Genomic DNA, 72089 nt, shown 5'->3' on the forward strand with positions numbered 1-72089 from the left:
CGGTGTTTATTAATTTGGTAGCGGAATTTATACATCAGGACCGTAGTTAGGAAATATTATCATAGTATAAAACACCAAACTTTTATAATAAATAAATAGGATAAAACCCAAGTTCCATTTGCAATACATTTATAGGGATAAACCCTAATTATTGAAAATATAAACTCCTTTTTATTTAGGTAACTTTTATAGCTACTTCTTTAAGCCTTCAGTGCTCTCCAGCTGGCTTCTATTGGCTTCACACTAAGTTAACTGAAACGCGTTTTAAAAAGATTTTATCAGCAAGAAATACTGGCGAGTGCATCCCAGTTTAATCAAAACAACTTTTATTACTTTACAGTATTGAGAGCGATTACAATGTTTATATATACCAATATACTCATTCAGTACTGTCAAATCCATGACTTGTGGTCATGTTACTCATTGGCTAACTCGTCGTCCAATAGTAACGGATTACAAGTAATGTATACAAAACCCCAACATACCGGCAACAATTGTAGAATACATAGACTCGATCACTGTTAAGTAAAATTTAAAACATTTGAGGTTTTGGTAAAACAGTTTGGTAGAAAATGACTCACAAAAAGGGTTTACAAAAAGAGAATGTACTCACATTGTAGACTTAGATAATACTATAGCTTCCTGATGATTCTCCTGGTTATTATCTATTAAAATAAAACAATTCACACGTGTTAGTAAAATAACCCAAATCGCATTAGCCATACAACACGAGACAGAACTCCAACGAACTGAGTCAGGCAGAGCCTTGACATGCGTTACGGAGCCCTAGATCAATCGGGTAGGGTAACAAATACGTGATCGGGGGTTATAATACTTACAACGAGGCAGAGCTTTGCTTTTTAGGGATATAATATCGGGCAATACTTCGCTATTATAGGGACAGAGGAAAGAAAAGAAATTGAGCAACTGAAACTGAGATCTCGGCCTCCTTTTATAGGCCTGATCAGAGGCGGCTCGCAGCCCGCGAGCCCCCAGTCTTTCTCTTACGCGGCCCGCAAGAGGTGTAGGCTAGGCTCTAGCCTTGGTGAATCAACATCCTATACTTCACACGCATCTAAACACGTGGAGATCTATGGAGTCGCTTGGTGTTACTCAGTCGCGCCCCCCGAAGCCTAGGGTGAACCTTGTCGCGGCCCGCGTGTGACAATCGGCAAAATTCCGGTAATTCTGTACAACCTGAACAACTATTTCAATTTTTATTTTTGCGTATACGACTTGATTTTAATTAATTAAAGTCTTAAAATTCTAGGAATTACAAAGATCATAGTGAAATATGATAACAAATCCGTTGCGATTGGAAACAATATCCTAGACTAACAATAGGAATGCGAATAAAAGATACTTGACAGTACTAGTCGCGATACAGTCTGACACGATAAAAAAAAACATGACATGCCGATATGTCTACACAAATATTCTACAAAAACTTTGTCCAAAAATAATATGTGCCTTATTATTTACAAGATTCCAATTAAAAACCAAATTGTCTAAGTCCGCAGAAAAATACAGCAATCCTGCGGAAATGTACAGAATTCCGCAGAACGAAACAGTAACAGTCCGAAAACCCAAAAATAAATATTATTTTACATAAATAATATAACGGGTATTAAAAATGACACAAAATCCGCAATCGAATCTTATTGCGTTAAGCTGTACGGCTTGTTCAGTAAACTGCCAGTCAGTAAAGCCGGTACCGGAACCGTGCCAAAAATAATAAAATTTTTAGTCCAAAAAGTTGTATTAATTATTCGGATGATAAAACATGTGCAAAAATAATTTTTGTCATGTATTTATCTAAACAAAACACGGTGTCAGTATTTAACCCGGTACAGGACCCGAACCGACTTTTTCACCCGAATTACAAACTAAAAATTTTGGTGAACTAGTTTTACCTAGTGTCACACTACCTTAAAATATGAAGGCATAAAACCTTGTAGATATTTTTATATAAAATGTCAAAGTTCTTAAGGTTTATAAATTAAACAAGATTTTTATAAAAAAAAAAAAAAGTAAATACCCCCTCCCCATGATGATTCACGGTTGGTGGGCTTTCCCACTTGCCACCTATTTTCAATTTGTTGTGTTGGAACTAGGAAAACATGATTAGTGTAAGATCTAAATCCAAGTAAACCTTCTAACACTCCACCACTTTTCCATAATCCCCAAAACCATCAAAATTTACCATCTTCTTACCTCTCTCTCTCTCTCCTAAAATTCGTTCAAGGCCAAACACCACCAACATCACTTTCATTTCAATATTCAAACTCAAGAACACATGCTCATATGGAAGGTCATGGATGAAACAAGATACTAGGGAGTTTAGTAAAGCTATTTGGAGCATTTTTGGTGGAACTAGAAGCCCTAGATCATCAAGATTTTTCTTATCTTCATCCTTATTTCCTAGCAAAAATTGTAAGAACATTACACTAGTCTTACTTTTATTCTTGATTTCTTTTACAAGTTCATTATAAACCCACTTGAAAAATAACAAGAAACAACTAAAAGTCATTATTTTTAAACATGATTTTTCTATGATTAAGAGATGAACTTGGAGAATCAAGCCTAACAAATTTGAATCTTGGTTATTTCTACTCAAAAATATGATCTACATACATGCGTGTAGGATCAACCAAGATTCATCAACAAAGGAATGAACATGAATTTTTACGAACTTGCATGTTAGTAAAATATGAGAAACTATTCAAAACTAAGAAAATAAATTTTCAAAATATTTCTTGGATAAAGTTTCCATTTCTGGAAAGGATCATAATCAAGAAATATGTTGGTAGTAAACATTTTGAATACATATTTATGCTTCAAATGACCTTGCAAGACATCTAGAACAAGAGTTTTTCATAAAATCTCGTTCTACAAATTTTTGGCAAAAATAAGGAATAAAGTTTCCTTTTTGGGAAAGTTAAGAACAATATCATGTTCATGCTACTTTTGTTGACAAATTTTGATAGATATCGATACTTGATGGTGTTTTGTATTGAAATAATTTGAAAACAAGTTTTGTATAAACTTGGGGAAAAATCCATATTTCAAACAAAACTATGGCAAAATTTTTATAAATTTTGTTATGTTTTAAAAGTTGTTAAACAAGGAAGTATGTAACTAAAACAAGTCTTGAACATGGTTAAACAAATTTTGGACAAAGACATAAATCCATGTTTTATAAAAAAATTTCTAAATAAAAATGACAAGTATATATTTTTGGATAAAATGTGTACTTACAAAAATATTCATCAAGTATCATAAGTATATAAATTTTTGATGTGTACATCATATGTTAGTTCAAGTAGGAACAAACGAAAAATTGATACACATCCATAAAAATTACAAAAATATATATATGAACTTGAAAAACGAAATAAAATTTCCATCCTTGGACACGAAAACACAAATGGACAAATTCGGACACTATTGGACTATATGGACTTTTGGACAAACAAAAATGGCACAAACAAAGCAAATGGTAAAACGTGACGGACGACACAAACGGGACAAACGATACGACTAAATCAAACCGACATGTAGTAAACGACTATAACAAAATACAAGCCGTCACAAAAGCTAAGGTCCATTTCTCATAAATAAAATTTGGGCTAGGCCTACTTTTATAAAACAATGGACTAAAAATATATTTTTAGTCAAATTTGGGATAAAGCCCACTTTACAAAGTACTTGGGCTAAAAACCCAATCTTTACAATTATTATGGACTAGATATATTTTTAGAAAACAATTTGGGCTAGGCCCATTCTTACACAAATTATTTGGGCTAAGTCCACAACTATAAACTAAATTGGGCTAGGCCTACCTTTATAAAATGTTTTGGGCTAAGGCCCACTCCTACAAATTAATTTGGGCTTAACCCATATTTTTAAACAAAGTTATTTGGGCTAGGCCCATAAGCACCAAATACCCACAATGGACTTAAATTCTAAAACATAAATTAAGCCCATTCAAACACAAATCAAATAGAATATATATATATATATATATATACAAGGAAGTTATATATATATACGAAAACACAAAAACAAAATACAAGATAGAATATTTGTACGATACACAAAAACAAACCTAAGTGTCTAACTAGATTAGAACACTTGTAGGTCGAGAAACGAACCGCGAACAAGGAATCGAATAGAGATTTGCACGGAACGCGAATCTGTGAGTTTATGTTTTCCCTTTTACTTTGAATGTTTATAGTTTTAAACTTTCGGGGATGTATACATGTTACGAATAGTATGATAATACGATGAAACTATTTTGATCACATGCGGATAGGTGTTAAAATAAAGGGGCCATTAATGAATAAACAAGTACCGAGGAACAAACGGATAGATCTATTTGGGTTTTGGCAAGCCCCACTCTTAACGACAACGATAACCACGATCGTCAAGAGTGCCTTTGTGTCCAAACTAGTGTCGTTGACACACATGATAAATTGTCAAGGTTTTGTTGCCTCCTATTCGGCATACATATTAGTGTCCTTGCAACACACTAATGATCATACAATTTTTTTTTATCATACTATACAAAAACGAATTTTATTACTTCAAATGTTTTGGAGACTCATTTGATGCGAGAACAAAATAACATGAATTCACTCAACTTTTGTTGACGTTTTCAAAATTAACATGTATTACAGGAGATTAGTGGACGGCTTTGGAAAAATATGTTCAAGTGGTTATCAAGAACGCAAGCTTTTGTGATGTCATCCGTTTTCAATTGTTATGTTTTGAACTTTGAATAATGTAGTTAAAGTTGGTGTTGTTTCAAGTTTCAAACAAGACATATGTAATGTAAACTATGGTTTCGAATCAAATGTATGGATGAACATCTTTTATGTTTCAAATATGTTGTTTACTCGATTGATTGTAACGATTGCCGCTCTCGTCACACCTCGCCATACGCTTCCGCATAAACCGAAAATCAGGGTGTGACACCGCGAGCGACCTGTATAATTTGTTTTATTTGTTTTTTATTAATATTAATGTTATTTAGGGCCAATTATGAGTATACGGGATATAATTAGAGCATTTAGGGTGTTTTAGGAGGGTTGTTATATCCTCCCCACCTTGTTTTAAATCTCGTCCTCGAGATCTACTAGAACAGGTGTGGATATTTCCGTTGCATTTCTGACTCGAGCTCCCAAGTGTATTCTGGTCCTCTCTTAGAATCCCGTTTCACTTTGACCAGAACTAATCTCTTGTGTTTAAGATTCTTAATCTTTCTATATTCAATCTGAATGTGTTTCTCTACAAACTTAAGTTTCTCATTTACCTTTATGTCCTAAAGAGGTACCACTAATGATTCGTCTGCTAAGCACTTTTTGAGATTACACACGTGAAACACATCATGTATTCCTGCCATTTCCTCTAGCAGTTGTAGCTGATAAGCTACTGGTCCTTTTCTTTTGATAATCTCAAAAGGTCCAACATACCTGGGGCTTAGCTTTCCTCTTTTAATGAATCTGACCACTTCTTTCCATGGAGAAACTTTTAACAATACCTTATCTCCAACTTGAAATTCTAATGGGTTTCGTCTATTATTATCAACATAACTCTTTTGACGATCTTTTACTTCTTTTAGTCTTTCCTTGACTTGAATAATCTTATCCATTGTTTCTTGCATTATCTCTGGTCCAGATAGTTGCTTTTCTCCAATCTCTGCCCAACTGACTGGAGTTCGGCACTTTCGTCCATAAAGTGCTTCAAATGGTGCAGCATTAATGCATGTGATAGTTGTTATTGTAAGAAATTCTATTCATGGTAAATGATCGTCCCAATTTCCTCCGAAATCAATTACACAGGCTCTAAGCATATCTTCCATGGTCTGAATTGTCATTTCGCTTTATCCGTCCGTTTGAGGATGATAAGCTGTGCTTAGATTTAACCTGGTTCCCATTGCTTTTTGGAATGAGACTATCTCTATCAGACACAATAGATAAAGGAATTCCATGTAATGAGACTATTTCATTTACATATAACTTGGCTAACTGCTCCATACTGATAGTTTCCTTCATCGGTAAGATATGAGCAGATTTGGTTAATCTGTCTACAATCACCCAGATTGTATCATTACCTTTTCATGTCTTGGGTAATTTGGTAGCAAAGTCCATTGTTATTAATTCCCATTTCCATATTGGCATCTATAACTGTTGCAATAACCCTGAGGGTTTCTGATGTTCGAATTTAACTTGTGAACATGTTAGACATTTAGCAACATAGTTTGCTATATCCTTTTTCATTCCTATCCACCAGAAATTCTTTCTCAAATCTTGATACATCTTATCGCTACCAGGATGTATCGTATACTTAGACTTATGGGCTTCTTGTAAAATTTGATCTCGTAGGTTTCCTTGAGTAGGTATCCAGATCCTGTTCTTATGGAATCTCCAAATTCCATTTGTTCCTTTTTCTAATTCCTTAATCATTCCTTTTAAACCTTCAGCATCGTCCTTGATTGTTGTTTCCTGTACCTCTCTAATTTGCTCATTTAAATCTATCTGCAGATTTAATCTGAGAGAGCGACTTGTTTTGGCTTTTCATGAAACTTTTGACTTAAAGCATCATCGACTATATTAGCTTTTCCTGCATGATACTGGATATCACAATCATAATCACTAAGAATCTCCATCCAACGTCTCTGTCTCATATTTAATTCCTTCTGCCCAAAAACATATCTTAAACTCTTATGATCTGTGAAGACAACAAACTTACTACCATAAAGATAGTGTCTCCAAATCTTAAAAGCAAAAATTATAGCTCCTAACTCTAGATCACGGGTTGTGTAATTCTCTTCATGTTTCTTAAGCTGTCTAGAAGCATAAGCTATAACCTTTTGACGTTGCATCAACACACATGCATACCCTAACTTAGACGCGTCACAATAGACTATAAAGTCCTCAGTTCCTTCTGGTAACGCGAGTATGGGTGCGTTGGTTAACCTTTGCTTTAAAATCCTAAAGGCTTCCTCCTGTTTTCGTCCCCATTCAAACTTAACTGATTTGCAGGTCAGTTTGGTTAATGGAATGGCTATTCTAGAGAAATCTTGAATGAAACGTCTATAATATCCAGCCAGTCCAAGAAAACTTCTTACTTCCCTTGGTGATTCAGGGACTTTCCATTTGGTAATCACCTCGATCTTTGTGGGATCCACATGAATTCCTTCATGATTAACCAGATGTCCAAGGAATTGCACTTCTTGTAACCAAAATTCGTATTTTGAGAACTTAGCATAAAGCTTTTCTTTTCTCAATAATGTCAGAATTATATACAGATGCTCTGCATGTGCCTCTTTACTCTTAGAGTAGATTAGAATATCATCTATAAAGACAATTATAAATTTATCCAGGTATGGCTTACATATCTTGTTCATCATGTCCATAAATGCGGTTGGGGCATTGGTTAAACCAAAAGTCATGACTGTAAATTCATAATGACCGTACCTTGTTCTGAAATCAGTTTTAGGAATGTCCTCTTCCTGTACTTTCAATTGATGATATCCCGAACGTAAGGCGATCTTAGAAAATAATCGAGCTCCTTGGAGTTGATCGAATAGATCATCGATTCTCGGTAAAGGGTACCGATTTTTAATTGTAACCTTGTTCAATTCCCGGTAATCAATGCACATACGCATTGAACCGTCTTTCTTCTTTACAAACAACACCGGTGTACCCCATGGTGATGAGCTAGGTTGTATAAAACCTTTTTCAAGTAACTCGTCTAACCATTTCTTCAGTTCCTGCATCTCCATTGGTGCTAGTCGGTATGGTGCTTTGGCGATCGATGCCGTTCTTGGTATTTGGTGAATTCTAAATTCAACCTCTCTATCTGGCGGTAATCCAGGTAACTCTTCTAGAAAAACGTCTGAGAATTTAGATACTACAGGAATATCTTTTAATTCATTTCCTTTAGTGTTAATGATTACCGAAATCATATACACTATTCCTCCTTTCCTTGCATAACTTGCAGTTTTCATCACAGAGATGAATTTTGTTGATATGGTTGGCTTGTCTCCTTTAATTGTGATCTTTTCACTATTTGGTGTACTTAATTGCACAGACTTTTGATCACATGAAATACTAGGATGATTGGCTACCAACCAATCCATTCCTAATACGACATCGAATCCGGCTAGATTCATTGGAAAAAGATTAGCAATAAACATATGGTTTAGAATTTCAATTCTTGCTCCCTGCAAGATTTCACTTATCTTAATGGAATCTCCATTTGCTGTTTCCACCAAACAGTCTTGTTGAAGCTTGGTTAATGGTTGGTTGAGAAGTTTGGAGAAAGAAGTATTGATAAAACTTTGGTTTGCACCAGAGTCAAATAATACTTTAGCAAAAACATCATTAACTAAAAACGTACCGGCTATCACATCCGGAATTATCTTAGCTTCTTCAGCTGTCAGAACGAATGCTCTGGCATTCTTTTTGGGTCCTTCAGTTGCCTTAGCTTTGTTGGTTGTCGCTAGAGCTAGTTTTAGACAGTTCGGTTTGATATGACCAGCTTCTCCACAATTGAAGCATAGCCTATTGCTAGCTTTCTTCCTGCAGTCTTCTTCCTTATGTCCAGACATCTTGCAGAAGTTGCAGTATATGGAGCACCTTCCTGATTGCTTCCTTTTGCAATACTTGCAGTTGGGTACAGAGGAAGAACTTGTACCTTTTCCACGGTAGGAATTACCAGAATGAAATTCTTGGGTAATCCTTTGAGCTAAGTTCTTTCTCTGGTTTTCCTCTTGTGTACGTACCAATTCATCAGTCAGGGTGTTGGCTAGTTCTACTGCTTCTTCTATGGTTTGGGGCCTAGCTGCCTTGACTACGTGTCTAATCTCACTAATTAATCCCCAGATATAACGGGAGATTAACACTGGCTCTGGTGAGGCCAAGGTTGGTACTATCCTAGCATATTTAAAGAATATGGTAGTGTACTCGTTACAGTCTATTCCAGTCAATTTATGATTTAGGAACTTATTGGCGATTTGTTCCTTTTCATGAGGAGGACAGAATTTCCTTTCAACTATCTCCTTAAAGTTGGTCCATTCCATATTATAGACTCTGTCACTTCCTCTAGACTGGAGAATGGTATTCCACCACTCTAAGGCTGCATTCTTAAAAAGATTAGAAGGAAACATAATTCATCTGCGCATTTACTTATTTTTATGACTGCTTCTGTCTTTTCTATCCAGCGCAAGGCTGAAATGGCTCCTTCATTGCCTGAGAATTCTATTGGTTTGCAGGCCAGGAATTCTTTATAAGAACAACCATATGAGATGGTTCTTCTTCTTTTTGGAATTGGAGCTTGGATCAAGGGTCTGATTTTCGTTCACGCTATGACTTGATTCTGTAATTTGACGTTTACTTCAATTGCAGAGTTATTATTTTCTGCTTCTTTAATAGTCTTGATAATATATGGCATAACATCTGTAATTCCTTGTGCTACGATATGTTCAATGGCACTTTTATTCACTTGGTTCTCGTTATTATCGTTATTCTGGTTTTCCTGATTTACTTCGTTCGACATCTGAATTGTAAACATTTATCAGGTATTAACATCACAGAATAAGATTTAATACAAATAATCACACAAGCAGATTGATCAAAAACGTCGAGCATTGCGACTTTACTCTTTTTATATATCTATATATGTATGCATCGATTACATATTACATCTGAAAATTGAACACACTAGTAATTATGCATCAATAGGTATTCTAGTCTATATTCTCTCTGTTTTTTTTTTCAAGTACAAAATTACACACATATATATTAGATTATCTAGGTGTCGTTCATCCAATACTGCATCTCACGCTCGTCATACTTCCAGACGAGTTTCTCTCCTATCTGACAGATTCTATTTCCCTCTTCAACTAAATTTTCGCCATACTGGAGGAGCTCCTGCACATATTCGTGGGTCATCGGTGTTGGTATTGGTATTGGGTTAGGGTAATGTGGTATGGGTTCTTCGTAAGGGTCTGAGTGGTTTAACAATTCCTGAAATGAACAGTGGTCGTCCCACCACAGGTAATAGTCTCTAGGGATTGGTGTGGGAATACTAGGGATTTCATTGGGGTTAAATGCTGGTATCGGGAATTGGTTTTCCTGGTTGGGTTCTAACTCCATTTGTTGACTGGGGAATAAGGGTAAAAGATGTGGTTCAGCTATTTGGTTCAGATTAGGGTCTGCTGCGGTAGTGGCTAACATGTGGAAATCTGCTAACTGCCAATCAAGTTCCTCCTCCCACAATAGCCTATTAACTTCCTGGGTTTGGGCATTCGTTTCTCTATTTGCTTTTGCTATTGCTCTCTGTTGTTGAAGTTTCTTCATTCTCTTCCTCCTCTCATGCGCTCCCCTACTAAACCATCCTCTCTTTTTAGGAGGGAACGGTTTCTCAGACTGTGCCTTAAAGATAAAGATTCCTTCCTCAGTATCAGCTGAGTATCCTGAGGGAGTTGGCTGGGATGAGGTTCCTTCATCTTTTGGGGAACTAGCTAATTGACGATAAGCGTCGGAAGTACCTTGCTCACTCATATTGTAAACTAACAAATTGTCAAATAATACAAAATAATAATATATATATTTTCACAGAATCACATAAATTATTTCCTAACACGATTGTTTAAAGTTTAGGTATTAGCAGAACACCTAAATTGCTTAAACCAGTGGTTGTAGCTCTGATACCAACTTCTGTCGCAACCCCCGACCCGGGAGCGGACGGCCGCGAGACACAGAGCCAGTGGTATCGGTGTTTATTAATTTGAAAGCGGAATTTATACATCAGGATCGTAGTTAGGAAATATTATCAGAGTATAAAACACCAAACTCTTATAATAAATAAATGGGATAAAACCTAAGTTCCATTTGCAATACATTTATAGGGATAAACCCTAATTATTGAATATATAAACACCTTTTTATTTAGGTAACTTTTATAGCCACTTCTTTAAGCCTTCCGTGCTCTCCAGGTGGCTTCTATTGGCTTAACACTAAGTTACCTGAAACGCGTTTTAGAAAGATTTTATCAGCAAGAAATACTGGCGAGTGCATCCCAGTTTAATCAAAACATCTTTTATGACTTTACAGTATTGAGAGCGATTACAATGTTTATATCTACCAATATACTCATTCAGTACTGTCAAATCCATGACTTGTGGTCATGTTACTCATTGGCTAACTCGCCGTCCAATAGTAACGGATTACAAGTAATGTATACAATACCCCAACATACCGGCAGCAATTGTAGAATACATAGACTCAATCGTTGTTAAGTATAATTTAAAACATTTGAGGTTTTGGTAAAACAGTTTGGTAGAAAATGACTCATAAAAAGGGTTTACAAAAAGAGAATGTACTCACATTGTAGACTTAGATAATACTATAGCTTCCTGATGACTCTCCTGATTATTATCTATTAAAATTAAACAATGCACAAGTGTTAGTAAAATAACCCAAATCACATTAGCCATACAACACGAGACAGAACTCCAACGAACTCAGTCAGGCAGAGCCTTGACATGCGTTATAGAGCCCTAGATCAATCGGGTAGGGTAACAAATACGTGATCGGGGGTTATAATACTTACAATGAGGCAGAGCTTCGCTTTTTAGGGGTATAATATCGGGCACTACTTCGCTATTATATGGACAGAGGAAAGAAAAGAAATTGAGCAACTGAAACTGAGGTCTCGCCCTCCTTTTATAGGCCTGATCAGAGGCGGCTCGCGGCCCGCGAGCCCCCACTCCTTCTCTTACGCGGCCCGCGAGAGGTGTAGGCTAGCCTCTAGCCTTGGTGAATCAACGTACTAGACTTCACACGCATCTAGACACGTGGCGGCCTGTGGAGTCGCCTGGTGTTACTCGGTCGCGCCCCGCGAAGCCCAGGGTAAACCCTGTCGCGGCCTGCGAGCGACCTGTATAATTTGTTTTATTTGTTTTTATTAATATTAATGTTATTTAGGGCCAATTACGAGTATACGGGAAATAATTAGAGCATTTAGGGTGTTTTAGGAGGGTTATTATACCGTGTCTCCCACCAATCTCCACGTGCTGGCGTGGCCATTTTGAATTTCAAATCTCAATAAGGCAAGCCACTCTGTCACTACCATCAAATAAATGCGTTGAGTGTTATCAGCACACCAATCCAACCCCCTTTCCCTACCAAGCCTCTCGAATTTTTGGGTTATCCCAATCTGCCTAAACTCCTCCACATTTACCAACCTTCCACAAACACACACTGTCACACCCCAACCGATGGCGGAAACATCAGAGTGAGACGAAATAGATTGCTCATTACTCATAACACTAAATTGTGACAAGTATTTCATAATAAATTTCATTTTATTGCTAAAAGAATCAATTACATTGTTTGAAATCGAATATAACAAGTTGAAACAAATGAATTACAATACAACAAGTATTTAAAGTTTAAAATGCATTTCTAGGCATCTTACTAAGTTCTGTGCATCATCATCAAAATCCTGCAACATGTTTTAAAGTATAGCTCAATACAAAGTATTGGCGAGTATACAAGTTTTGGAATACTAGCATATAAGTATAAAAGGTTGTCTCAAATCCAACATGGCAATTCATATACAAAGTTGAAGCTAGAATGCATAACTATAGGCCAAACCCGAGTCTCCACGAGAATAATGTGCATCCCTCGTCACTGAAGTGAACAAGACCGTAAAGTATAATGTGCATCCCTCGACACCAAAGTAATCGAGACCGTAAAGTATGTTGACTTAACAATACCCTGCTGGGTGGTGTGCTACTCCTAGAGCGCTATAACTGTTAAGGTGGCTAGCTAAGTTAATGATAAATATAGCGCATGAAAGTATTATAGCATAAATAACCTAAACATAACAAATAGCATGTTTGGCAGATTGAGCGATTGAATATGTTTGATTATGTGTATTGTGAATTTTGATAGTTGAAACATGTTTACACCCAAAAGTGCATTAAAGCGTAAAAAGGGTCAAGTATACTCACAATATTGTAAAGCCTTCCGATTATCCATGTATTGACGAGTTAATGAGAATAGGAGAATGAATGTGTTCGGTGTTTGGAGTTTATGGAATGTTTCGATTCGGAATTAAGTATAAAAGTATATGTATGCAAAGTATATCCCGTCTAGACACTCGTTTGGACACTAAGTTTTTAAAGTGTTTTCATTGGTTCTAACGTGCCCATTAGAATCCCAAAATGAGGAATAAATGTCACACCCCAGTATTTCCACATATTATCGGTGGGCCCGGTGGGGAGTATCGTGACGTAGTTGATATCATCATTGTCAATATACACAATATAATAGCACAGCGGAAGGCTTGGTAAATAAACTATTACAAACCATAATGTCTGAGTGTTCGAGTGAAAGAATATACAGACTGGAATGTAATAAGATCCACAGGCGGATCATAAATATTTACAAAGAAACAAAATAACAGACTTCAGGTATCTATGGATTTGCAAGATCCTCTTATGACACCTAATAGCTCCAGCCTATTACGAGAGGTACCTGTCAATCAGTCTGTAAGAAAATACGTCAGTTTACACTGGTAAATACAATTAACTGACTCTTTTGAAAACATTTATGAAAATTGATTTAAGTGCATATGGCACAAATCATTTATAACTTGGGACAATTATTTAAATATAATCTTGTATACAGATTTACATGTTCGTCATACAATTGGGGCCGGTTGGAAGCCGGTCATGATTAACCGACTCACCACTTATAGAACCCACAAAGGAGTTATCCCCAACATGTGGGTTTATATATTATTTAGCATTTGCATCTGGCAGGTGTATGCCTACACCCCGTGCATAGGTCGTGGTCATTTTCAAATGAAATGAGCCGAGGATATCCAGGACACGGTCGAATTAACCCCCAATGTTTATGTTATCAAACAAGACAGATTAAAACGGGTTATGTAAATTTATTAATCACAATCCGATTAAATGATTTCATATCCGACCAAGTGGTATTATTATAATACCATATCCCAAGCCCGTATAAGCGAAAATAAGTTAAAAGTATTTACCTGAGCTAATGTGAAAGGTAACTCAGCAGTATAATCCTAAGCTTTTTGATGGTACCTTCTACTGGATGCTATTAATCTGTATAGAAGGTTTAATAACCTATTAGGATGCTAACGGGTCCTTAGTTAAGTCAAAGACCTAGACCGGCTAGCTAGAAAAAAACCTTACGGTTCTAAACGCTAGGTTAAGCGGAGACCGGAATAGAATGTGGTTTAGACCCGACAAGCTTGGGATACTTGTATAATATGGGTAAACTAAACACATTCTGGAATTTGAGGATTTAATGATAAGGTTAAACCCGTTTCGGCTATTTTACGTAAACTAGTCACATAAACCGATCCGAATGCATAAACGCGTAACGGGTAACCAAATGAATTACATACAGGTCTTAATTGTTATTATGCTTAAAAATATGTTAATACACCAGTAGGATGTTAACATATATGCCCAAAAAGTAATTTAAACCAAGTTAAGTCCCATAAGGGCATTTTGGTAATTTTAATACTTATAAAAGAGATTTTATAACAAACTAAAGTTCTGGTCTTTTGAAATCAGTAAAAATATTTAATTTATCTCATTACATCAGTAAGATATTATATATATGTGAAATTTACTCTTTATGACCAAACTATGTCCCGAAAGGGCATTTTGGTCATTTCACATAGACTTTTAAGGCTTTTTTGGAAACCTGAGTTCACAACTTATACCTACTGTAAAAATATTTAAATTTGTTTAAAAATTCAGTAGGTAACAAGTCTTAAATGTTAAATATGGTTTTAAACCATACTATACACCTAATTAGTGTAAAACTCGCTAATTGACGATAATCAAGATATTTATGTAATTCTGAGGTTTTGATAAGTTTTAATTGCTCAAAATAATTTATTTAATGTATGAAATCAGTAGGAAAAAGTTTGGCATTCAAATCCTTTGTTAATCTCATTTTATGCTTAAAAAGGGTATTATCGTCATTAACCGAATTACACAAGAACTCTATGTTTTAAACAGATTATAATCTGACAAAAAATCTTAAGTTCCTTAAAAATAATATCTTAACAGTAGGTAATGAGTTTTGGTTCAAAATCTAAGTTTAAAGGTGCATTATGCAAGATATCGCAAATTAATCAATAAAAAGCTTCTAATTACGATATCGCGCATAACTCCTATTTGGGACCAAGAACTGATGTCAAATTTTCGGGACAAGTCTAAATATCAGTAGCAAAGGTTTTTGTCCACTCACATTGCTAAAAATCTCATTTGTGTGTAACAAGGGCATTTATGGCATTTTTAAGCATATTAACGATCAAGTGCATATAATTCAAACCACTAAGAACCATGCAATATAACTCCAGAGGGTTATACTACTGAGTAATGTGGTCCTAATGGAAGCTTAAAACATGAAAGAATTAAGCTTGAACGGGTTAGAACTGAAAGTCAAAGCAAAAGTTAAGCTTTTGCGACTTTCGATTATAAACTGACCTTAGACTGATAATTGCCGGGTTAGGACTGATAAAACATGTTCTAATATTAATTACCAAGTCATTAGAATGTTAAAATATAATTTAGAACCTCTGTTTTATTAGTTTAATTCATTTTTAAACTTTCTGTCCAGTTTGACTTTTTATCAAACTAGTTTGACCCGACAATTAACCAGTCAAACGAGAAAATTATGAGGTGCCCTTTTAAGGGTTAATCACCTATCCTAATATGGTTCCATAACCACTTTCGTTTTGATTAGTGGCTGGACCATTTGTGATTAAACCGAAAGTCAAACCTTAATTACGATATGTTTGACTTTTTGGTTTTAAAGCTAATTAAAACAACTAAGCATGGATTAAGACTCTTACTTAGGGTCCTTGCTATCTTTTCTACACTTGGTATTCTTCTCCTAGTGATTGCAAGCTCCAGAAGTGAGTATTTGAGAATGTTGCAAATGTGAGTTCATGAACTATGAACTAAAGTCCCTTATATACCAAGTTGCAACTTCATGGATTACTTGCAGCTGTTATAGGAGTCCCTAGGATCACCCCAGGTGTCCTAGTGGTTTATTAAAACCGTCCAACAGTCCAAGGTTTCGAAAAGAACGAGCTTAGGTCGGTTATGCAACTGAACATACACTAGTGTTCCCTTGGAGTCTTTAGAAATGGCCATAATGAAGAATTGTCGGTTTTTGGCACATGAATTCTTATTTCTTGAAAGTGGAACAAATCATCACGAATTCAGCCGGATGTTGATGAACTTTTTATCAAATATTCATAAGGGTGTATTTATATTTTACAAAGCTTTTGGGAACGTTAAAAGGTCACTCAGAGGTAGAATTAACATGTTGACACTTTTAATCCCTGTAGCTTTATAATCTTTCGTTTATATACACAAACGGCTTCTTATATTCAATTAATCATTCGATTAAGAATATATTCTTCATGCATTGTCATTCAGAGGCTCAAGTTTGGCATGTTGACATTTTAGTCCCTTCGCATACATAATTTCACCGTTTGTCAACTTTAGTCCTTCAAACTCAATCTCTCACATATTTAGAGTTTAGGACACGTGTCTATACATAATTGGACACTTTTTTACGTGGTGTTACAATAAAGAACAAATATAATATAACTTATATTCACGATGTATAATCATGATCCGATTAACATCAAGAATTCAGTTATGTTTATATTTATATGTTTTATAGTATAGTTATAATATTAACCTAAAACTAAGTCCATTATAGATATCATAGATTATCATGTAAGTCAAGCATGGAGGTTTAACCTCTTTGTATGATTCACCACTACACAAATCATCACAAGGATGATTCAGAGGGTCATGAATAACAAGAATTAAAACTAACTAATGCATGCTCAAGTGACCAAGTAAATCCTAACCCGGGTGAACCAACACGACATGGAAAGGTAATCCTAAGTGTTGGAGGCTAGGCGGGGCTATGTTACTTTGATACTAGGAAGTCACTTGAGTGTTTATACACAAGTTCACAAGTGAAGGAGTGAAACTAGATTGGAAAGCCCAAGCTCACATGGTTCACACTTCACAAGTCACAAGTTCATCATATGAAAGATGATGAATTGTGCTTGCTTTCAACACTTGGATTATGACATGTATGAACTGAAAATAAAGAGTTTTTGAACTCATAACTTGATGGAAATCACCTCAACACAAACCCACAACTATAGGCTAAGTTGTGAGCTTGGTGGGTACAAGATTCCACCAAGTTTTAGCAAAGAGCAAAAAAAAAAAAAAAAAAAACACATGAACATTGAACAAAAACAAAAAGTTTAGAGGTGTTTGCACCTCTTAAACTCATAAGAATCTATTCCTAACAAGTCTCATAACCTTAGATAGGTTCAAGAACAAGTAGGCACAAGATAACATCAAGAAAACATAGTTTTATGAAAGCATAACAAGTATTCTTCCAAAACAGAAAGTTTGGACCTTAAAATGGTGTTGTTCCACCTTAGATTACCTTGGCAATCTTGTGGAAATACTCCTAGAGGTGTTCCAAGCTTTATAGAAGAAGAAATGGTGAGAAAAAGTATAAGAAAATGAAGTTACAACAACATGAACAAAATCAGAAAATATAACTCACTTTGGACCTCAAATATGTTGAGGTTTCACCTTAGTTTGCAATGGCAAACTTGTGAAAACCTTCCTAGAGGTTATCTAAGTGATATAGAAGAAGGAATGAACAAGTTTGAAGAAGGAAGTGAGCTAGAACTCACTTTTAAAACCCTTAAACTTTCTGCTCAAAATTAGTGAATTTGGAGGATTTTAGAGGGGATTTGAGAGTGTTTAAACGGTTTGGAAAGTGTAAATGAGAGTGGGAATGTGTCTATTTATAATGGGGAATTAGGGTTGGTGTTTAAGAGTGTAATTAAGTGAGTGGGTTGGGAGTTAGAGGCCAAAATCGGACCAATCCGAGAGCTGGCTGATGCTGGGCACGGATCGCAACCCATTGCGGGTCGCGAAGGCCAAGGGGACTCCGGCCGCGGGTCACGGCGCTAAGCTGCCGAACCAACTTTCACTTTTTGTCATTTCTGGCCCTTGTGGTTTGTTGTTTGACATACAATGAAGTAATTAATGTATATGTAAGTTATATTTAGGTATCAATTATGTATATAATGCATATATGACACATATTCAAGTATTCATCAGACATAAGGATGTAGGTTCAAATCTCGTAATTGTATAACCATGTATTTGAATGTTTAAAATCACGTATCCATGATAATTGTTTGCAAATATAACACGCGTTTACGAGAATCACAAATTATGTATCAAGTGTGTGAATGGATTAATCGTATAAGCAAGCATGAATACGCAATGTATAACTCATATGAATAATCAATTTTATTATGATCGAAGTCTCGGTTTACAACGATTTGAAACGAAAGTACGATTACAGGAGAATCAAGTTTCCAAAAATATAAGACAAGCTTTCTAAATACGGAAAGTTACAAAAAGCGAGGTGTTACACACACCTCCACAACCCCGTTCATCACATGTACCATTTTGTATTTCCAAAACTTAACCTCTAATGGTCCATTTCTGAACTAAGAGAGGCGCTTATTCTTCTCAGCTTCCCATCTATCCCTAGCCCAATCATTCTTATGGTTTACCCATCTCCAATCTTGCATAAACAACCGATCATCTACATATGGAATGGAGCTAATTTGTTGCCACTTAACCATCCTCATACCGGATGGGGAGGACCCTTCACTAGAAGATTTGCTTCTTTTTCGGCTTACCATCTACAAGACCACAAATAACACAATCATCACCACAATAGAAGTTCAAACCAACTCAAACCCTAGGCATATACTATGACGTTGAAACCTTATTTTTTTTATTTGGATTTAAAAACAGTCGTTTAAACTTTTCAAGTAGTAAATTTCATTATCCAAATATCAAGTTTTATGTTCAATTATTATGTTCATAAAAATTCAACAAGTTTCAACATCACCTCTATGCCTATTCATCCAAACAAGTGGGTGTAATCACATCCCCACACTTGTTTGATGCCCAATCCCTACCCAAAACAAGTTTCAACTCAATTTCAAGCATCTAAATCAAGAGTTCATACATAATCAACCTACTATCAACCATCTAAGTTTAAATTTAAGGAAGAAATTGACAAACCATGTACTAGCAATGCTGAAACAAGGAAAGTTCATACCTTTTGGTGTTGTATGGCTAAGGGACCAAGAAGAATGAAATGCAGACAAAATTTGATAAACACCCTACGAAATACGAAAATTGCAGTCCCAAATTCTCACTAACGAGTGAGATTTGATGAAAACTAAGTTGGGGGGTTTGTTGCTCTCGAAAATATAAGTGAGATCGGGTCGCATTTGTAAGCTGAAAACGAACCAGCTCCGGCTGGCTACAGACGTCGCGTCAGCTACGGGTAAAACCCACGTCGGCGACGCATGCCTAATCTCGACAGAGTGGCCGATGAACTAGGCTATTGTCAACTCGCTTTCTTGTAGGGGGATACGGCTACGCCTTAAATGTTTAGTACCATGGTCCATGATTTCCATCGGTTTCTCGATGAAGTGCATGGTCTCATCGATACGTATTTCGTCGAGCAGAATGTGAATGTTTCCTTCAGCTAAGCATTTCTTAAGGTTGGAAACGTGAAACACCGGATGAACATTGTTGAGCTCTTCGGGTAATTCGAGTCTATACGCCACTTGACCAATTCTCTCGAGTGTCTTAAATGGTTCGACGTATCAAGGAGCTAATTTCCTTCTCTTGCCAAAACGGACCACTCTCTTCCAAGGGGATACCTTAAGAAGTACGTGGTCACCAACTTGGAACTCTAAGGGTTTGCGATGCTTATTGGCCCTTGTGGTTATATCACTTTTACCCTTTTAGCCAAAAAAGGAATCTTTTAACATGTGAGCCCCCAACGTCTTTTTTTCTAACTCTTTTGGCTCCTAACACTAACCTCATCCATTTACTTTTAGGGGCCAAAAGAGTTAGAAAAAAAAAACGTTGGGGCCAAAAAGGTTAAAAAAAGACGTTGTGTGTTCAGATGTTAAAAGATTCCTTTTTAATCTAAAAGGGTAAAAATTATATAGCCACAAGGGCCAAAATAGTAATTTATTCTTCTATTTTTATCCATAAAAATAGTAACCCAAGCCAAAAGTCATTGATAAAAAAAAGAGTTAATTACATAGTTAGTCTCTGTGGTTTGCACAAAATAACATACTTAGGTACTAATAATTTAAAATCATCTTCTAGGGTATTAACTTTTCATTTTGTAACGTTTGAAGGTATTAACTTGGACTAGTTCTAGCATATGCTCTTCCGCCAATATGATAAAAAAAAAGTCATTGATAAAAAAAAATAATTAAATAAGATTGATTAGTTCTAGCAAGTTACATCATTCACACGATATGATGTAACCCCCTTTGTACGGGAGCTCCCTCTCGATAGCAAACTAGCATATGCTCTTCCGCCCATATCTTCTTCACCACCAAACCGAATATCCCTTCAATCCACTTCACATAAATCCCCCTTCACTTCCCCATTCCACATGATCTGTTCACCATCATGACAACTTCTTCAATTTCCTTAAACCTAAACCCCCCCTCTCTGTCTTCACCCCCACCATCATCTTCTTCTTCTTCCTCCATTGCTGCAACTTCAAGAATCTCTTGTTTCCACTCTTTTTCAACAAAACCCATATGTTTTACCCCTCAAGCTTTAAACTTTAGACCAAGAACAAGAAAACCCATTTGCAGTTCTTCGGTTAAAGATCCCTTAACAACTGAAGAATTGAGTAAAGAAGATGAAGAGGGTCCCCCTTCTCAGGTTGAATCCGAAGTTACTACTAAACCTAGACGTATTGTTCTCTTTGTTGAGCCCTCTCCCTTTGCGTGAGTCGTCTCTCTTTAATTTTAAATAAATTATTATATCAAATTACGTGTTTTGGTTTCTTGAATTGTTTAATTTGGTTGTTACTAGATAATTTGTTATACCCTTTTAATGTGGATGATTTAGTCATGGATTTTGTAAGATTATGTTATGTAAAATTGAAATGTTTTCAGGACCAGACGTCGGTCGAACGGATGTAAGAACCGGATGATGCTGTAAATATTATAAAAATAAAAAGGGTAAAAAAGACTTTTTTAGTAATAATCCAGTTCAACCTCTAAAAAAACATGTTCAACTGGCCGGTTTTCCGGTCTGACCGGTTTTCAAAACATTGCTAGCAATAAATGGTAGACTGTGATAGAACTTGGTGCATGGGTTTGTGTTTGGATGTGTTTAGGTTACTTGGAGTTGATAATCTTTTCATAGAAGTTTATTAGTACTTGAACTCTGTCTTATTGATAAGTAGTTTTGAGATTATCGTATACGGAAGTAGGTTACTCAAACATTATGCTAATTGATTGTTAGATATATAAGTAATGGATTTGTTGAAATAAAAGTTTCCATGTCAAGTAACAAAGTGTTTTACTTAATTTGATGTGATTATGAATTTATGATTTATGAGTTTGCATATAAAATATCGTCTATGTGCTTCTTCTCAAATTCAAAGGATGCATCATCATTTTCATGCAATTCATAAAAAAACCGACTGCTCAAGATTGCATCGTTTAACAGATGAATTTGCCAGCTCAATTATCTGTGGTTTATGTTTTTCTTGTTTACTTTGAAATAAAATGACAATTGCTAGCTTTACAAAACGTGTTTTTTTATTGATAATGTGTGTCTTTTTTACAGCCAAAACTTTGGAAGCATAGGCCTAAAGTTTCCGGTTGAAAACTGTCTTTTGTATTTATTCAATTCAACTTTGCATGTTTGTTTTTATTTTGGTCCTACAAATGACACTAAAAAATGTTGTTCCTCTTGTCAACTTGAAAACGTGTGTTTAGAAATGCTAATTTTTATTTTGATGTATATAAAAACTTTAGGGTTCTAATAGTGACCGAGACTGAGGTAGTCTTACTTAAAAGAAGCCTCGAACATTGTGTTACATATAGTTTCAAACAATGAAAACATCATGATTTTGTTCCACATAGGCATACCCTGTTATGTGTAACTCATGGAAAATGAAACTGATTTTATCATTTAAATTCCCCAATTTGGAGCCAAATTTGCGGTGTTCGAATGTTTGGTATCCGCTCCCTAATTCCTTTGGGTCGTTTTCAGGTATGTTTCAGGGTACAAGAATCGGTTCCAGAACTTCATTAAATATCTACGTGAGATGGGAGACGAGGTAACTTTGAGATTATGAAGTTACGTTGTTTATTACTTTTAAATACTATGAATCAAGTCTCAAAAACTTGCACATTTTCCCTTCTTTTATAATCCATGTTTCACAGGGTTGTGTAATTTCAACACTATTTTGACCGAGTTCAAATGGTTTCTTTTTCACTTGTGTAGGTGATGGTTGTAACAACTCATGAAGGGGTTCCTCAAGAGTTCCACGGAGCAAAATTGATTGGCTCGCGAAGGTTGGTTTCTTTCAAGATTCGTATATATTAGAGTAAGGTACACGCCACGGATGGTCCCTGTGGTTTACCAAAATTTTGGATTATGTCCCTAGATTTTCAAAAGTACACGGATTGTCCCTGGGGTTTGCACTTTGTACGCATTTAGTCCCTAGCCAACAAATCAAAGTTTTGAGCATATCCAAGTTAGGGACTAAATGTGTTACAAAGTGCAAACCATAGGGGACCATCCATGTACTTCTAAAAAGCTAGGGGCCAAATCCAAAATTTTGGTAAACCACATGGAACATCCGTGTACTTTACTCTATATTTTAAATGCTTCCAGCAATTAATTAGATGTCTAAAATGCTCATCAATATTGATAGTAAGTCCACAAATGACGCTAATATCAATATGGAGCATTACTAATATGAAAGTATAGTGCTTTTAATTATACTAACGATTTCTCGTTTTTTTTTCCCTTTCTTGTATAGCTTTCCTTGCCCATGGTACCAAAAGGTGCCACTTTCACTTGCATTGAGTCCCAGAATAATCAACGAGGTTAAACATTTTAAGCCAGACATCATCCATGCATCATCTCCGGGCATTATGGTAAATTTATACTTGTATCTCTCTAATCCTTCAAACATGCATCTTGTGTTATGTTAGTAACATATATTTTGCTGTGAATTATTAGGTTTTCGGTGCACTCGCTATCGCCAAAATGTTGTGTGTTCCTATCGTTATGTCATATCACACACACGTGCCTGTGTAAGCAAACTTATATCTGTAAATTCGTAGTTTACAAAAAGAGGTTTGACTATTAGTCAAACTTATAATTTCTATTTTTCATGCAGTTACATACCAAGATACACATTTAGCTGGCTAGTTAAGCCTATGTGGTTAGTTATAAGTACGTGTTAACTCTTCCTCAATGTCGATCCATTTACGAATGTGTTGAATCGGGTCATTTGATATCTCAAACGGGTCGAAAGTCTTCGCGCTTGCATTTTTAATGCGTAAGATCTTCCAAATCGTTTGGTTCAGAAAAATAGATCATCATTGCATTACTATTATTTTCTAATCATATTCGACAAACTAGTTCATAACAATCTTCACTTGATAGACCCGTGGATTGACCCGACCCGTTTCGACCCGCACAAAAGTTGACTCATTTTGACATGTTACCAAACCCTCCCAGAGTTTCTTCATAGGGCAGCTGATCTCACATTAGTGCCATCGGCTGCAATTGCAAAGGATCTCCGACAAGCACGAGTGACAGCCGGTAATTCTTGGCTAAATTAAATGTCGTATATTTCAATCACAAATTCTAAAGGGTATTCTTGCCATTTTCAGCTAATAAAATCCGTCTATGGAACAAGGGCGTCGATTCAGAAAGTTTCCATCCCAGATTCCGTTCTCATGAAATGCGAGTTAGGTTAACGTATGAATTTGTTTTTTACATTCTCATTTCACCTCACCCTCTAATTTAGTCACTAAACTTTTAAAAGATCACTCGATCGTTATAAGACCAACCAAGTTTTGTCACATTATCTTTCGGGTCGAAATTAAAATAATCAATTTTGAAAAGTAAATTGGTTTTAAGAGTAAACTACATGGATGGTCATTGTGGTTTAACAAAATTTTGTATTTGGTCCCTGGCTTTCTAGAAGTACACGGATGGTCCCTGTGGTTTGCACTTTGTAACGCATTTAGTTCCCAACCAACAAATCTAAACGTTTTAGCATGTCCAAGTTAGGGACTGAATGTGTTACAAAGTACAAACCACAAGGACCGTCCATGTACTTTTGGAAAAAGCTGGAGACTAAATGCATTACAAAGTGCAATCCACAGGGACCATCTGTGTACTTTTGAAAAGTTAGGGACCAAATCCAAAATTTTGGTAAACCACAGGGACTATCCGTGTACTTTACTCTTGGTATTTTTAATAAACAGGAATGGTGAACCAGACCGGCCATTGATAGTACATGTTGGGCGTATTGGTGTCGAGAAGAGCTTAGATTTCCTTAAAGGGTAATTATAATTTTTTTATTATAAATTATAATATTCATAAACATTAAGTGAATTCTCTATCACGTGTTTATTGGTTGTCGATTTTCCGTTTTTCATCATGTAGTGTAATGGAAAAGATCCCAGAAGCAAGGATAGCTTTCATTGGTGACGGTCCGTATAGGTAACTTCTAAATGACCATTTTACCCTTCGAGGAGCCGCACCTTTAGTCCCAACTGACCCGCCCGTTTTACTATTTTTGGCAGGGAAGATTTAGAGAAACTATTTGAAGGCATGCCAGTTGTATTCACGGGAATGTTACAAGGCGAAGAGTTATCTCAAGCATACGCGAGTGGTGATGTTTTTGTAATGCCATCGGAATCCGAAACCCTCGGGTTTGTCGTGTTGGAAGCCATGTCATCGGGGCTGCCCGTGGTAGCTGCCCGAGCTGGCGGTATACCCGATATTATCCCCGAAGAACAAGAGGGAAAAACTGGGTATCTCTACACTCCTGGAGATCTTGATGACTGCTTAAACAAACTGGTCCCGCTCTTACACGATGCCAAGTTACGGGAAAGTATCGGGCAGGCTGCCCGAATGGAAATGGAGAAGTTTGATTGGCGGGCAGCCACGAAAGTTATTCGTAACCAACAGTATAATGCTGCGATATGGTTTTGGAGGAAGAAAAGAGCGCAGCTACTGAAACCGTTGCAATGGATGGTAAAACTGTTAACACCCACACATAGGAAGTTGGTAGCAGGTGATTTGTGATTTAATGATTTATGATGTGTTAACTGTTAATGATTTTATTGATTATGATAATTTATATGATACTATGATAGTATGATGTGGACTGTGGAGTATTAGAACTTCATTAAGTGACCCGGCCCGGCCCATTACGTATATTGAAATGAAAACATCAGAGATACTTTAATAAGAATTGAATGACCCGCCCCATTGTGTATGTTGAGATAATTAGGGATGAACATTTGATACCGGTACCGTACTGTACTGATCATCTTCGGTACGGTACCTATTTTTCCCACTTTTTGGGTCCGTTCGGTACGGTACCTACTTTTCCCACTTTTTGGCTCCGTTCGGTACGGTACCGAAGCGGTACTATTTTCGGTGCTGGTACCCTCTTTTCTCATTTTTTGGTACCGGTGCTGGTTCGGTATCAGATCGATACTATGCTCATCCCTAGAGATAATATAGTACCGAACATTTTTTATACGTATGTCAACTAAGAAAGTATTCATGACCCACATAATTTCATTTACTATTGCAACAAAAATACATAAATCTTTATTGTAAACTTTCTTGAGCAAATCATTTATTTGCTCAATAAACAAATAGATTCTAAATACACAAATCATACTCATTTCTTCATTCTCTTTTCTAACATTTTGGAAGATTTTTCGAAGGTGGCAATGTCGACTCATTTGGCCTGTTTCAGTTCTCGACTAAAAATGCCATTTTAAGCCTCCAAGTTGTATGCACTTCCAAGCGGCAATGCATAAACCAAACACCTATAATCAATCAAGAGCAAAAATGCGATAAACATGATAACCAACAAAATCAATAATATTATCGTTGAAAATAAATGCTTTACTAGGATTATCCGCTCTGAATCGAATAGCACTAGCAACCCAACCACCTGAAGGCACATTCCACCGGGTCAACCAATTTAAAGTTATTCGGATCCACTTTCGGGTTATAATTGCCTAACCTCTTACCTACTACAAAGAAGTTAAACCTGTGTATTTTGAACATGTAGTGGTGGCAATTCATGTTGGGTTTGAGTTTGTGGGTTGGTATCACCTAAACACGACCCATTCAGTTAATCGTGTCAAAAAAAACTCAACCCTAACCTGGACACGCTTAACCCATGTAACCCGGAGACGACCCACGTAATCCTTCAATGTAAACAGGTCTAGCTTTAGTGCATACATTATTGTATGAAATATCGTTTTTGACCGTAATTACACATCAATTATTTATAAAAATAAAATAAGAATTGTATGACCCGGCCCATTGGGTATGTTGAGATAATTAGGGATGACCATTTGGTACCGGTACCGTACTGTACTGATCATTTTCAGTACCGGTACCTATTTTTCCCACTCTTTGGGTCCGTTCGGTACGGTACCGGTACACTCTTTTCTCATTTTTTGGTACCGGTGTTGGTTCGATACCAGATCGATATTATCTTCATCCCTAGAGATAATATAGTACCGAACATTTTTTATACTTATGTCAACTAAGAAAGTATTCATGACCCACATAATTTCATTTACTATTGCAACAAAAATACATAAATCTATATTGTAAACTTTCTTGAGCAAGTCATTTATTTGCTCAATAAACAAATAGATTCTAAATACACAAATCACACTCATTTCTTCATTCTCTTTTCTAACATTTTGGAAGATTTTTCGAAGGTGGCAAAGTTTCCATTCTCGACTAAAAATGCCATTTTACGCCTCCAAGTCGTATGCACTTCCAAGCGGCAATGCATAAACCAAACACCTATAATCAATCAAGGGCAAAACTACCATAAACATGATAACTAACAAAATCAATAGTATTATCGTTGAAAATAAATGCTTTACTAGGATTATCCAGTCTGAATCGAATAGCACTAGCAACCCAACCACCTGAAGCCACACCAATAGTATTCCTTTCCACCGGATCAACCAAATTAAAGTTATTCGGATCCACTTTCGGGTTATAATTGCCTAACCCCTTACCTAATACAAAGAAGTTAAACCTGTCTATTTTGAACATGTAGTGGTGGCAATTCATGTTGGGTTTGTGCGTTGGTATCACCTAAGGCCATCCGTAGTCATAAAGCCCCTTGTGGGGCGTTATGCGACACGTGTCGTGCCACGTCACACGGGGGCTTTATGGGGCGTTATATCACTAGAGCCCGTAGTCATAAAGCCCCTACCCATCATTACCTATTTAATAATTTTCAATTTTATTAATTAATATAAAAAAGCATGCTTGTTTGTGATTGGTCCATTTTTCAAAATCCTCCCCCCATCAAGCGCTATACATATCACGCCAACCACCATTTTCAAACTCATAAAGCCCCTCCGTAATGGTGTTTGGGCGTTATAGGGGCTTTATAGGGGCTTTATGGCGGTATATGGAGCCCCATTACACATAACCTAAACACGACCCGTTCAGTAAATCGTGTCAAAAAAACTCTATCCGAGTAGCATCTAATATAGCTGTAGATATAGCCTTAAGTATGGCCAGGGCTTGCGTAGGCGTAAATAACTTAAGTGCTTGCAAATTTATCGAGCTTTATTTTGTTTTGTATTTCATTTCATTCATTTTACATATAGATATAGATACATCTCAATGTAAACAAGTCCATGCTGCTAATTGGTTCTGCCAAAATTCAGGTTTCAAAAATTGTTTCTAAGATTCCCTACCTAGACGGAAGCAGGAGTGGCAAAATCCTGATCTCACATGATTCGGTTTTTAAAGAAAAAATATATATATATAAAATCTGACTTCAAAATTGGCGTTTCCACATGATCCAGCTCGTTGAGACCTTTCCGTTCATAACTTATGGGCCCCGTAACTCCACATATAGCCTGAGTTATGCCCTTTTTTAAGTTGGGTCCGTTTCTATCCCCTTTGCCTCGATTAAACTAGTTCAAGTACGAGTCTTCTAACTCTTACATCCGCTTCGTTGTATCACGGAGGCTTAATAACCAAACTAATAAGTATAGTTTCATATCACCAATAATTCCCACAAGAACAATTCCCATCTTTGAAATGATGAAACCGTTTCCCATCTCTTACAACAATCTCTCTCTCCACAACCTGAGACATAAACTTGAACGCGTTATGACAATCGCCACAAATCCTAATGTTCTTGAAAACCCTAACCATGGCTCCGGAAGGAAGCTTTAAAAGCCCGAAAGCAACCGCGAGCTTTTCACTATGAGTAGACAACGCGTACTCCTTTTGCTCGTTCTCCATATCATGCAACACAAACTTCGTATCCGGAACATACCCTAATTTCCTCATTTTCGATACCAATTCCTCAAGATACTTGTACACCTTTTGAACCTCGGGGTGTTTAGTGTCGTCCACCAAAAACACATGAACCATATTGTCAACTTCAATCCAGCTACACGCGGGTTCTTTCTTCACTCCACGAACACGCATCATGTTTCTAATTCTAGAAACATCGGTCCATTTACCCAACGTTGCGTACATATTCGATAGAAGTATATACGTCCCGTCATGATGCGGAATTAGTTCAAACAGTTTCTCCGCAGCTTTGATCCCTAAATCGATGTTTCCATGGATTCTACACCCGCCGAGAAGTGCTTCCCATATCGGTACTCCGGGATCGAACGGCATTTTTTGGATCGTATCTGTCGCTTCGGTGAATCGGCCTGCTCTACAAAGCAAGTCGATTAAACGACCGTAATGATCTTCACCTGGGGTTATGTTGTATAACTCATACATCGAGTTGAAATAGCGTTGACCTTGGTCAACGAGACCCGCGTGGCTACACGAGGAAAGAATTGTGAGGAATGTGATTCGGTCAGGAACGATACCTTCTTTCAGCATTTGTTCGAAAAGATCAACTGCTTGACCACCATGCCCGTGCTGCCCTAAAGCGGCGATCATTGAGTTCCAGGATACCGAATCCAAATAATTCATCGTAAAAAATACAGATTGTGAATCTTGAAGAATGCCGCATCTAGCATACATTGTAATCAATGCATTTGATGCGGATATACTCGACTCAAACCCTGATTGGATAAGTTGAGCATGAAGCTGGCGCCCGTGGTCTAACGATGCAAGAACCGCACATGATATTATCGCACCGGCGAACGAATAATCACACGGTTGACAGTTACATGATCTCATTTGGTTGAAAAGCTTCAAACCCTCTTCACCTAAACCGTTTTGTGCAAAACCGGATATCATAACGCTCCATGTTAACTCGTTTTTTTCTGGGATTTTATCGAAAAATGTCCGGGCTTCTTCGATCCGGCCTACGTCAACATAAGCGGATAAAATGGTATTCCATGAAACAAGGTCCCTCAAAGGCATTTTATCGAAAATTTTCCTTGCATCGTCTAATTTACCACATCTCCAATATAACGCGATCAATGCATTGTTAACGCTAAACAGAAAGTCACGCGATGGGTTTTTTACGGTTCGAGTTATGTAAGCATGCACTTGTTTACCATGTAAGAACAATTTACCAGAAGCACAAGCACCAAGGATACTAGTATAACTAAATTCATCAAACCCGATTTCCAGCAAACACATCTTTCTCGACAATTCAAGTGCGTTAGAAACAAGCCCTTTATGCACGTATCCAGAAATCAACGCATTCCACGCAACTATTAGCTTCTCATTCATACCATCAAAAACTTGTCTAGCACCGTGTAAATCATCGTTTCTTATATACCCTGTGATAATTGTAGTCCAAGATAACTCATCTCTCAGTGGCATTTCATCAAACAGTTTCCGCGCAGCAGCCATTGGCGAACAAGCACACTTAACATACACAGAAATAAGCGCATTAACAACCGACGTGACAAACCCTGTTCCGGATTTCACAACCTCACAATGAAACTGCTGACAATGTGACTCATGCTCCGCTACAAGTGACAGCCCGGACAACACGCTCGTGTAAGTGTAATTATCCGGACGAAAATCATATCTTTTCATCTCACAAAACAGCTTGATCGCAGCGTTACCATCTTCATTATGAGCACAGGCAGTTATCATGGCATTGTAACAAACGGTATCGCGGGTATGTAAAGGAGTTGTATTAAATATTTCCCTTGCCAACTTGAAACCTAAACCATCTCCAGAGGAGGCAGAATATGAATATGCAGTAATGAAGGTGGTTCGTGCAACAACATCTGGTTCAGGAATTTCGTCGAACAGTTGGCGTGCATATGCAATGTTGGACGATTTGCAGTACATGTCCATTAAGCGGTTGAGGATGTGAGATTGTGGCCTGAACCCAGATGCTATCATGTGGGCATGAATCATTCGGACAGTGGAGGACGATGGTGGGGCTTGTTTGGAACATAGTAGGAGTTGTGCGGCGTAGAAGTTGGCCAGTGCGTGTACGGCGTGTGTTGTGCGGGTGAATTCTTTAAGAGCAGCCATACGTATGGGTTGACTGCATCGACTCAGGAGGATTTGGCGGCGCTTCACGGTGTCGCCGTCGCCGGAATCCTCTGTCAATTAGGCGAGTAATTATATAACCTTCTCTTACTTACCGTTGCTGAATTTCGGGGCCAAAGTGCTTTATATATTCTGTTATATATTTGAGGACTACGATGAAATTGAAACTAGATTTCGTATACAAACTAGTTAATGCCGAGTTGGGTGCGATATGGCGAATATTTCTCAACTAATTAAAAAACACTACTATAGTTTTGCTAGAAAAAAAAATCTAAAACGATGGCAAAATCATAATTTTGAGTTCAGGCCAAGACTGTAATTTGTTAGGATTAATGAACGAGTGTTAAGCAGCTCATTGACACAAAAGAAAAATTAAATCAAGTCAACAAATTAAAACAAACACTTCTAAGAATTTGCTAAAAAAACTAAAATGATGGCAATAATGTAATTTTGAACGGAGGGAAAAAATTGTAATTTTTGACTGGGGTAAAATCATAATTTGCCAAAAGATAAAGCGATGGAAATACTGTAACTTTGAACCATATGCAGAATCGTAATTTTAAATAGAGGCAAATTCGTAATTTTTAACTGGGGGTAAAATCGTAACATACCCGGGCCAATGTGGGAGTGCCATGCAGCAGCCTGGCACTATTCCCCCACACACCTTTTAAAGAAACCAAAACGATGGCAATACTGTAATTTTTACCTAAGGGCAAAATTGTAATTTTTGGATGGGGTAAAATCGTAATTTTTCAAAAAATAAAGCTATCTCAATACTGTAATTTTTAACCATGGACAAAACCGTTACTTTAAACATAGGACAAAATCGTAATTTTAAACTTGGGGGTAAAATCGTAATATACCAAACCAATAAAAAAGTGCTAAGTAAATATACAATCAGAAAACAGCAAAAAAAAAAAAAAAAAAAAAAAGTTAAAGGCCACCGCCCTTTTCCTCCACTTGTTGTAAACAACTATTCCCTTATCTTGGTTTTGTTGTTATAGAGAATTGAAACAGTAACTATTTAAAAAGTGTTACATCCAACAAATTATAAAAAAATGGTAAATAATAATCTAAATAATATGAATTATATTGAGTTCCCTACAATTATATAAAATAATAATCTAAATAATATGAATTATATTGAGTTGAGTAAATTACAAAAATCGACTTTTTACGTTGACACTAGATTGCAAAGTGTGTCATTTATCTTCAAAAAAGTACAAAAAACATCCTCGATGTTTGCAAACCCCTACACATTATGTCCATTGTTAAGTGGATGTGAAATGACCTAAATACTGTTATATAAATAACTAAAAAGTTAAAAGAAATATAATTAATATTTAAAAATTTATGTGGGACCCACCACCTACCCCACCCTCTTCATCTTCACCACCGCCACCTTTCACCACTACCACCACCTCACCCCGCCGGAAAAACACAAACCCTTTCGGAACCTCACCATACCCCCCGACTCATAATCATGAAAATGATGAGACTGGTGGTCTAAAGCAAATTCAGCTACAAATACAGGTAAAGATAGTGCATATGAAGTTGGAGCTACAAGCAAAATCACCCCTCTTGGAAGCAGCTTAGACCCAAGTCCTATCGAAATAGGAAACGTAAGTATCTTTTTCAATTATTGATTCATGTTGGGATTGAACCCTACCAGAAGAACATATAATGAAAGCCAAAACCGGATCACTACAGTGGATTAGTCATAAGCAGCTGTCTACATTAAGCTTTCCCCTTGACAGTGACTCCAACATCTGATATGCTCCAAGTACTGCCTTATCAACAACTGCTGATCCTCAATCTACTATTAAGGCAAAGCACTGATGAAGTTTAAAGGCTGAAGCTCAATCTACTGACGGAATCCAAGCACTGCTGAAGAATTAAAGCACTGCTCATTCAAGGTCTGATCATCCTTTGAAGAAAGCACTGTTACTCAAACAACAGTGGTTGACTACATCAGTGGAATGAAGAATCAGTGTTTATACATCAGTGGTTAGAATGCAATCAGTGTCTGTATGGCCAGTTGTTATAGAACAGTAGATAGAGTTTGTTAGATGTCACTTTCATGGTGACGTCAGCTGAGATGCCTCAGTGGTTTGGTTTGTCTATAAATGGAGCAGTACTCTGTACTGTTACATTTGATTGACAGAGTGGGTTTTTTCTCCTCTAGTCTAATCCTTTCATCTTGTGTAATCAACCTTGGAGCATCAGGCTGAGGGGGAGTTTAATTTTTGTAAGCATGCTTTGTAATCTTTTGATTGACTTTGTAATCTTTCGACTAGTGCAAATCATGTGTTTATCAAATCTATTTCTCTCTTTGATTGCGTTTACAAAGTTTGCTGTTCATTTCCACTGCACTTAGTGTTTAAATCATGCAAACAAGCACAATCATGACAGCCTCTGGTCCCAACAATTCAAGGTTTTTTAACAGTTATTATTGGGTTTATATTCACATGTATTTTTGAACATGCATTAGATTCACAACCTGCATCAGCTCCAGGAATGTCTGTAAGATCTGCATTGCTGAAGGAAGAGATTCTTGCTGCGATTATTGACGGGCGTGAAGTTGATGTTTCTTTTGATGAATTCCCGTGTGATTTAAGTTATGAGTGGGGGGGGGGATAGTGGTTGACCGGACATGTTGACGCCGGTGGTGACGACGAGTCGGGGGTATGGTGAGGTTCCAAGAGGGTTTGTGTTTTTTCGGCGGGGTGAGGTGGTGGTGAAAGGTGGAGGTGGCGAAGATTGGGGAAGATGAAGAGGGTGGGATGGGTGGTGGGTTCCACATAAATTTCTAAATATTAATTATATTTCTTTTAACTTTTTAATTATTTATTTAATAGTAAGAGTATTTAGGTCATTTGACACCCACTTAACAATGAAAAATAACTAAGTTAGGGATAAAGGACATAATGTGTAGGGGTTTGCAAACATCGAGTACGTTTTTGTACTTTTTGAAGATAAATGACGCACTTTGCAATCTAGTGTCAACATAAAGGACGCTTTTTGTAATTTACTCTATTGAGTTCCCTATAATTATGACAACAAACAATTAATTCTGTATTTGGATTTTGTTTCCAATGTGTTAATATAATTATTCATAAAGAAAAGTGCTGTTAGCATTCACATATGTGCTAAAATCAATTATCTTGATAAATTTTCATGTGCAAATATAATTTAAAACCGCTACTTTTATGTATGTATTGTTTAGTATGTGCTAATTTAACTTTTATAAATGCTAGGATATGTTCTCACGGTGGTTTGTACAGTAACCAACCCCGTTTGTTTGAATGACTCAAGTTTTTAACCATGCGTAATCGGGCATTATTAGGGCGTGAAGAAGTTTGATATACCGGCCTTCTAGAGGCAGTGGCGAATCCATGATTTTTTTTTACTACGGCTTCATTTTTTTTTGATCAAACTTTCACAACCAAACGTTAAAATTTTGCGCGTCGGCAACACAGAAAGTATATCTGACGCAATATCATGCTGTCTATGGGCTTTCCCAGCTGACGCGACTCGTCGGCGATGCAATTTTAGGTTGTCGCCGATGCGGTTAGTATGTTTCTTCCTGTTTTCCTCGTTTTTCGTGCCCAATTGCTCCTAGCTCCGTCCCGATGCCTCGTAAAGCTCCCGAAATACTCTTTAAACTCCGTAGACCTGCAAAAATACAAATCTTATCACAGTACATCATTCGAAACCCAAATTTGCATAAAAACACAAATTAAAATACTTATAATATTGGACTTTTGGCCACGTATCACATCCCCATACTTATCTTTTGCTTGTCCTCAAGAAAATTCTTCTTTCACTTTCACAAAGGTCGAATAAAAAAGATACACTCCCCATTCTCAAAATTTCAAGTGAAGGTCTAATATCATACCCGGTTCACAATTTTTCACAATCAAAAGATGTATAAATTCTTATGCATCAAATACGCTTAAAAACTCTTCCGTTTGGACCCCCAACCATTTAAAACCAAATTGAAGCCCAAAACTAAACGATCTGTAAGGATCCACGGTTTTGACCATTTTCCGGGTTCCAAACATAAACATTTTCTAAATTAAAGTTGTAGAATATATTGTGATTCAGTAGACTAGAATTTTTCGTAATTTTTCGACATCTTTGAAAATGTAAAACGAAAACAACATAGAAAGCTGTTAAAACTTATATTTTTTAAAAATTAAACGATAAACGATTTACGATTTACCAAGGGTTCTTTTAACCAATACCATCTACAAACACCGTCATAACAAAACCTTAACTAACCACTCATTATTAAGGTTTACTTGTAACCTTTGAGAACACGCAAACTCATCGTTAATCATCAAAGTGAGTACATAGTCCCTTTTTTACATTTTAAACTTTTGGGGTGATTCATATGTTGTAACTATTTTCTTAATGCAATTCAGCTACGTTATGTCATATGTGCTCTTTATGTGTTAAACTTGTGTGGTAAACCAATGTCTATAAACAAGTACATTGATTAACAATGATCAAGCCGACCAGTAGTATATTATAGCGCTACAGGTATGACAACCCATTCCTGCTTCCAACGTGTGTGGGTTCTTGAAGACTCATTGTGGAATGATGAAAACCGAGCTACGTGTTCTAGGATAAACCCTTACTTGTCAACTAAGGTTTGAATGTACCTCTTTTACTTGAAAATCCTTTTGGGGTCTTTCTACTCGGTTAGATAAACCCTTGGATTTCCATGCCAAACCACATCTTGTTGACACAAATTGCTTGGTTATACATATTGTCATAAGAATTGTACTATAACTTCTGCTACATGTTTTTACCATTAACACCTACGTTACTCACCAGCTCTTTGTAGTTGACCCGTATTTTTCACATATGTTTTAGGTGCTAATTCATGATATTATTGAAGTTTGCTTCACATAGGAATGGACTTTTGCCTTAGTTGCTTTAATAAAAAAACAAATACTATGTGATGTTTTGAAACAAGTTGTTTTGTGCCAATTGAGAACAATAAACTTTGGATAATTAATATATCGTAACTTTAATTAGTGCCATATGTTTTGAACAATCTATTTTAAGTGACGACCTGACATTTTCGCCGTCGGTTGGAGTGTTACATGTTTGGACAAGTTTTCGGTGTAATGCTAAAGGAGTCAGAAAACATTGGGTGCGTTGTGTCGGCTACAACAAAGGTGTTGATGCAAAGCGAAACACAAGAGGCCGAGTATTAAGGTGGAAGAACTACGGGCCTTACTTGGTATTCAAGACGTAGGAGGAATTTAACAAGATTGGGGGGGGGGGGGGGTGATTGTTGGAACTAATCTTGTCAATACTCAAAAGTTGGAGGATTTAAATGGTTTATTTTATTTGTATTTTATTTTAGTAGGAGGATTTAGGATTTATACTGGTTTTATATTAATAGGAAGATTTAGGATTTATACTAGTTTTATTATAGTTGGTTTCCTTATAGGAGTAGGTTACTTGTTCTTCAATGGGTTGTTCATTATAAATATGATTATATGTTTAGCGTTTATGTACCTTTAATTTTAATCAAAGAGTTTTTTCTTGTTAAACCTAGGGGCGGACCCACATAGAGTGGGTCAGGGTCACCAGACCTCAATGTTTTTTTTTTTTTAAATTAGTAGATCCGGTATATGAAATTTTCTAAGGACCACATAATTAGGTGGACACTATAAAAAGAAAAGAAAAACTGATGTAGTGGTAATACCTTCTCGTTGTAAACAAGAAGTCACAGGTTCAATCCTTGTATACCCTGTTTTTTGTGTGTTGTTTTTTTTAACACCAAAAAGCAAGCAAAAGCAAACATACATAACACAAGCATGCATACACCACCAACACAACCTTTGTGTGCTATGAATTTTAACTTTAAAAAATTACAACGTTTTTTTTTTTTTTTTCATTTTGATTTACATTATTTTTATTGTGTGTTTTCTAACAAATAAAAATCATATATTTTTATTACATGTTTCTCGCCCTGACCCGAACGATGACCGACCCATAAATTTTAACGTTTTGTTGTGAAAAATCTGAACATCAAAAAAAGACTCCATTTGGAAAAAAGAATTCTGAGTCCGCCACTAGTTAAACCATTGTTTGATTATATTAAAAAGACCCGATTTCAACATAACCAACAATATAATGTTGCAATATGGTTTTGGAGAAAGAAAAGAGCACAACTAACGGATCGTTGCAATGGATGGTTAAATTGTTAACATGACAGATAGGAAGTTGGTAGCATGCAGGTGATTTGTGATGACAGTGAATGATTCTATTTGCGTACTGGGGCGTTTCCCCCCCCCCCCCCCCCAAACACGCCCGACCACACCACCACCTTCACTCCCGTGGGCGTGTTTTTGCTCCAAATCAGTTTCGGCGTGCTATATTCGACGCCCAGCCCCTTTTCTTGTGTCCAATCACCTTCATTTTCCTTTTTGTAAAACCAATCAGATTTTTTTGACGTTTTTTTTTATTTAATTTTATTACAAACATAATGCCCAACAATGCCCACATCCCCACTACCACCCATTTTAGAAAACGCCTCATAATGCCCATTGATGATTGGGCTGCCACATGACGCAAAACGCCCAAGGATGGAGTGTTAACCACTACACATGGTCTTGGTATTCAATCTATTGATAATTTGTATGATTTGGACTTTTTGGAGCATTAGAACTTCATTAATTGAATAGGCCCATTGGATACGATGAAAATATTAGGGATGCTTTTATCAAGAATTGAATAACCCGGCCCATTGTGTAAGTTGGGATACTAAAATTAATGGGTGAGATTATGATCAAACATATTTTAGTATTTTACTATATATGCCAAATTGACAACTAATAACAAAGTATTTATGACCCACATAAATTTATTTAAGCAAATTGAAAGACTCAGCCCATTGAATACTTTGGGATAATTAAATCAATGGATAAGATAATCCCACTTTTTAATACATATATGACAACTAAAGACACCATCTCTAACCCACATAATTTCATTTAATTAGTAACAAAAATACATGAATTTTTATTATAAAAATACTTGAACAAATCATTTATTTGCTCAAGAAACTAATATAAATTCTAAATACCAAAATTATACTCGTTTCTTCATTCTCTTCTCTAACATTTTGGAAGATCTTTTGGAGGTGGCAATAATGATTCATTTGGCCCGTTTCCATTGTCGACTAAAAATGCCATTTTTAGACCCCAAGTTGTATGTACTTCTAGATGACAATGCATAAACCAAACACCTAAAATCAAGGGTAAAATAGTCAATGTATAAACCATAAAAACGACAATAATGTTATTATTGAAAAATAAATATTTACCGGGATTATCCGCTCTGAATCGAATAGCTACCCAACCACCCGAAGGCACACCGATAGTGTTCCTTTCCACCGGGTCAACCAAATTAAAGTTCTTCGGATCCACTTTGGGGTTATAATTGCCCAAACCCTTACCTACAGCAAAGAAATTAAACCCATGCAAATGAACCGGGTGGTTTTCTGGAGAAATGATACTTGTATCTTGTAACACTAATTGAACCGTCGAGTTGTATTTTAGCCTATAAACCTTAGTCCCACTACTTGTAGCCAAATTTGCAGGCGGGGCTCCGGTATAATTGAAAGAAACGGGTGGGTTACCCGGGAAATCAGTAGTGAAAACCCCCTTTTTGTTAAAGTAATGTGCTTGTAGAAGAGCAGTGGTGGGCATAACAAATGTAACATTGTTTATACTCGCCACAACCCGAGACCCATTGCCCGCTTTACAACTCGGGCACTTGTTGATCCCAAGCCCGACGGTGAAATACAACGAGTGATCGATTTTCAATGGTACGTTGGCCGGAAACTTTTTAGAGTTCAAGCTACGAAGGGAATCAATGAAGTTGTTGGCGGTGGCAGTGGAGTTTTGTGGTGGTGGGATGGTTAGGGTGGTGGATGTAGTGCTTAGGGTTCCGGTGTAGTGGAGGGTGGCGGTGGCGGTTTTGTTGTCTACCGCGATTGGCGAGTCCATGAATGGAGAGGCTGCCATCATGAACATGCCAGATGATTTGGTGGCGGTGATGATTGCATTGGTGGTTTGGCCAGGTGCTATGACGATGGTGTCGGTGGTGAAGGGTTTAACGTAGGTGGCATCGACTTCCACCACCGTGAGTTTATGACCGGCGATTTTGAAAAAGAGTTCTTCGTTGAGTGCAGCATTGATTATACGTAGCATGTATGATTTTCCATTTTCAACACTTAGTTGAAAGCCTCCTGCATGCATGCATGCATGCATAATAATTAGATCAGAAAATTGGATGTAAATTTATTTTATTTTTGTTAATTAATTTTTTATACCTTGTGATTGACAACCCGTGACAGGTCCTGGATGACCGTTTATAGTATGTGCTGTAAGATTAAATATATTAAGTATTAATATTTAATCTATAGCCATCTTAATCATTTACATTATAGAGATCAAAATATATTAGAACCTATTATTTAATTAGTTGGTAATTGTTGATGGACCATATTACCCTTAGTAACTAATTAGGTTTCCTCCTGGGTGCTTATATAAGGAGAGTTATGTGGAGGTTTAAGGGTTACTCAGTTTCACAATTCACAGACCCCATAAGCCATAACATCATCACGAAACCTCCTCTCCATAACCGATACCCCTTTTCGGTTCTCTAAGTCCCCATCATCAGTCAGCACCCTAAGGAGGAACCAGATCAAGATGACAGGCATGTCGAACTCTATTACTGGATTCTCCTCTGCACTATCTGCTGTGACAGGTATGATTTGTATTGTTTTCCTTCATGCACAAACAGAACTGAACCAACATGTGGTATCAGAGCATATGTTGATTAGTCAGTTCTGTTTTCGTATCCATAATTCTGGGATTGAAACTTGGAAAACGGAATTTTTCTTTAAAAACCGTATGACCTTAACAGCCGGTTTCGAGTCATAAGAATCGACTCGAAATCATGATTTCGATGAAAAGATTAATTGTTTTTGTTCACCGAATTAACTGGATTATAATTTTAGCCGAAATCTGTTTAGTAAAACTATTAAAATTCAGGTTTCGGGTTCCAGAATTTTATTTTTATGATTAGGGTTCATCATGTTCATGTGAAAATTCGAAAATTCTGTTATGATTTGGAATGATTTAGGATTAATGGGTGTTTTTTCCATGTTTGATCTAATTTTATCTTTTAATTTTTATTCGAAACTGTTATTAGATAAACAGTTATTATTTTCGAAATATGTTGATAAAATTAGATCACTTTAAAACAGGAAATAATATCCCATAATCCCTTAGATTTCGAATTTTCAGTTATGTCATCACAATTAACAGCTGTAACAGGAAGTTTCGAGAACATGAGGTTGCTACTCGCAACCATGAGGTTGCTACTCGAGACCACGAGGTTGCTACTCGCAACCATGAGGTTGCTACTCGCAACCATGAGGTTGCTACTCGCAACCATAACGTCATTAGTCGAGACCATGAGGTTGCTACTCGCAACCATAACGTCATGACTCGCAACCATGAGGTTGCGACTCGCAACCATAACGTCATCACTCGCAACCATGAGGTTGCGACTCGCAACCATAACGTGAGTAGTCGAAACCGTAGTTGCGACTCGCAACCATAACGTGACTAGTCGAAACCGTAGTTGCGACTCGCAACCATAACGTCATTAGTCGAAATCGTGGTTGCGACTCGAAATCTCATTATTTTAAGCTGTTTAAATGTGAACAAAGAAAAAAAAAAAAATTTCGGGGCTCCGCCCCGAACCCCGGGCGGGGGCACGCTGTCCCCCGCACCCCCCAGCGAACTCACCGCGGAGTTCGATCCGCGCTAACGGGTGGTTTGCTATTAAATTATTGGTTTTTGTAATTATTTAGTTAATTAATGAGGATCAAATAATGTTTTACAGAAACCAAAATGACTTTACTTGAATGAGCTTCTGATGCATCATTTCTGGCCAAAGCTGACTTGATGCATCTACTTATCATCCAAGTATTACGAAAAGCTATGTTGTGTATGCATCATAAGCATGAATGTCTTTATTTCTGGCCAAAGCTGATCTAATTCATTCATAGATGGCATATTCAACAAGTGCATAACTAAAGTGTTTGTCTCAATTTCTGGCCAAAGCTGATTTGTTACAACCACTTTGCACATATGCTTAAATGATTACACTTCTGGCCAAAGCTGTTTTGTCTTCGTTTAAGTAGAATTTTAAGTAGTCTATTATTTTGATGTTAGTAATAGACGTATCACAACCTCTTCACATAATGATCCTTATATTAATGATCCTCAATTAATTTTTGTGATCATTTTGTCTGCCTTATTCTTAGTACCCATAATTTTACTCACTATAATTTTCTTCTATAAATCTATATCTCATCCACTCTAATTCCTAAGCCTAAAATGTTTTGCTTTATTTAAAGTTTCTATAAGAATTAGCTCTTAAATTAAATCCTTGATTATCTCTTAAGACACGATAACCTTATTGCTCTCTTCTGATAAGGCACTACAGAAGAAAAGTAGAGCATGATGATTAGGATAAATCGAACATGATGTCTCTTATGATAATCAAGAACTCTCTAACATAATTGCTATCACTAAAGTTATTCCAGATTAAGTTTTTCCTAAGACTAATCTATAATTGTGGAACAATTACAAGAACTCCTAAGGTGCATGTCTTTATTTAACTAATTATAAATTATATGGTTAAGTGGTATATGTGAATATATTATAATGTACAATACCATGACCCATAAAGTTAAGGGCTTACGCATGGAAATAAGTACATTTTCCAGTACATTACATACTAAGTTTTCATTTGTACAATTTGATGCATTATAAATCAGCTATAACACTCAAAAGTACCAAAGTATAACGAGTGTGTTGATAAGCAACATATGTACATAGAAATAAATGTTTGAAACTGGAAAATAAGATGTTATTCACCTTACAACCACTAAAACCTTAAGAGAGGATTGTTCTAAAGTCCATAGACAAATTACAAGTGCTAATCCCAACGTTAAGGTTCTTCAAGGGAAAATCTCACTGCATAATTATGTCATTAGATTAGGCATAAGCAACGAGACTATCCATTATTCTAAAGAACAGTTGGATAAATTAATTAGATAGAAACTTACTAATGATATTTAAGTCTGATAATTTTAATATTCCAATTAACACATGATTAGTTGACTCTAGTTCCATACGTTTCCTTACCAGAACTCGACAAATAACTAACATGAGAGTTAGTGACAAAATTAAATGTTAAGACTATAAGAACCATAATGAACAGTCTTCCAACAACGCTTTTCGATACCTTATATATTCTGGAGATTAATCAGAATACAGTATCATAATTAAGCAATGTTATGAAGGTTGTGAGGTTTGCATAGTCAACATAAAGTCACACTTATCTTAAACTCTCCTCTTATTTGTTCTAAATATCTGGATAGAAACATTACCAAGATGAAACTAGATGATACCTTATTTTTCACAACCTTTGTCATCATGCTAACGAGAATTTGACAAAAGGAAAATGAGACTTATAAATTTCATCCATTAGAACCAAAATTTATGAGAAATCATGACGTGGTTAATGAGGATGATTATTCATCTAATCTCATTTTAAGTGATTTTAAATCATGACGTTACAGCCCTAAATATTATTTGGCTTAAGGAATAAGTATGGGTCCATCATAAGTCATTCATTGACATTCGTGGAACTTATTCCAAATGGAATATTCAGACATAATTCATTTATCATTTGAAAGACTATCAACTTGTATCTAAACTTTGTCGCATATGGCCTACGGTCTTAGAAGAACTCTATTCATATATGTAGTTAATCAGATTTCTATTAAATATGTCCTTAAAGTTTCTTATGATATCTGGACATTAAAGAAATCAAATAAAGTCTAACATATATGTGATAGGTTCCCACGTCACGTAGCTCATTGAAACTTCTCTTGTAGCATTCTAGAGATATTAAAGATCAGTGGGAGCATTAAGTGTCTTAATAATAACTTGCAATAGTTGCAAGAGGTGGGGAAGAGTGTCATTAAATTCACACCTCTTGTACAAGACATCGCTCCATCACGACACTGTTCAATCAAACCTTATCTCCTTAAATCTAATGCTACTCTTACAAAAGTTTCATTGTTGCTTAATTGTGGGCGCACTTAGATTTCTTACCTAAACTAACATAATCCTCAACAAGAGAAACTACAACGATTAATGTCATTAATTTGTTTTCTCTATTAGAATTTGTTGGTCGTTAAGTATTGACCCTAAGCATGCTGAGTTCCTAAAGATTTCTAAGGTTAGTGGGAGCAGTCAAAGTCCTTATTATGACTTGCAAGGAATACAAGAGGCGGGGGGAAGAGTGTCATTAAATTCACTCCGAATTTAACTCCGATTACACCTCTTGTACACTATACTGTACCAACTCTTACAAACTTAGAATGAAAATGATAGCAACCTAACCAAGAGCTAATCCATAAAATTGAAACTTCTAATGAACCCAATAATCAACTCAGGAGGTCATCTAGGTTTAAAAGCCTACTAACTTTGATGATTTCATAACCTCCCTAATTGAAGTTGAAATGGATTTTGGAAATGTTTACTGATCCTATCTCTTCAAATTAAGCCATTAGTGTAAATCAATCATTTGAATGGAATATAACAGTTTTATAGTGAAACTGACTTTGTGTGTTCTTATAACGATTGGGATTTGATTAAGTTACCTAAGAGTGTTCATGACTAAACCAAATCCTAATATAAGCGTTAAGACACTCAAAAGCATGATTGATTGTCAAAGGTTGTACTCAGGAAGAGATAAATTATTAAAGAATCTTTATTGCATATCTAACAAAAGATTTCTTTGAGGATCATCACTGTTCTAGTAGCTTATAATAGTTTTAAGCTACATTAGATGAACATTAAAACGATTTTCCCTAATAAATGGCTGACACATTTACATGTTCATTAGATAGCAACCTAAAGTTTCAAACTGAAGGTTAAAGAACACTTTGTTTGTAAGCCAATAATATCCATGTATGGGTTAATGCAAACATCATAATGTGATGAAAAGCTAACGTAATTATTTTCATCAAGAATCAAGTGGATTAATGTACCTACCTCAAGATGAGTGGGAGCAACTAAAATAAACTTGTCTATATAGATGACATTCTTTGACAAGCATATGTTACATAAGTCAAAGCATTGTTAACACAAACTTTGATATAATAAAACTCAGAGATATCTCTTACGTGATTGATATCATAACATACTAAGATAGACCCAATGGGATATTAGTTTCGTTCCATAAGTTTAACATTAAATGGGTCCTTACATATGTAACAATCAATATTGCTCTCCTTTAGAGGATAATAGGATAAATGAGATTATTTATTTATGCTTCATTAATTAGAAGCCTTATGTAAGTTTAAGTCTATACTCGTTTAGATATTACTCATATTGCAACACACTAGATATGTCTAGATTAATGTGTAGCATCTAATGGAGTATTACAATATCTTTAAAAGAAACGAGAGACTACAATTTAAAGAAGAAGTGAGAATTAAAACCGGTTTATTACTCTAACTTTGAGATATTCAAAGATTATAAAATGCAGTTTTGGGTATATCTTTATGTCAGCAGACAAAACCTATTTCATGGAGGAGTCATAATGCACTGATATTAACAACCTAAGTTATAACGACATAACATGGTCACTAAATGTTGTTGGAAATTTAATCAGTGGACTCATAAGTTTATTAACTCCATATAATGTTTTGAAGAATTAGTGTGATAAAGTCAGCTACCATAACTCCTTGAACAGTAACAGTTCAAGAGGTGCTGCATTAAGTTTCGATACACAATTAATTAATTATTCGTTTATGAACGAATTGAGGAAACTAAGTTTTGTATCGAATACATTCATGATATGCTTAAGGATCCTATAACTGAAGGGCTATTACCCATAAGTCTTACTAAGAGAGCTCATAGACGGGTATTAATTAATGGCCATGCGCAACCGCATATCGTACTATGAATGACTAAGTATTAGTTAATTTTCCTCAAGTTTGATTTTGTATGTCTGTTAGAATATGTTCAACCGGTATAATGGCATATAGACAAATAAAAGTTACAAATCAAACAAAGGGCTTACGTGTATTTTGATCATGATGATTAGGTTTTAAATTAAGGCTATAGTATGATTAATGGGGGTCCTGAGTCGCATGATGATTCAACGGCTGTATTTCTCTGCTATAGTACTTGTTTAAGGCTAAAATGAGTGTTAACTCCTGATCAGGCTTATCTAATACTCATAGTAAATGATTACTCGGCTAAGTGGGAGAATGTAAGATTAAATATATTAAGTATTAATATTTAATCTATAGCCATCTTAATCATTTACATTATAGAGATCAAAATATATTAGAACCTATTATTTAATTAGTTGGTAATTGTTGATGGACCATATTACCCTTAGTAACTAATTAGGTTTCCTCCTGGGTGCTTATATAAGGAGAGTTATGTGGAGGTTTAAGGGTTACTCAGTTTCACAATTCACAGACCCCATAAGCCATAACATCATCACGAAACCTCCTCTCCATAACCGATACCCCTTTTCGGTTCTCTAAGTCCCCATCATCAGTCAGCACCCTAAGGAGGAACCAGATCAAGATGACAGGCATGTCGAACTCTATTACTGGATTCTCCTCTGCACTATCTGCTGTGACAGGTATGATTTGTATTGTTTTCCTTCATGCACAAACAGAACTGAACCAACATGTGCGTCTGATACATTTGGGGCCAAACCCGATTTTAACGCGTCGTTTATCACTTTCTCCGTGTCTGACTTCCACCATTCTCCTGCAATAAACGTGTATAAATAGTTTAGGATGAAGTCGTCCGCTTTGTAGTGTTTATAAGAATTATCTTTTGGTCTAGATGACTCACCTAAGACGACGACTTGTTCAACATCTGGTTTGGGGAAAGGATATGGAACTCCAAGTTTAGGCAAAATGACGATAGCGCCATGAACCGTAGCCCTAAGCCATAGAACATGTGCATGCCAGAAAAGGGTGCCTCGTTGACCCGTGATTGTGAACTTATACACGTAATTATGTCCTGGCTGAATCGGACACTGTGTTATGTATGCGGGCCCGTCTGCCCATCCGGTTCGCAGTTGCCGTATCCCGTGCCTAGCAAACACATGTAAACCTTTCCAATTGATGAAAATGTCTTAAGCAAATTGTTAGTTAAATTTTTCTTTTAAAACTAAACATATGTGTATAACTTTAAAACTAAAAATATGTGTATAAAAGTAATATGTGGTTACTAGATTAATAAATGATTTTAAAATAAAATAACAAGAACATTGTTAGAATTGTTAAGGGTTAAGCTAAATGCACCCCCTCTTTTACTTGTCATACCCTCTTTCCTTTTTTAAATCACATTAAAAGTTTCCATATTACCCCTAAAAATTTCATTATTTTTAAAATTGTTTTTTTTTTTTAAGTCCGAAACACTTTTAGTATAAAAAATTAAAGAGGTTTATTAGAAAATAAATAAAAAAAACAATACTATCACATTTCGACAAAAAAAAAATTGTTTATTAGAGAAAAATTATAAATGTTTTAAGAAGACATTATCTGATTATCTACTATTCTAGTTTTGCAGTTGTCTATATCAGTTAAATTCTTTTATGTGTTTTTTTTCTTATTTTGTTCTCTATCAAATTTGTGTTTTAAGTTAATTTTGCTGTGAAGTTTTGTAATTTAAGATTGTTTCTATCAAATTATAAAAGAACGTTTCCATCACATTTAATTTTTTTATTAAATTATTGTTTTCATTCGTGATTTACTTTATTTATATGTAATATAAGTATTTACAGGTGAACATTTTTTTTTATTTTAAGTGCATTTAATAATATTTAATTACATTTGTTAATATATAAAACTAAGATAATGATCATGGCAATTCAAAATCATTACTTTTGATTTAAGAAACTCGTTTATACATAGATACATACATATATATTCGATAAATTGGTTTCTATTAGTTCTCAAACCTTCAAATTTATTTACAGTTATGTTCTTTTGTAAATTTTGTTCTATAAGTTATCAAGAGAATTTGGTGGCTAAACAACCAGTGTCACTTTCTAAAGAAACTTTAAAACAATTTTTAGAAAAAAAAAGAAGTTTGATAAAAACGTAATCTAGAAATATTAAAAAAATATTGAAAAAAGTTATTTAAAAATTAAAACAAATTACAAAACGTTCTTTAAAAAATAAAGATAAAAAACGTCTTCCAAAAAAATTAAAGCTAACAATACGAAGAAAAAAAGCTAAAAGGTTTGAATTGAAATTTCTAGGGGTAAATATGAAAACTTTTCATGTGATTTCAAAAAGAAAAGGAGGACATTTAACAACACCCAATTGTCAAATGGATCTTAATTACCAATGGATCGAGACGTTGTACTTGACTTTGTTGACAACTCTCACGTGCACAGTGTCACCTTCTCGAGCGTAAAGTGTCGGACCTGGGGACTGACGGTTAACCGTCACTATGGGCTTCGATGAGCACAATCGATTCACTTGTTTCATTACGACCTATGTCATATATAAGATAGTTTAGCATGTAAATATAACCTATGACCCTTTCTAAAAATAACAAAACTTATGAGCGCAAGATGTACACTAAAAAAACAACAGAAAGTACTCACATTAAAGTTGTAGCGACGAACACTGCCATCAACCAACAGTGGCAAGAACATGAAACCGACCATTATTAAAACACGAACCCAAGCGCCACTAAAGCTCGAATTAGCCGCCATTGATTGATGTTGATTGTTGAGTAATTAGTTGCAATGAATGAATGAAGAAGATGTGAGATATATGATTGATTGATTGGCCAACGCAAGCTTATATACAAGTCGTCGTAAATGAGTTATAGGGTGATGGTTACCATGTCGTTTTTTGTTGGTAATTAATTAGGTGTGAGCCACCGGCAGCTTTCTTTCTTTAAAACAAAGCAAAAGGCCTGGTTAGAGTAAGTTTGAAATGTGTGTTTGTCTTAATCATTTTTTATTGATAGTCCACAACTTAGGCTAACAATTTCTTGTATAGCTTTCCTTGCCCATGGTTCCAAAAGGTGCCACTTTCACTTTGCATCAAGTCTGAGAATAATCAATGTGGTTAAACATTTTCAGCTTTACATCATCCATGCATCATCTCCAGGTATTATGGTAATTTTAAACTCGTATATCTCCAACCCTTCTAACGTAAAAAAAATTGTCTTTTAGTATACAAAAAGTGCCCAAAAGAATTGTCACTAAAGACCCTATAAGAACGGGCGACACACAAAAAAAAAATATCATTAAAAGCGTTGACGCTAAAGTCTTTAAGTGTCACTTTATTAATTGGGTGCACAAAGTTTTTAAGCTTTTAGTGACACTTTTTTTTTTTTGCCACGATATATATTTTCTTGGTGGCACAAGTTTTGTGTCTTTAAAAACAATCCTAGTTATATATCCATACTAGTTTTAGTGACACTTTTTTGCCACAATAATAAAAAAACCTTTTATTGGTAAAAACTGTTTCTAGTTTAATATGTGTACTTTTTTAATGGCATGTAATTTTGGCACAAAATCACATTATTTACAATATAAAATATAAAATAACGATGCTGTAAATGTAAAAATCACGATATTATAACTTCAACAATAAGCTCTATCCGAAACATATTTCAAATGTTAGCAAAACATTGTGTAATAAATAACATAACCAAATTCCAAATGTTTACATGAGTCTAAACGTTCAATTAGGTGAGAATTTCAATGTCATAAAACTTAGCTACCTTGTCATCATCAACCATGTAAACAAACATTAGTATTGATTAAAAATATCTAAAAGTTCCTTACTTAATTTATGAAACTCAATGTTCTTGATTTAAAAGAAAAACATGAATAAGAAAATAGTTTGAACACCTATCAACTAGAAAAAAAAAAAAAACCAACATATAATATGCACTCATTTATAATTGGTCTGAACACCTAACACTTAGACAAAAAACCAACATATTACCTTAACTGTAATGTCAACCAAAACTTAAAGATCAATTGTTCAAACGTCTTTCTTGCCCTGTAAAATGGAAAGTTTTGGTTGACCAACAACATAAGCACATCTATTTAATATTACGAATTAGTTAAAAGGTAAATTGTAATTGGTATGTATATGTAGATTAAAGAGATTTAGGAAATGATTCAAGAGAGATAAAGGGGATAATTACCAAGAGGAATATGTAAAATTGAGGTATGTTGACTTTGTGTTTAGCTATAGCCAACCAATGAAACAATTGTTTTCATTATGCATTCAAGAGTTATTTCATATCCGGTCTCATACCCTATACACGTCTTGAATGTTTGAGTTACATATTTACTCATCGGTTTCAAGTTTCATTGCCATCCCTAAGCTTATAACAAAACTCCCATGCATGGAAGGACTATAAATTAGATTTTTTCTTAGTCTTACCTACTAAATTTCCACCCACGCATTGCGACGAGGATCCAACATATGCAAAACACATGGTCACAACGAAAGTTCAGGGACTATTTAGCAACTTCATTTATAGTCCATGTATAGCAAAGTTAAACATTGAAACGAAGATAAAGAAATAAAGGATGTAAAATTACAATAAAAATAAATAATAATTTCATCTACATATGTACAAACAAATCCCATACATACATACATACCAACATACATACAAGTCTCATCCACATACATACATATGAATCCCACACACGTATTTGTCACACCCTGATTTCTTGGTGGGCCCGGACTTGGGGTTTATGTGTGACGATTGATATCGGTAATCACAAAGCACAACGGAAGATGAGAGTTTAAATTAATTATTACAAAGTACAATATAAGCGTCCGAAATTTCAAAAATAATTATACAGACTGATTGTACTTAAAAAGATCCACGGGTGGATCGAATATAATTAAATAAGACTTGAGACTAATAGGTCTTTCGTGGAGTTGCAAATTTCAAATCGCCTAGATCGAGTCGCTCCAGCCTATTCCATATTTGCTATATAACCTGTGCTTAGCCTATTGAAAATGCGCCAGTTTTCACTGGTAAATACAATTAAACGACTCTTTTTAAAAATCTTTTGAAAAAGCATTTGATACCATTTGGTATATCATTATGAAAAATAACTTGGGATAAGATAATGTTTCTTGTTACCAGTTCTACATGCTTGTTAATACACACGGGGACCAGAACTAAATGCCGGTACATGATTAACCGACACAGCACATTTTCAATATCATATAAAATAGCATTAGCGTTTGTCAGGTGTAACACCTCAAAAAAATTCATGTCCAATGAAATAAAGACACGTGTCATGTGAGACAAACGTGTCAGGAACCCGGATCAAATAAAGATGTATGGTAGGATTTAAAAAAAAAGGCGACATGTTATTAAAACACCTCTGAGCGACCCAAGTCATAAATCCAAAGATCCTTAAATCGTTCTGATAAACATCTGATATATTAGCCGGATTGTTTCTAAATAAATAAAATTCCATTTTTATATGAAAATTGGATTCTTTAGAATGTTACTACAATATCTAGGAAGTTAGATTCTTGATTTTAAAAGAATTAAACTTGAAATTATTCAAGTCCATGGTGAATTCTTGATACTTCCGTCATTTCAAACCTCCCACAAGATCCAAAACATGTAAGGGCATGCAAAGCATGCAAAGGCTGAGCAAAGGTGTCACACCCCTAATTTCCACGTGTCACCGGTGGGCTCAGTGGGGGATTATCGTGACGTAATTGATATCATCATATTCAAATAACACAAATTATAATGCACAGCGGAAGCAAAAAGATAGATTTATTTCAACTAAACAAACTGTAATATCCAAGTATCACAATGTAGCTGAAATAGATCCACAGGCGGATCAAAATAAAAAAAAAACAACTGTTCAACAGATAAATGGCATCCAAGCTTGCGAGACTCTAACGATGCTAAGGAGTGGCCAGCCTATTACGTGTAGAACCTGCACTTAATCTTTTGGGAAAAATACGTCAGTTTACACTGGTAAATACAATTTAACTGACTCATTTTGAAAACATTTTAAAATTGATTTGAATGCTCATGGCACAAAACTTTTTATAACTTGGGATAATTAATCAAGTTTAAACTTGTAAAAGAATTACATGTTTGTTATGCGTTTAGTCGCCCGGTTCGTGCCGGGTTTAAGATTAATAGACACATCACATAGTATAATCCACGGCGGGAAACCAAAGGTTATACCTTAATAAATATGGACATTGTCGGGTGTACACCTACACCCGCGTGTCAAGGTCGTGGCCATTTCATGAATGATGCCAAGGATATCCGGGACATGGTCATTAAACTCCCAAAGGCGTAAAACAAACAAAACCAATTTTCAAACGGGTCATCTTGATAATACTTAACCACTAATCGATTAAGGTCAAATGCCCGACCAAGCGGTATTTTATATACCGTACCCCAAGCCCGTATAAGGGAAAATAAGTTAAAAGTATTTACCTGAGCAAGTATAAACCACAACAAGCAAGTGCAAGTATCTTTTACTAGATCTCCTATTCTGGAACGAAGGTTTATAATAACATATTAGAATCCTAACGGGTCTTTTACTTTGCCTAAGCTTAGACCGGTTAGTTTCAAAGAATAAATATGGTTTAATCGCATGAAAGGCGAAAACCGGAATGGAATGAGATTTAGACCCAACAAGTTTGGAGACTTGTATAATATGGGTAAACTAAACATATTCTGGATTTTGAGACAAAGATGATATGGTTTGACCCGTTTCGGCTAATATGCGTAAACTAGTTATATAAGCCGATCCGAACGCGAAAGTGCGTAACGGGTAACCATATAAATCATATACAAGTTTCCTGAGGTTATATGCACTAAATATGTTGTGACATCAGTAAAATATGTCCTATTATGCCTAAAATAATTTTTAAACTCAAATTATGCCTCATAATGGCATTTTGGTCATTTTAAAGGGTATAATAGAGTTAAACTAGTAACCTGAGTTACATATCTGAATAAATCAGTAAATATACTTAGTTTACTATGTTATAACAGTATAGTATCAAATATATGTGAATTTTATTAATTATAACCATCTTATGCACCGAAAGGGCATTATGTTAATTTCACATAAGCCTAAAAGGTCAAAACTGGAAACCTGAGTTTGGAACTTTAGTTTACTGTTATAATATAGAAATTTACTAAATATATCAGTAGGTATCAACTCTTATATATATAAACTGGTTTTGATACATACTATGTCGTAAAAATGCCTAAAAAGGCGATTTGGAGCCATTTCCGGGTTTTGAAAGAAAAGCTGATATTTTTTATAATTCCAGAAGGCTCAAAATAATATATTTAACATAATAAATCAGTAGAAAAAGGTTTGAGGTCAAAGGGATTTATAAAACTTATTTTATAGCCTAAAAGGGCATAACCGGCAATAACCGAATTAAGCTTAGAACTCTTAGTTATGCTCAGCCTAAAAATAAATAAAAATCTCTAAAAATCCCAAAATATTATTATATATAAGTGGGTATAAAGTTTTATATTAAAATTTGGGTTTAGATAGGCTACATGCTTATTATGCTATTTAATTACTAAGAAAGCTTCTAATTACGCTAATGAGCATAACTCTTAATCTAGACCTCAAACTGATGTCAAATTTTAGGTACAAGTTTATAATTTAGTAACTAAGACATCTACCCTTTTATATTTTCAAAAATCACACTTTTTATGGACATTTGGGCATAATGGTCAACATATGGGCATTTAACGGAAATTTGCATAATAATTAGACAACTAGTGAACCAAGCCGTATAATCACAGAGGGTTATACTAACATGTAACTAGGTTCAAAAGAAGCTCTAAGGCAATCCTAAACTTGACTAATACGGGTCAGAACTAAAAGTCAAAGCGAAAGTCAAACTATGCGACTTTCGGTTCCAAACCGGGTCTAAACAGAAAATTGTCGAGTTGAACATGTTGGGACATGTTCTTATATTAGTTACCAAGTTATATTAATGATCAAACAGGTTGCATGCATCCTACATTGCTAATTATGAGTTAATTTGGATTTAAGCATTCTGTTGACTTTTTAAAGTAAGCTTTGACTCGACAATTGTCATGGTTAGAGTGGGAATCTGGAAATACCCTTTTAAGGGTTTGATACCCACATAATTACCTACTTATAGGTATTTTTAATTCGAGATTTGACTGAGTAATTATTGAGTAATCCCGAAGTCAAACCTTAATTACGATGGTTTGACTTTTAGCTAATTAACTAAGCTAAACTGGATTAAGGAAGATTAAGGACACTTACAAGAGTCCTAAGAATGCTTATGGAGCCTAAGAAGAATTGGTTGCTGTCTAGGAGCTCCAGAGGAATGTCTTGAGTGAAAATGAGAATGAGCAAGTCCCTTGTCACAACTTCAAGTCCTTATATAGTGAACTAGGGAGCTCAAGATCAAGACATGGAAGTCTAGGATGGTTACAAGATCATCCCAGGTGTCCCTAATATGCTAAATACTGCCTAGCAAGTCCCTGGTTTCGAAAACTATATAATTAAGGCGGTGCAACAGGCTGAACAGGCAGCTGTCCATTTTCTGCTACCAGCGACAGGCTTACGGACCGTAAGCCTAAGTCCTTGCGGTCCGTATACTCCTCTTGCGGACCGTATGCTTGAACTATTGCGGTCCGTAACCGACCCTTGCTGAAATTGCCCAGGTATGCACCTTACGGACCGTAAGCTTAAAGCCATACGGTCCAAACCGTTGGCCAGAAGCCAAAAATTTTACAAACTTCCAAATCTTGACCATGCAACTTTGAAACTCCGAATGTCATGCCATCCTTTTCAGTTGTGGGTCCTTTTGCTCAGCCATTGCATGCTTGCATGCCCCTTACATGTTTTTGGATCTTGTGGGAAGATTGAAATTGACGGAAATATCAAAGAATCACTTTGGACTTGAATAATTTCATGTTTTAATTCTTTTTAAATCAAGAGTATAACTTCCTGATTATTGTAGTAGCATGTTTAAGAATTCATTGTCCTTATAAAAATGGAGTTTTATTTAGAATGACCGGCTATATATCAGATATTTATCAGAATGATTTAAGGATCTTGGGATTTATGATTTGGGTCGCTCAGAGGTATTTTAATAACATGTCACCCTTGGGTCATTCAGAGGTATTTTAAATAAGGCCTTTTTGAATCCTACCATACATCTTTATTTGATCCGGGTTCCTCTCACGTTTGTCTCTCAAGACACGTGTCTTTACTTTATTGGACATGAATTTCCGAGGTGTCACATCCTCACCCCCTTAAAAGAAATCTCGACCTCGAGATTTACTGAAACAATTGAGGGTATTTTTCTTTCATTGCGGACTCTAACTCCCACGTATATTCGGGACCTCTACGGGCATCCCATTTGACCTTGATAATAGGCACATGCTTCCTTTGAAGCTTCTTTACCTGTCGATCCTCAATCGACACAGGTTTTTCCACAAATTTCAAGCTCTCATCTATGTGCACATCTGTGTGTGATATGACTAACGCTTCATCAGCTAGACATTTCTTTAGATTGCAGATGTGGAATACATTATGAATACCACTGAGCTCTTCTGGTAAGTTTAACTTATAAGCCACTAATCCTACACATTCGATGATCTCGAATGGTCCTATATACCTCGGGCTTAACTTACCTTTCTTACCAAATCGCATCACCCCTTTCCAGGGCGATACCTTCAGCAAAACTTTGTCGCCAACCTCAAACTTGAGAGGTTTCCGCCTTTTATCAGCATAGCTCTTTTGCCTATCTCGGGCAGCTTTTAGGCGGTCGCAGATCTGGACAACCTTGTCCGTTGTCTCAAAGACTAAATCAGGTCCTGATAATTGAGTGTCTCCTACTTCTGCCCAACAAATAGGCGTTCTGCACTTTCTACCATATAGTGCCTCAAAAGGCGTGGCCTGAATGCTAGTATGGTAGCTATTGTTGTAGGAGAACTCGACCAAAGGTAGGTGCTTATCCCAGCTTCCTCCTAAATCAATTACACATGCACGGAGCATGTCTTCCAAGGTTTGGATGGTACGTTCACTTTGCCCATCCGTCTGAGGATGGTAAGCCGTACTAAAATTTAATTGCGTGCCCAGAGACTGTTGGAAACTTTTCCAAAAATGAGATGTGTATCTAGTATCCCTATCGGAGATAATAGATACTGGTACACCATGTAAAGATACAATCTTATCTACGTACAGTTGTGCTAACATGTCGGAGCTATAAGTCTCCCTAATGGGTAGGAAATGTGCTGACTTAGTCAGTCTGTCAACTATCACCCATATAGTATCATTTCCTTTCTTTGTCTTTGGCAGCTTGGTGATGAAATCCATCGTCACCATTTGCCATTTCCAAGTGGGAATTTCCGGTTGTTGCAGCAAACCTGACGGCTTTTGGTGTTCAGCTTTGACTTGTGCGCACGTCAAACATTTAGCTACATAGGCAGCTATAGACTTCTTCAAGCCTATCCACCAATAGTTTGCCTTTACATCTTGGTACATCTTGTCGGCTCCAGGATGAACGGAATATTTGGAACTGTGGGCTTCCTTGAGGATAACCTCCCGAAGTCCTCCATAAACAGGAACCCATATTCGTCCATTTAATCTTAGCATCCCGTCCTTGCCATAGGATAACTGTTCTTCAGTTACTCCTAACTTTTCATTAGGATAGTTAGCTTCCAACACAGCCTCCTTCTGTGCAGCTAACAATCTTTCATTCAAACTATTCTTGATCTCAATGCTCTTGGCATTGATTCTTATTGGCTTCACTCTTTCCTTTCTGCTCAAGGCATCTGCGACTACATTAGCCTTTCCTGGATGGTATCTTATTTCACAGTCATAATCGTTCAGAGTTTCCATCCAGCGTCGCTGCCTCATGTTCAGATCCTTCTGATTGAACAAATGTTGAAGGCTTTTGTGATCAGAGTAGATCACACACTTAGTTCCATATAAATAGTGCCTCCAAAGCTTCAGTGCAAATACAACGGCACCCAACTCCAAATCATGGGTGGTGTAGTTCTTTTCGTGCACTTTCAACTGTCATGATGCGTAGGCAATGACCTTGCCTTTTTGCATAAGCACACATCCCATACCGGTGTGTGATGCATCACAATAGACTACAAACTCATCAATTCCTTCAGGCAATGTCAGTACAGGAGCATTGCTCAATTTCTTCTTCAAGATATCGAAGGATTCTTGCTTCTTAGGCCCCCAATTGAACTTGCTATTTTTGCGAGTCAGCAAGGTCAGGGGTGCTGCAATTCTTGAGAAGTTTTCAATAAATCTCCTGTAATATCCCGCTAGTCCTAAGAAACTGCGAATCTCCGTAGGCGTCTTTGGTTCCTGCCAATTCATGACAGCTTCAACCTTAGCGGGATCTACTTGGATACCATGCTCGCTTACAACATGTCCAAGAAATTGGACTTCTCGAAGCCAAAATTCACACTTTGAAAATTTGGCATAGAGCTTTTCTTGATGAAGCAGCTTAAGAATACATCGAAGATGCTTTTCGTGATCAGCTTGACTTTTCGAGTATATGAGAATGTCATCGATGAAGACAATGACAAATTTATCCAAATAAGGCTTGCAGACGCGATTCATGAGATCCATGAATGCGGCAGGTGCATTAGTGAGCCCAAAAGGCATCACTAGGAACTCGTAATGACCATAACGAGTCCTAAATGCAGTCTTGTGAACATCTTCGTCTTTGACCTTCAGCTGATGATAGCCTGATCTCAGGTCAATCTTGGAAAAGTAGCTTGCTCCTTGAAGCTGATCAAACAGATCGTCGATCCTGGGCAAAGGATACCTATTTTTGATAGTGACTTTATTAAGCTCACGGTAATCGATACATAAACGCATCGACCCATCTTTCTTCTTGACAAACAAGATCGGTGCTCCCCATGGAGACGAGCTAGGTCTAATAAAACCTTTGGCTAGCAAGTCATCTAGCTGCGTTCTCAATTCCTTCATCTCTGTTGGTGCCAACCTATAAGGTGCTCTTGCAATAGGCGCTGCTCCTGGAATGATGTCGATTCTGAACACTACTTGTCTATCTGGTGGCAAACCAGGTAGTTCTTCAGGAAAAACTTCAGGGTATTCCGAAATAACGGGGATATCTTCAATCTTGGGCTTCTGCTCATCAATGGTTACCTGTGCCATATAAATGACACAGCCTTTCTTCAAACATCTGGATGCCTTTAGCATAGCCACTTGCTCAGGCAATCCATGTTGAGTATCTCCCTGAATGGTAAGTGGTTCACCAGACGGAGTCTTGATCACCACTTGCTTCTTGTTGCACACAATCTGGGCTTGGTTATGCGATAACCAATCCATACCTATCACTACATCGAAACCGGCTAACTTAAACGGGAGGAGGGATAAGGGAAAAGAGTGGTTCCTAATGGATATAACACATCCATCTAACACAATCGAGACGGTTTCCATAGTCCCATCAGCTAATTCCACCTCAAAATTCACACTTAAGGCTTTAACAGGCAATCTTAACAACTCACAAAACTTATTATCTACAAAGGATTTATCTGCTCCAGAATCAAACAATACTCTTGCGAAAACATCGTTAATGAGAAACGTACCGGTTATGACGTTGTCGTTCTGGATGGCCTCCTGAGCATTCATTTGAAAGACCCTGGCGTTGGTCTTTTTCCCTTCCTCAGCTTTCTTTGCCAGTTTTGGGCAGTTGGTCTTGATATGCCCTTTCTCATTGCAACTATAGCAAGTTGCATCCTTCAACTTTTTGCATTAAAGGGTCCTGTGTTCAGAGGACTTGCAAATCCCACATGCCTTAGGCTGGGATTGGGATTTCTGCTCAAACCTGCACCTCCCAAAATGGTGCTTCTTGCAAACTTTGCACTTGGGCCTATCACCCGACTGTTGATTACCCTTCTTAGCTTCAGACCCCTTCTTGCGGTCATGGTTTCCTTTGTGCTTCTTGCTCAACCGACGTGAATTATCATCTTCAAGTTTTCTTTTCTCCGTGTCAGTATTTCTTAGTGATCTCTGTCTCACTGCATCCAGTGTGAGGGACATAGATATATCAGCTGCGGATCTAAATGTAGCGGGCCGAGAGGCCTTCACGCTTGCTTTTATTTCTGGGGCCAAACCCCCAATGAAACATGCGATTCTTTTGGGTTCCGGGGTCACAAGGTACGGAACCAATCTTGACATGGTATTGAAGCTCGTGAGATAAGCCTGGCAATCCAGGTTCTTCATGACCAGAGATAGAAAATCAGACTCTATCTTTTCAACCTCATGCTGAGGGCAGTAATTCTCTTTGATAAGAGCAACAAATTGCTCCCAAGACATGTTGTACAATGGAACTTTTTCTGAAGCTTGAATTAATGATCTCCACCACGCTAGGGCTTCACCCTTAAATGACTAGGATACAAACTTTACGATGTCCCTTTCAGCACAACCACTAATGTCCACAACAGTGTCCATTTCATCCAACCAGGTCATGCAATCCACAACGCCCTTCTCTCCAGTAAAGTCTCGGGGCGTGCACGAAACAAAGTACTTGTATGTGCAACCCTTGGCGCGAGGTGCATCATCGAACACTATCTTCTTAGGGTGAACACTGTTCTCATTTGATGTGTGTCGATCATCATCTTTCTTAGACTCATCCTTCTTAGACTTAGGTGGGGTAGGTGGTGCTTTGCTGTGAGCCTCAGAATGGGTCTTAGGCTTAGAATGTGGTGTAGACAGGGTTCTACTTTGGGTCCCAGAGGACTCAATGTTCTGTCTATCCAAAGCTTTTGCGATAGCATTATCCACTAGTGCTTGCAGCTCCGCACTAGTTAACTGTATTCTAGCGTTATCGTGGTTCTCCACCGGATGACTATTCGCTTCATCCGATCCGGCCATGTAGCTTCAATTGCTACATATAAATAATGGGCAAGGTTTTATTTAGAGGTTTTTACAGTATTTTATATTCTATTAACCATGGTTTTAAATTGCCATTTTAGGTTAATTTGTTAAAATTTTAGGATCTTTATTATTACCCTAAATTATGAATTGATAATAGCTCATAAGGCCAAGTCACAAGGACAGTGTAATTTAATTATAAACCAGGAATTTACAGTGTCCAGGTATTTAGGTTTGAACCACAGTTCATCACCCTTTATTAACAGGGAGTCGTAGGCTACCACTGTCTTTAGTCCCAGAGGACATTCAATTGTTACCCACGGGCACTTCGCCCTTAAGGGGCGGTTATATAATTAAGGGAATTTAAATTAACCCTTTTTTTAAAAGATGGCCCGTGTGACTTTACTGATTCACAGTTTGCCAAGAATGTTAACATGCTCAGAGATGTTAACAAGATTTGGAATCCTTGGACAGGTTCTACCGTCTTGGCCATGTCTATAATGACACGTGGCTAGGTTTTACCCCCAAGATTCTTTTAATAATTAACGCAGAATAGTCCTAGATTGAGATGTTAAATTGGATCTAAATCTAATTATGGAACTGCCATCTTGGCCTTGTCTTAAGATGACATATGGCTAGGTCTTGTCCTTTTTAGATTTTTGCCATTTTAATATAATGGTATATCTTTTAATAAAAAGTTAATTTCATTTATGTTATATTTCATGATTATGCACATAATAATTAATAAGCAAAAATGAAAATTTAAATTAAACATCTCATAAATAATTTTTCAAACAAGTACATTTTGCCCTAAACGGGACTTCTACAAAAAGACATGCCCGCGCAGGGGCGAAACAAACAACAAACCCACGCAGGGGTTAACTAAAAGACATGCCCACGCAGGAGCGGAATACTAAAAGACAAGCCCACGTAGGGGCTGAGTACAGAAACAAAAAGTCCACGCAGGGACTTGATTACATCAAAATAAATTAAACAACAAAGGTCTTTAATGGCCCCTTCTCTTAGACTTCCCTTTGATCAGGTCTGACAAACCCTTGAAGAAGCCTCGAGTGTTAATGCGCTCTATCTGAATCTCCCGTTCACATCGGTCCAATCATTCAAGGACCCCTTGCTAACGCTCCGGCAGGATCAGTTGTGGCTGCGGCGGCTGATACAGAGGTTGAGGAGGTGGCGGACGCTGGTACCCATAGTGGTCCAAAGACCACCATAGGGTCCCTCTGGGTGACTAGCATTGTAGTCCCATGCCTCTTGGTATGGGTCCACATTAGCATAGTTGTAATGGGTATGAGCCGGGTGCTCAAAAGGGTTATACGCCGCTGAACCGGCGTAGGCAGGGATTGGGTTGTCAAAACCCAACGGTGGCGCCATAGGCGCAGAGTTGATCTCTGGGATGGGGTTTGATGGTCCTCCCATCTGCGGGTCTTCTTCCTGGAGTGGCGGATAGTGACTGCCACTCGAGGGCTGAGGAGTGCTGATACGGACTCCTCCTCGCACGGACATCCGTGCGTTTGACCTTCTCCGCCTCGGTGGCTCCGGAGGCGGTTGCTGTTCCACTGGTGGTGGTGGTGGCGGAGTGACTGCCACAAATCGAGAATCCTCGAAAGGATCCTGCTGCTGTTGTTGCTGCTGCTGCTGCTGCTGGTAAGGCGACGTGTGTTCAGAGGGCGTAAAGTACCACTCGTATTGGGCGAACCTCGCCTGGTAGCTGTCAGGACCACGGTAAGGTGATCCATGAAAAGATGACCCATCGGAGATTTCGATGGGGTGGTTCGGAGTTCCGGACGCAGGCTCCATGGGATCCGTGTCTTCGTCCATGTCATTTTCACCTGATAAGTGATCCTCGGGTTCTAGTGGGTTAAAACCCACGGGTTCTTGAATAAAATTAGCTGGGTTGAACCGGCTTTGGAAGACAGGGGTAGGGTCGCCAAAGGAATGGTGCGAGTTCGACCGCTGCAATGGTGTGAAAGGAGGCGGATGGTTGTTGGGCTCGTTCTCCGATTGGGGCCCAAAAGAATTCAGATAAAAAGGTGAGGAACTTAAGGAGACCGATCGCCTCCCGGGTTCCACGAAAACCCTCCACGGCTCCTGGGGGCTCGTACTCATTGTAATAGATGGCGTACGCCGGTGCGAAGGCCCGGCTTCATGATCGTTGCACGTAACTGGGCCCTTGCCTCGTCCTCTCAAAAACCTAGGTGGCATTGTCGACCTGCATACATGATTATGATAGCAACAAGAAATATAAAATAAAAGACAACGTAAATAAAACAAAAACAGAATTTGTCCTATGTTCTTTGTCTAGACTCGGAACTCAAGAAATGTGCAAATTTGTGCACTGAGATTAAACACAAAAGGCTAGTGTTTAATTCCCTCAGTGTTGGCTCTGATACCAACCTGTCACACCCCTAATTTCCACGTGTCATCGGTGGGCCCGGTGGGGGATTATCGTGACGTAATTGATATCATCATAGTCCAACAACACAAATTATAATGCACAGCGGAAGCAAAAAGATAGATTTATTTCAACCAAACAAACTGTAATATCCAAGTATCACAATGTAAATGAAATAGATCCACAGGCGGATCAAAATAAAAAAAAGAACTGTTCAACAGATAAATGGCATCCAAGCTTGCGAGACTCTAACGATGCTAAGGAGTGGCCAGCCTATTACGTGTAGAACCTGCACTTAATCTTTTGGGAAAAATACGTCAGTTTACACTGGTAAATACAATTTAACTGACTCTTTTTGAAAACATTTTAAAATTGATTTGAATGCTCATGGCACAAAACTTTTTATAACTTGGGATAATTAATCAAGTTTAAACTTGTAAAAGAATTACATGTTTGTTATGTGTTTAGTCGCCCGGTTCGTGCCGGGTTTAAGATTAATAGACACACCACATAGTATAAATCCGCGACGGGAAACCAACGGTTATACCTTAATAAATATGGGCACATTGTCGGGTGTACGCCTACACCCGCGTGTCAAGGTCGTGGCCATTTCATGAATGATGCCAAGGATATCCGGGACATGGTCATTAAACTCCCAAAGGCGTAAACAAACAAAACCAATTTTCAAACAGGTCATCTTGATAATACTTAACCACTAATCGATTAAGGTCAAATGCCCGACCAAGCGGTATTTTATATACCGTACCCCAAGCCCGTATAAGGGAAAATAAGTTAAAAGTATTTACCTGAGCAAGTATAAACCACAACAAGCAAGTGCAAGTATCTTTTACTGGATCTCCTATTCTGGAACGAAGGTTTATAATAACTTATTAGAATCCTAACGGGTCTTTTACTTAGCCTAAGCTTAGACCGGTTAGTTTCAAAGAATAAATACGGTTTAATCGCATGAAAGGCGAAAACCGGAATGGAATATGATTTAGACCCAACAAGTTTGGAGACTTGTATAATATGGGTAAACTAAACATATTCTGGATTTTGAGATAAAGATGATATGGTTTGACCCGTTTCGGCTAATATGCGTAAACTAGTTATATAAGCCGATCCGAACGCGAAAGTGCGTAACGGGTAACCATATAAATCATATACAAGTTTCCTGAGGTTATATGCACTAAATATGTTGTGACATCAGTAAGATATGTCCTATTATGCCCAAAATAATTTTTAAACTCAAATTATGCCTCATAAGGGCATTTTGGTCATTTTAAAAGGTATAATAGAGTTAAACTAGTAACCTGAGTTACGTATCTGAATAAATCAGTAAATATACTTAGTTTACTATGTTATAACAGTATAGTATCAAATATATGTGAATTTTATTAATTATAACCATCTTATGCACCGAAAGGGCATTTTGGTAATTTCACATAAGCCTAAAAGGTCAAAACTCGAAACCTGAGTTTGGAACTTTAGTTTACTGTTATACTATAGAAATTTATTGAATATATCAGTAGGTATCAACTCTTATAAATATAAACTAGTTTTGATACATACTATGTCGTAAAAATGCCTAAAAACGCGATTTGAAGCCATTTCCGGGTTTTGAAAGAAAAGCTGATATTTTTTATAATTCCAGAAGGCTCAAAATAATATATTTAACATAATAAATCAGTAGAAAAAGGTTTGAGGTCAAAGGGATTTATAAAACTCATTTTATAGCCTAAAAGGGCATAACCGGCAATAACCGAATTAAGCTTAGAACTCTAAGTTATGCTCAGCCTAAAAATAAATAAAAATCTCTAAATATCACAAAATATTATTAGATATCAGTGGGTATAAAGTTTGATATTAAAATTTGGGTTTAGATAGGCTACATGCTAATTATGCTAATTAATTACTAAGAAAGCTTCTAATTACGCTAATGAGCATAACTCTTAATCTAGACCTCAAACTGATGTCAAATTTTAGGTACAAGTTTATAATTTAGTAACTAAGACATCTACCCTTTTATATTTTCAAAAATCACACTTTATGGACATTTGGGCATAATGGTCAACATATGGGCATTTAACGGAAATTTGCATAATAATTAGACAACTAGTGAACCAAGCCGTATAATCACAGAGGGTTATACTAACATGTAACTAGGTTCAAAAGAAGCTCTAAGGCAATCCTAAACTTGACTAAAACAGGTCAGAACTGAAAGTCAAAGCGAAAGTCAAACTATACGACTTTCGGTTCCAAACCGGGTCTAAACAGAAAATTATCGAGTTGAACATGTTGGGACATGTTCTTACATTATTTACCAAGTTATATTAATGATCAAACAGGTTGCATGCATCCTACATTTCTAATTATGAGTTAATTTGGATTTAAGCATTCTGTTGACTTTTTAAAGTAAGCTTTGACTCGACAATTATCATGGTTAGAGTGGGAATCTGGAAATACCCTTTTAACGTTTGATACCCACATAATTACCTACTTATAGGTATTTTTAATTCGAGATTTGACTGAGTAATTATTGACTAATCCCGAAGTCAAATCTTAATTACAATGGTTTGACTTTTAGCTAATTAACTAAGCTAAATTGGATTAAGGAAGATTAAGGACACTTACAAGAGTCCTAAGAATGCTTATGGAGCCTAAGAAGAATTGGTTGCTGTCCAGGGGCTCTAAAGGAATGTCATGAGTGAAAATGAGAATGAGCAAGTCCCTTGTCACAACTTCAAGTCCTTATATAGTGAACTAGGGAGCTCAAGATCAAGACATGGAAGTCTAGGATGGTTACAAGATCATCCCAGGTGTCCCTAATATGCTAAATACTGTCTAGCAAGTCCTTGGTTTCGAAAACTATATAACTAAGGCGGTGCAACAGGCTGAACAGGCAGCTGCCCATTTTCTGCTGCCAGCGACAGGCTTACGGACCGTAAGCCTAAGTCCTTGCGGTCCGTATACTCCTCTTGCGGACCGTATGCTTGAACTGTTGCGGTCCGTAACCGACCCTTGCTGAAATCGCCCAGGTATGCACCTTACGGACCGTAAGCTTAAAGCCATACGGTCCGTAACCGATGGCCAGAAGCCAAAAATTTTACAAACTTCCAAATCTTGACCATGCAACTTTGAAACTCCGAATGTCATGCCATCCTTTTCAGTTGTGGGTCCTTTTGCTCAGCCATTGCATGCTTGCATGCCCCTTACATGTTTTTGGATCTTGTGGGAAGATTTGAAATTGACGGAAATATCAAAGAATCACTTTGGACTTGAATAATTTCAAGTTTTAATTCTTTTTAAATCAATAGAATAACTTCCTGATTATTGTAATAGCATGTTTAAGAATTCATTGTCCTTATAAAAATGGAGTTTTATTTAGAATGACCGGCTATATATCAGATGTTTATCAGAATGATTTAAGGATCTTGGGATTTATGATTAGGGTCGCTCAGAGGTATTTAAACAACATGTCGCCCTTGGGTCATTCAGAGGTATTTTAAATAACATGACGCCCTTTTTGAATCCTACCATACATCTTTATTTGATCCGGGTTCCTCTCACGTTTGTCTCTCAAGACACGTGTCTTTACTTTGTTGGACATGAATTTCCGAGGTGTCACAAAAAGGACCCTCAACTAAAAAGGATGGCATGAAATTCGGAGTTTCAAAGTTGCATGGTTAAAATTTGGAAGTTTGTAAAATTTTTGGTTTCTGGTCAGCGGATACGGACCGTGTGGCCCTAGGCTTACGGTCCGCAAGGAGCGTATCTGGGTGTATCTGACCAGGGTCGGTTACGGACCGTAACCATCTAAGCTTACGGTCCGTAAGATATGGATACGGACCGCAAGGAATTTGACTTACGGTCCGTAAGCCTGTCGCTGGCAGCAAGTTTTGGACATCTGCCTGTTCAGCCGGTTCCACCGCCTTATTAGTGTGGTATTCGAATTCAAGGGCTTGATAGGCAGTATATAGCCACATAGGGGCACCTGGGATCATCTCACTACAATTGTAGACTTCCTTGGCAAGATCTTGTGACATTTTGAGCACTATATAAGGAGAACAAGTTGTGGCATTTTTACTTGCTCACTTTGAATTTTGTTCAAGACTTCTCTGGAGCTCCTGGACAGCAACCAACTCTTCTTAGGCTCCATAAGCATACTTAGGACCATTGTAAGTGATCCTAATCATTTTTAATTAAGTTTAGCTTAGTTAATTAGCTAAAAGTCAAACCGTCGTAATTAAGGTTTGACTTCGAGATTAAACAATAATTACTCAGTCAAATCTCGAATTAAAAATACCCATAAGTAGGTAATTATGTGGGTAATAAACCCTTAAAAGGGTATTCTCAGATTCCCACTCTAACTATGTTGATTGTCGAGTCAAAGCTTACTTTAAAAAGTCAACAGAACGCTTTATTCAATATTAATGCATAATTAGCAATGTAGGATACATGCAACCTATTTGATCATTAATATAACTTGGTAATTAATATAAGAACATGTCTAAACATGTTCAACTCGACAATTTTCAGTTTGGGCTCGGTTTGGAACCGAAAGTCGCATAGTTTGACTTATGCTTTGGCTTTCAGTTCTGACCCGTTTAAGCCAAGTTTAGGATTGCCTTAGAGCTTCTTTTGGACCTAGTTGCATGTTAGTATAACCCTCTGTGATTATACGGCTTGGTTCACTAGTTTTCTAATTATTATGCAAGTTTCCGTTAAATGCTCATATGTTGACCATTATGCCTGAATGACCTTAAAAATGTGATTTTCGAAAATGTAAAAGAGTAGACATCTTACTTAATGATTTATAAACTTGTACCTAAAATTTGACATAAGTTTGAGGTTTAGATTAAGAGTTATGCTCATTAGCGTAATTAGAAGCATTCTTAGTAAATAATTAGCATAATTAGCATATAGCCTATCTAAAACCAAATTTTAATATCAAAATTTATTCCCACTGATATATAATAATATTTTGTGATTTTTAGAGATTTTTATTTATTTTTAGACTGAGGATAACTTAGAGTCTTAAGCTTAATTCGGTTATTGTCGGTTTTGCCCTTTTGGGCTATAAAATGGGTTTTATAAATCCTTTTTACCTCAAACCTTTTTCTACTGATTTGTTATGATAAATAAATTATTTTGAGCCTTATGGAACACTAAAAGTATCAGCTTTTCTTTAAAAACCCGGAAATGGCTCCAAATCGCCTTTTTAGGCATTTTTACGACATAGTATGTATCAATACTAGTTTATATATATAAGGTTTAATACTTACTGATTTATTCAGTAAATTTTTATACTATATCAGTGAAGAAAAGTTTTAAACTCAGATTTCCAGTTTTGACCTTCTAGGCTTATGTGAAATTACCAAAATGCCCCTACGGTGCATAGTATGGTCAAAATTAATAAATTTCACATATATATGATACCCTACTACTATAACTTATTAAATTAAGTATGTTTATTAAATAAATCAGACCTGTAACTCAGATTACAAATAAAACTCTTTTATACCCTTTTACATGACCAAATTGCCCTTATGAGGCATAGTTTGTGTTTAAAATCACTTTGGGCATAATAGGAGATATCTTACTGATATCACAACATATTTAGTGCGTATTAACTCAGGGAACTTGTATATGATTCTTATGGTTACCCGTTACGCACTTTCCGCGTTCGGATCGGCTTATGTAACTAGTTTACACATTTTAGCCGAAACGGGTCAAACCATATCATTATTGTCTCAAAATCCAGAATGTGTTTAAGTTACCCACATTAAACAAGCATGCAAGCTTGTCGGGTCAAAACCACATTCTAATCCGGTCTTCGCCTTCCATGCGATTGAACCGTATTCTTTCTTTATAACTAACCAGTCTAAGCTTAGGCTAAATTCAAGACCCGTTAGGATTCTAATAGGTTATTATAAACCTTCATTCCAGAATAGGAGATCCAATAAAAGCTATTTTCACTTACTTATTATGACAGTACTTGCTCAGGTAAATACTTTTAACTTATTTTCCCTATACGGGCTTGGGGTACGGTATATAAAATACCGCTTGGTCGGGCATTGAATCTTTGATCCAATAGAGGTTAAATCATTGATATGTTCTGTTTTAATTGTTTTGTTGCTTAAAGCCTTTGGGGGGTTAATGACCATGTCCCGGATATCATTGGAATCATTTTACGAATTGGCCATGACCTAAGCATGCGGGTGTAGGCGTACACCCATTCGTGCATAAATAAAAATTAAGGTATAACCGCCGGTTTGGGTTGAACCGTTGCGGGATTATATTAAGTGGCGTGTCGATTGATCCTTAACCCGGTGTAGACCCAGGCTACTGGACGCATAAGAAACATGTAAATCTTTTACAAGTTTATATTCAAATAATTATCCCAAGTTATTAAAATCTTTTGTGCCATGTGCATTCAAATCAATTTTCAAACCTTTTCAAAATGAGTCAGTTAAATTGTATTTACCAGTGCAAACTGACGTATTTTCCCAAAAAGATTAAGTGCAGGTACTACGCGTAATAGGCTGGCCTCTCCTAGCATCAACTAGAAGTCTCGCAAGCTTAGATGTCAAAATCTGTTGAACAATATTTCCTCTTTATTTTGATCCGCCTGTGGATCTGTTTCAACTATATTGTGATACTTGAATATTACAATTTTACTTGGTTGAAATAAATCTATCTTTTTTGCTTCCGTTGTGCATTTATAATTTGTGTTGTTTGACTATGATGATATCAACTACGTCACGATACTCCCCACCGGGCCCACCGGTGACACGTGGAAAATAGGGGTGTGACAGGTTGGTATCAGAGCCAACACTGAGTGAATTAAACACTAGCCTTTTGTGTTTAATCTCAGTGCACAAATTGCACATTCCTCAATTTTCGAGTCTAGACAAAGAACATAGGACAAACTCTGTTTTGTTTTAATTGTCTTTTATTTTATATATATTTTGGTTGTTATATTAATCATGTTTGCAGGTTAAGAATGCCGCCGAGGTTTTGGAGAGGAAGAGGCAAGGGCCCAGTAACGGGCAATGACCATGAAGCCGGGCCTTCACACCGGCGTACACCTTCGATCACAATAAGCACAAGCCCCCAGGAGTCGTGGAGGGTTTTCGTTGAGCCCGGGAGGCGATCAGTCTCCCTGAGTTCCTCACCTTCTTATCTAAATTCTTTTGGGCCCCAGTCCGGAAACAAGCCCAACAACCATCTGCCTTCTTTCATACCATTGCAGCGGTCGAACTCGCACCATTCCTTTGGCGACCCTACCCCTGCTTTCCAGAGCCAGTTTAACCCGGCTAACTTCATCCAAGAACCCGTGGGTATCAACCCACTTGGACCAGAAGATCATTTTTCTGGTGATAACGACATGGACGAAGACACGGATCCCATGGAGCTTGCAACCGGGACCCCGCACCACCCCATCGAAATTTCCGATGGGTCATCGTTTCATGGATCACCGTACCGTGGTCCTGACAGCTACCAGGTGAGATTCGCCCTTTACGGGTGGTACTTTACGCCCTGTGAACACTCGTCTCCATTCCAGCAGCAGCAGCAAAAGCAGCAGGATCCTTCCGAGGATTCCCGATTTGTGGCAGTTACTCCGCCACCACCACCTCCAGTGGAACAACAACCGTTTCCGGAACCACCGAGGCGGAGAAGGTCAAACGCACGGATGTCCGTGCGAGGAGGAGTTCGCATCAGTACTCCTCAGCCCTCGAGTGGCAGCTATTACCCCCCACTCCAAGAAGAAGACCCGCAGATGGGAGGGCCATCAAACCCCGTCCCAGAGATCAACTCTGCGCCTATGATGCCACCTTTGGGTTTTGACAACCCAATGCCTGCCTATACCGGTTCAGTGGCGTATAACCCTTTTGAGCAGCCGGCTCATACCCATTACGACTATGCGAATGTGGACCCATACCAGGAGGCATGGGACTACAATGCTAGTCACCTAGAGGGACCCTATGGTGGTCTTTGGACCACTGGTTACCAGTGATGTGTGTAAAATGCAACATATAAATTACATCAAATGAGGCATAAAACTAACCCTTTTTAAGTACTAATGTTGGAAAAAAGAGTGTTTTTGTCTTCCTTTTGTATTTTCAGGATTAAAAGAGCTCAAATTCACAAAAGAACCAAAAAGACAGCTAAATCTAACACAAATACAAGAAAAGGAAAATAAGTGGATTGCCCGACCCCTCAACAGCATCCTCCCAAGCAAAATAGAGAAGGCAGAAGACTGAACACGCCCCGTGCTCAGCCAGCACGGGGCCGTGCCCAAGAAGCAGCAGAAAAGACAAACCTATAGAAGCTTCTATTGCCCACCACGGGTTCGTGCCCAGTGAACACGGGGGCGTGGCGAAAGTATAGTAGGCGCATTAATTGTAATTGCGAATTACAATTAATGAAAAGAGAGAGAGTGTCAGACAGGCACGGGGCCGTGCCCAACCTTCTGTTCAGCCTATAAATAGGAGTGCTTGGTTTCATTGCAACTCATCCCTTGGTGCACCACCTCTCTCACACTTCATCCACCACCCACCACCATCACAACACCATCATCCACCACCATCATCCATTGTCCATCATAGAGTGTGTGAGTCGTCTCGGGATCCAAGATTGATCGTAAGAGTTCTTGACAATCAAGGCCATGTTTGCCTAAGTCTCTTACATCACTTGGTGAAGACAAGTGTTTAGTATAATACTTTTTATTTTTAATCTTTTGCACTTTTTATTTGGTTTTGTATTAATGACTTTAATAACTAGTTGCTTATGTTGAAGGTGATCTTTCCTTATCGTTTGTCCGTGGTGTCTTGGCATTATTTTACTGTCTATATAAAATAAAAGATTTTCACCATTCATATCTCCACGGTCTATATGGAGGTATGTTGGCTACCTGGTCGGGGGTTAAGGGAACGGTTTGGTAAGGGTCTTGCCCTTGTTCAGCGTTTAGAGGTCCTGTAAGGGACCTGGGTCAAATTTAGTAGGATCTCTTTCAATGCCCATAGGTATTGGATGGCGGGGATCCAAACTCTTTGACCCCCTCATAAGTTAACTACTATTAATACTATAACCCGACTATTTAGGACTGTATCCTTGCTGACTCAGACTACTTAGTCGAGGGCCGTGACCTCCAAAAGAGGGGCCTACCATAATTTGCATTAATAACTTAATTCATTATCTTTCAATAATCCGACCCTTTAGGATTGTATCCTTGCTGACTCAAACTACTGGGTTGAGGGTAACATCGCCTTCAAAAGAGGGGCCTACTACAATAACTAAGATAATCTCTTAAACAAGTGTAAAAGTGCGAAAATAATCAAAGGTTATACTAATACACGAGTCGGATCCAAGTGATTCATCTTGTCTATCTGTTTTTATTTTTATTTTATTTTTCAGCATTTAGTTAGTTTTTATTTTCTTAGTTTAAAAATCTTTTCTAACTTTTTGATTTGATTAGACGTTAAGGATAAACCGGTACTAAAAGCTCTTGTGTCCTTTGACGACCTCGGTATCATACCAACACTATACTACGTCCACGATGGGTGCACTTGCCCATATGTGTGTTTAGTGTTAGTGAATATCGTGTTTTATAAATTTAAAACTTGGCTAAAAGTGTAAAAAGGGCTTAAATATACATCTAAAATATATTACACTACACACGCATCAAGTTTTTGGCGCCGTTGCCGGGGACACAAGGATTTTAAGAAAGCTTAAAATCGACGGCCTAATCAGTTTTTCAAAACATTTTTAAAACGCGCGCACATTTTTCTGCATTTTAGTTTAGTTTGCATCTACAGTAGCCTGAACACGGGGCCGTGCTCATTGAACACGCCTCCGTGCTGCATATTTTTAGTTAGATACCCAGATACAGAGTCTGAACACGGGGCCGTGCTCACTGAACACGCCCCCGTGTCCAACGTGACCAGTAACTTTAATTAAAACGCCCAGATACAGATCCTGAAAACGGGGCCGTGTCCAGCTTCTGTTTCCGTCTTTGTTTTTGTTTTCTGGTCCCGAGACTCAGTTGTGGTCTGCTGAGTGATTCTTATGGATCAATACTCAGGAGGTTACAACTACACCTATGAGGAGGATGATTATATGAGAGACTATTGCACTAATTGTGGAAACCCGCACTCGGTACAATATTGTAACTTGTTTCAACCATCCGCTTCATACAACTATTATGAGGAGCCCAGGTACGAGCCATCAACTTCATACACATCCTATGAAGACCAAAGGTATGGACCTCCTCCCTCATACTCATATTTTGATGAACCAAGGTATGAGCCTTCATACTCATACTTTGAAGAGTCAAGATATGAGCCGCCACCTTCATATACTTATTATGAGGAACCATGGTGTGAACAACCCACCTCATATGAGTACTATGAAGAACAAAATTACGACCCTTATCCATCATATGCTTACAATGAAGAACAATGGTGTGAACCATCTACTTCATATGGGTACTATGAGGAACCAAGGATCGAACAACCGGATTCAAGCTTTGAGGATCCCAATCCTTTTTCTATCACCGAAGTGACCAATAGGATATTAGAACACATTAAACCTATCGAACGTTGCATAAAAGAATCTCGCGCAAGGGAAGAGGAGTCCCGCGCAAGAGAAGAATTAAATTGTAATAATAACGTAGAGATAGTTGAAAATGTAAAAATGGAAGACCGAGAAAGTGAAAAACCGACACATGAGTTAAACAACGAAAAAGGTGAGGCCGATAATGTTAAAATTCAAGAAGAGTCTAATTTTGAAGAAATTAATCTCTTGTCACCTTCTTTTGAAAATCATTGTTTAGTAACCCCTCATGCCAAGTTTTTAAAAGAGCTAAACACTAGTACT

The 72089-nt window shown here is 37.0% G+C and overlaps 3 protein-coding genes and 1 long non-coding RNA gene across 6 annotated transcripts; 2 read left to right on the top strand and 2 right to left on the bottom strand.

The window, feature by feature from the left end:
* Positions 1 to 2235: 2235 nt before the first annotated feature.
* Positions 2236 to 4899, top strand: LOC110881171. Of its 2 annotated transcripts, XR_002559620.2 has the most exons (3): positions 2236 to 2433; positions 4141 to 4198; positions 4680 to 4899. It is a non-coding gene; the product is annotated as an uncharacterized LOC110881171 (long non-coding RNA). The 2 variants fall into 2 exon arrangements; XR_004870300.1 differs by lacking the exon at positions 4141 to 4198.
* A 15582-nt stretch (positions 4900 to 20481) lies between these two features.
* Positions 20482 to 25484, top strand: LOC110884468 (sulfoquinovosyl transferase SQD2). 2 transcript variants are annotated; one of them, XM_022132177.2, is made up of 11 exons: positions 20482 to 20973; positions 22253 to 22319; positions 22487 to 22557; positions 23028 to 23145; positions 23231 to 23304; positions 23391 to 23446; positions 23735 to 23818; positions 23890 to 23977; positions 24490 to 24567; positions 24671 to 24727; positions 24811 to 25484. In XM_022132177.2, the coding sequence occupies exons 1-11, from the start codon at positions 20648 to 20650 to the stop codon at positions 25313 to 25315; spliced, it is 1524 nt and encodes a 507-aa protein (XP_021987869.1). In that variant the 5' UTR covers positions 20482 to 20647; the 3' UTR covers positions 25316 to 25484. The 2 variants fall into 2 exon arrangements, with proteins under 2 accessions (XP_021987869.1, XP_035834858.1); XM_035978965.1 differs by having other exon boundaries at positions 23890 to 23971.
* Positions 25485 to 27845: 2361 nt separating this feature from the next.
* Positions 27846 to 30863, bottom strand: LOC110884467 (pentatricopeptide repeat-containing protein At1g25360). The gene has a single exon (XM_022132176.2). It carries the CDS (start codon positions 30707 to 30709, stop codon positions 28298 to 28300), a length of 2412 nt encoding a protein of 803 aa, XP_021987868.1. The 5' UTR covers positions 30710 to 30863; the 3' UTR covers positions 27846 to 28297.
* A 6886-nt stretch (positions 30864 to 37749) lies between these two features.
* LOC110884466 (laccase-4) lies at positions 37750 to 47649 on the bottom strand. The gene is made up of 7 exons (XM_022132175.2): positions 47495 to 47649; positions 47230 to 47381; positions 45727 to 45971; positions 45559 to 45639; positions 39087 to 39134; positions 38076 to 39002; positions 37750 to 37997 (listed from the first exon to the last, which is right to left on the bottom strand). The coding sequence occupies exons 1-7, from the start codon at positions 47603 to 47605 to the stop codon at positions 37867 to 37869; spliced, it is 1695 nt and encodes a 564-aa protein (XP_021987867.1). The 5' UTR covers positions 47606 to 47649; the 3' UTR covers positions 37750 to 37866.
* Between the last annotated feature and the right edge of the window lie 24440 nt (positions 47650 to 72089).

The sequence above is a fragment of the Helianthus annuus genome, chromosome 10 (genome assembly GCF_002127325.2).
Source record: "Helianthus annuus cultivar XRQ/B chromosome 10, HanXRQr2.0-SUNRISE, whole genome shotgun sequence".
Classification (NCBI taxonomy): domain Eukaryota; kingdom Viridiplantae; phylum Streptophyta; class Magnoliopsida; order Asterales; family Asteraceae; genus Helianthus; species Helianthus annuus.

Coding starts and splice junctions, on each gene's coding strand:
- LOC110884468 (XM_022132177.2), top strand. CDS start 20,648: ATGACAACTTCTTCAATTTCCTTAAACCTAAACCCCCCCTCTCTGTCT. Junction 23,305..23,390: donor TATCACACACACGTGCCTGT/GTAAGCAAACTT, acceptor TTTTTCATGCAG/TTACATACCAAGATACACAT. Junction 23,978..24,489: donor GAAATGCGAGTTAGGTTAAC/GTATGAATTTGT, acceptor TTTAATAAACAG/GAATGGTGAACCAGACCGGC.
- LOC110884467 (XM_022132176.2), bottom strand. CDS start 30,709: ATGGCTGCTCTTAAAGAATTCACCCGCACAACACACGCCGTACACGCA.
- LOC110884466 (XM_022132175.2), bottom strand. CDS start 47,605: ATGGCGGCTAATTCGAGCTTTAGTGGCGCTTGGGTTCGTGTTTTAATA. Junction 47,382..47,494: donor TTCGTCGCTACAACTTTAAT/GTGAGTACTTTC, acceptor TATATGACATAG/GTCGTAATGAAACAAGTGAA. Junction 39,003..39,086: donor CACGGGTTGTCAATCACAAG/GTATAAAAAATT, acceptor GCATGCATGCAG/GAGGCTTTCAACTAAGTGTT.